The 60,933-nt window shown below is 35.9% G+C and overlaps 2 protein-coding genes and 1 long non-coding RNA gene across 4 annotated transcripts; 2 read left to right on the top strand and 1 right to left on the bottom strand.

Annotated features, from left to right (window-relative positions):
- Window positions 1-14,072: 14,072 nt before the first annotated feature.
- LOC136203571 (uncharacterized) lies at window positions 14,073-15,336 on the top strand. The gene is made up of 2 exons (XM_065994763.1): window positions 14,073-14,515; window positions 14,895-15,336. Exons 1-2 carry the CDS (start codon window positions 14,282-14,284, stop codon window positions 15,168-15,170), a joined length of 510 nt encoding a protein of 169 aa, XP_065850835.1. The 5' UTR covers window positions 14,073-14,281; the 3' UTR covers window positions 15,171-15,336.
- A 24,383-nt stretch (window positions 15,337-39,719) lies between these two features.
- LOC136202043 (uncharacterized) lies at window positions 39,720-40,732 on the top strand. Its single transcript, XM_065992492.1, has 2 exons — window positions 39,720-39,984; window positions 40,195-40,732. Exons 1-2 carry the CDS (start codon window positions 39,760-39,762, stop codon window positions 40,489-40,491), a joined length of 522 nt encoding a protein of 173 aa, XP_065848564.1. The 5' UTR covers window positions 39,720-39,759; the 3' UTR covers window positions 40,492-40,732.
- An 11,377-nt stretch (window positions 40,733-52,109) lies between these two features.
- On the bottom strand, window positions 52,110-53,516 carry LOC136202954 (uncharacterized). Of its 2 annotated transcripts, none has more exons than XR_010674680.1 (2): window positions 53,223-53,516; window positions 52,110-52,684 (listed from the first exon to the last, which is right to left on the bottom strand). It is a non-coding gene; the product is annotated as an uncharacterized lncRNA (long non-coding RNA). The 2 variants fall into 2 exon arrangements; XR_010674679.1 differs by having other exon boundaries at window positions 52,110-52,664.
- Between the last annotated feature and the right edge of the window lie 7,417 nt (window positions 53,517-60,933).

Raw genomic sequence — 60,933 nt, 5'->3', positions numbered from 1 at the left:
CGACACATTCTTAAAAAGGGAAATTGATTTTTAATATCTAGTTGAGGTATAGTGCCTAATATATTCATAAAAAAGGGCATTCATCTTTTGTGATAAAGAATTGGTGTAGTGTGGTATTAACCAGGCAAGCATTAATCACCACCATTCACATATTAAAAGCACAAATGTAAAACATGTACATTGACCCAACAATCCAAGTTTAAAAGCCTAACATTAATAGCAGTAATATAAGCCTAACATTAACAGGCAAGCATTAATCACCTCCATTCATAAATTAGACTACCGATAACAGATATTTTTAGTTTTAGAATGAAAATCCAGGCTTCTACTTCAAGCAAGAGGAAAAAAAAAAACTAAACTTGACTTCCTTTCAGATAATCAAGTTCATAATATGAACATTTTATACTACCAGTAATAAAAAAAAAGGGTTTTAAGCAGAGGTTCACATTCAACAAAAACCAAAAATCACATAAAAATCAAAACTCCAACAAACAGAAAACATACCAATCAAACATGAAATTTCATTCGACGACACTCATAACACAGATACCCATCAAACACATACCCAAAAACCCATACCCATATATCTAACTTGCATGCCCTAACCCCGTAAAGAAACTCCATAAAAAGAAGAAGTTCAGAAACTTACCTTTACGCGTTTTTTTTCTCCTCGCGCGATCGATCGTTCGATTCTTCACTCGACTCCAGTGCTTAGTGTTCCGGCGTACTGTACTTCATCCTCCCATAAGCTCGAATATCCCTTCACTCGTCTGAATGCAAGTGTTATTAGGATTTCTCTCTTCGGTTTTATCAACCCAGAGCAAGAACAGGATGACGATCCTTTACGATCGAGAGGAAGAACACGAAAGGTTTGTCTGTGTAGTTTGAACTGATGGGTCGAAATGAATAAAATTGAATTTTTAATTTCACTTTTATATATTAGTTGCCATATAGGTTTTTATTAAATTAAAGAATAATGTAATTACGGACGTGGCAGTGGACGTGGCATCGTACGTGGCACGCCGTTTGTGCCAAATCACTACCCCGTTAGATTAGGGCATATGTGAAGGTTCGAGGAAAGCTCAGGGAGATTTTTGAGAGTTTGTTTGATATAAGGGCAAATCTGTTTTTCCGAGAAAATACGAGGGCAAATATGTGTATTAACCCATAAAAATATTACTCTTAAGAGTTTGTGAGTGGTTTCTCTTGTGTTCTTTGGGGCACTACTTTGAACAATTCGGGATTAAATCCTTAATTGTTGGTGACTGAGATTGGATCTTTACAACCTAGTTTTGTAAGGGTTCTTTTCTGTCTGACCCTGATTCGTTAGCTTTTCTAGGGATCAAATCTAGTTGTCGGGTTTTCGAGGCACTGTACCTCGTGGGTTCGCATCAGTTTGGTATCAGAGCCGAACTCTAACTTTTCAGGTTTTATCTATTCGTAATATTCTTTAACTATTTTATTCTAATTTTTTTTCCTTTTTTTTCTTCTCTTACTAGCAAAAAAAAATGTCCTAATTTTGAAAAAAAAAGAAAAAAAAATTGCTAGAAAAAAAAATAAACTTTCTCCAGCACTCACGTGAAGTGAAGGAGGAGATTATATATATATATATATATATATAGCATATAAAAAAAAATCCAAGTTGTTGTTACATTTTTTTCTCTTAAAAAAAACATCTTACACAGTGAATATTTCGTACAGCCATAATTCATAAAATTAATTTCAATTTTGTACTCTATGATTTTCTATTGATTATTTTCTTACGTCAACACTATATTTTGGTCATCGGATTGCTTATCTGCGTTCCGTTCATTGTTTCACGTTTTGCTTCTTAGGTTTTACGATTAAATTTTGGTTTTTGACTGTTGAGTTTTTAAAACTGAATTTGTTCTACTGATTTCTTTAAAGAACATTGTAAGAGAAATCGAGCGGTAAAAGGCACAGAGTGGTGAGCATATAAAAGAGAATGGCAAAAAAAAAAATTTGAGCGAAACACCGAGTGAATCGTGAGTTTTTATTTGATCTATTTGAATTTCTTTTGCACAATAATATGGCAGACGATCAAGTGTTAACAATGTTGAACCGCTTGATGGAACGTATGGACACCATGGAGGAAAATCATCGAGTTGCTCTAGAAGCAAATCGAGTTGGTGGAGAAAATCGGCGTGATAATGAAGAAAGACGGAATAGACAACGGGATGATAATGCTAGAGACGACATGGGTCTTGGAAATGTAAAACTGATAATTCCCTCGTTCAATGGTAAAAGCGATCCTGAAGCTTACCTAGAATGGGAGAAAAAAATTGAACTCATATTCGATTGTCACAATTATTCAGAGGAGAAGAAGGTGGGAGCAGCAGTAATTGAGTTCATGGACTATGCATTAGTCTGGTGGGATCAACTTGTCACCACGAGAACCAGATGTAGAGAGCCGTAAGTTGACACGTGGGATGAAATGAAGACTGTTATGAGAGAGCGGTTTGTCCCTAATGATTACTATGAAGGTTTATATAGAAAATTGCAAGTCCTTCAACAAGGTTCAAAGAGTGTAGAGGCATATTTCAAGGAGATGGAGATAGCAATGTTGAGAGCCGATGTCGTTGAAGATCGAAGAGCTACTAAGCCTCGGTTTTTAGCTGGTTTTAATCGGGACATAGCTAATATTGTCGAGTTGCAACACTGTGTAGACGTGGAAGACATGGTACATGCAGCAAAGGTAGTAGAACGACAACTCAATGAGAGAAAGTATGACAAATCCTACGCGGGAGGTTCATCATCTTCTAACTCTAATTGGAAGAACCGGTGGGGTAACCAAGAGAAAGGAAGCAGATTTCCTTCAAAGTTTGACAATGTCAAACACAAGTCAGACCCGGTTGACAAAAATAAGTAAAAGGGAGAAGAGAAACCAAGACCAAGCAAACTTCAGTGTTTCAAATGTTTGGGATTCGGTCACATAGCATCCGAATGCACAAATAGACGAGCCATGATCATGAGCGGCGGAGAAGTAGCCACTGACACTGAAAGTGATTGTGATGAGGCTAAAGAAGAAGACGAAGACTCTGAGGAGGCGGAATGCTTCACTAGAGCTGAACGAGGGGAGTCGTTAGTCGTCCTACGACTATTGAATTCTCAAATGAAGATTGCCGAGGACAAAATACAACGGGAAAACATCTTCCACACTCGATGTCTCGTGCAAGGCAAGGTATGTAGTGTGATTATTGATAGTGGTAGTTGTGCTAATGTAGCTAGTACCACCTTAGTAGAGAAGCTAGGGTTACCAGTCACAAAGCACCCGCGCCTTTATAAATTGCAATGGTTAAATGATTGTGGGGAGATTAAAGTAAATAGACAAGTCTTAGTGTCCCTCAAAATTTGGCAATACAAGGATGAAATACTGTGTGATGTCATACCCATGCAAGCTGGTCATATTTTATTGGGTAGACCATGGCAGTTTGATAGAGATGCTATGCATTTAGGGAGAAAGAACCGTTACAGTTTTGAACATGTTGGTAAAAAACATTTTTAGCTCCCTTAACGCCTACAGAGGTCTATGAAGACCAAATCAAGCTTAGAAATCATAGTGGGTCTGTTTCTAATAAAGCTCATGTACCATCTGATGATAATCGAGAGTCGAGAGAAAAGCATGGTGAGAATAGTGATGTAAATAAGGATTTGGTGAGAGAAAAGCAAAATTCAAAAAAAAATGAGAGAATTGATAAAGATGTGGCCAAAGAGCGAGAGAGCCGAGGTAAAAGTAATTCTGAAATTGCAAAAGGAGAGGGACCACATGCAAAAGGAGAGTCAAGAGAGAATAACAGTGTGGGGCTAATTTCTTTGCGAGGTCCAATGAGGTTAAGTATGCTCTTTCTGTAAATAAACCTATCTTATTACTTGTTTATAGAGAAGCATATGTAAGTCAAGCTGATAATGTCCCGCCTAGTTCTTGTATTTCTCTTTTGCAGGAATATCAAGATGTCATGCCCGAGGAATTGCCTGAAGGATTACCACCCATTCGGGGCATCAGACATCAGATCGACCTAGTACCTGGGGCAATCATTCCTAACCGTCCAGCATATCGGTGTAATCTTGAGGAAACGAAGGAGTTACAACATCTAGTGGAGGAGTTACTTGCTAAAGGGTACGTGAGGGAGTCGATGAGCCCATGTGCCGTATGTAAGGGGGGGATTATCTTTGTAATCAGAATATGTAATAATGGGGAGAGACTTACTCTATTGTGTTGTGGGGAGCTTTGTAATAGCCATTAGCGGTAGGACCCGAGTTGGTATAAGAAACACTATAGGGGGGAGTGACCTGTCATACTGGACAGTCACTCGGTTGTTGGTAGTCTACCATCTCTAGTAGTTGCCCCCCTGCTACTATGAGATGGGACCCGTGGTGTAACACTGTTGCTTATCTATGAATAACATCATCCGTGTATTGTTCATTCTTGAGTGCTCTATATGTTATCCATGTGTGTGCATGATTGAGATGGTTGCCCTTATGTTGGTATCGTATGTATGCTATTATATTCACTATATGTGGTTCCTATCTAACCCCTGCGTGTGACCTTTGCAGCTAGAGTGATCTAGTTCCCTTGGCTGGCTTACTTCGGGGGAGACAAGTAAGCGCCGCACGGGCCCCGACGATAGGCCCCGTGACATTTGGTATCAGAGCTTGGTGTAACGATACTGGGAGGAACCATGACGATTGCAAACGCTAAACGCATGGATGCCATAGAAAAGCGAATTGAGGATCTCGATCTTGACAATCTTTCTATAGCAGTGGTAGAAAACTGCAGGCAGATCGAGCGTATTGAAGAAGCCATCATAAGACTCCAAGTTGAAAATGGAGTAGGCCAGGGGGCCAATACTGAAGAACTTTCTCTACGTATTGACAACCTTGAGGAGGCAATGTCGAAACTCCAATGCGGAGATGAAAATAAAAATCCGGCAGAGGCCAAGGCCTTAAGGGCTAATATACATACGGCAGAGGCCGAAGCCTTGAGGGCTAATCTACATCCGGCAGGGGCTGAGGCCTTGAGGGCTAATATACATACGGCAGAGGCCGAAGCCTTGAGGGCTAATTTACATCCGGCAGGGGCTGAGGCCTTGAGGGCTAATATACATTCGGCAGAGACCGAGGCCTTGATGGCTAATATAAATCCGGCAGGGGCAGGGGCCGAGGCCTGGAGGGCTATCATAAATCCGGCAGGGGCCGAGGCCTTGAGGGCTAGTGAAAATCCGGCGAGAGCCGAGGCCACGGGGGCTAATGTTGAATTGTTTAAAGCCATTGTGGCTCATGCTGATATCTTTAGGGCGATGATAGCCCGAACAGAAAGTTTTGAATTCGTGATGACGAATGCCAAAGCTATTCGAGAACTAATAGCGAAAAACAATCCCCATACCGATCAACCACCGAATAGTGGTGTGACTCGAGGAAAAGGGAGAAGCATAATTAATGAGAATGCTCATTTTGCAGGTGAAGAAGAGTTAAACGCGCTTAGAACGGCCATAGGCCATGTCGAAGCAGATTAGAGGAAGTTATTCGAGGCAGTGGAGAAAACTCGAGACCAAACCGGGGATGGATTTGATAACCTCAGACAGGAGTTGAATGACCTGCAGGGGAAGGTGGAATCTCTCTCCCTAAATGGGGGAAGTCGTCAAGCGGCCGCGAAAATCAAAATTAGAGAACCGAAACCTTTTGTAGGAATTCGGGACTCCAAGGAAGTGGATAACTTCTTGTTCGATGTGGAAAGTTATTTGGCAGCTACAAAGACAAGCCTAGATTTAGAACGACTAGCAATTGTACCGATGTACTTGGAGGGGGATGCCAAACTGTGGTGGAGACACCAGACTGGCTCAGGGTTAGTAAACACGTGGGAAGACTTCAAACGGGAGTTAAAATCTCAATTCTCCCCCGTAAATGTATAGTTCTCAGCCAGAAATAGGCTAAGCGAACTCCGACAAACTGGTAACATCCGAGACTATGTTCGAAGTTGGCAAGTTCTTACCCTAGAAATTCCGGAAATGTAAAATGAGGAAAAATTCTTTAGCTTCATGAAAGGATTGAACCCCTAGTTTCACAGTGAGGTGATGAGAAGGGGAGCCACAGATCATTCCTCAGCAATCGCGGCAGCTGAAAGCATAGAGGATTTTAATAGTAACACGAAGAGGAAATTCCCTTCTGGAGGAGACTCAAACCCAAGGGCTAATAAATGGAGCCGACCATGGAATGAGGGAGGTGACCGAAATTATTCCTCGTCCGGAGGCGAAAGGCGACCATGGAACGCCAACAACTCTGAGCGTCGACCCTACCTAGGGAACTACTCAGAAAGAAGAAGCCTTCCACCAAGGACGGCATGTCCCTACACACAAACCCAAGGAAGCCTGTCGCAAAGGAACCAGTCATACACGCCGAGGCCGCTGTCATGCTTCATTTGCACAGGATCACACAAGGCCGCTGATTGCCCGAAGAGATCATCTCTGGCCTCACTACTCGCGACACGAGAAGAAGGGAGTGTCGTAAGGGAAAGGGAACGCGAACCTTCAGAACCCTCAGTAATGGGATCGCTTCGATTCATGGGAGCTCTGGCAAAACAAATAAAGGAGACAGGAGACGGTTCAGAGAAGGGACTCATGTATGTAGAGATGGTAATAAATGGCAAGAACACGAGAGCCTTGATTGACACTGGAGCAACTGATAACTTTATAACAGACACCGAAGCCTCCCGCTTAGGACTCCATATGGTAAGGGGGGACAGGAATGATGAAGGCCGTGAACTCAGCTGCTCAGTCGATTAGTGGAACAGCCCAACATGTACCTTGCAAATTGGGACCCTGGACGGGCACGATAGGGTTCACAATAGCACGTATGGATGACTTTGATGTCGTGTTGGGGCTGGATTTTCTGAAACAGAGTTTCGCAGTACCCATGGCATCAGCAAGTTGCCTTCTGTTTATGAACCAGGACCTGTGCATCATACCGGTAACGATGAGCTCAATTCGAGAGAAGAAGTATATCTCAGCGATACAGTTCAAGAAGGGTATAAAGAGGGGGGAGCAGACGTATGTGATTGTCCCTAAAGGTGACGACTCAGAAGGTAGCGTCATCGTCCCTCGAATACTGGAAGGAGTGATGAGGGAGTTCCAAGACGTCATGCCAGAGACGTTGCCACAAACATTACCTCCACAACGATATGTTGATCATGCTATAGATCTATTTCCAGGTACGAAGGCCCCAGCAAAAGCACCGTATCGAATGGCTCCCCCTGAATTAGCAGAGTTAAGGAAACAGTTAGATGAACTGTTGACGGCAGGTTTCATCCGGCCATCAAAGGCCCCATACGGCGCCCCTGTACTGTTCCAGAAGAAAGCAGATGGGAGTCTGCGGTTGTGTGTTGATTATCGAGCACTCAACAAAATTACTGTGCGCAACAAATATCCAATTCCTATAATCTCGGACTTGTTCGATCAGCTCAGTGGAGCCAAATACTTCACTAAGCTCGACCTACGCTCCGGGTATTACCAAGTCAGAGTAAAGGATGAGGATGTACCAAAAACTGCTTGCGTAACTCGGTATGGGTCCTTCGAATATCTTGTAATGCCTTTTGGACTGACAAACGCTCCGGCGACTTTTTGTACTTTAATGAACCAGGTATTCAGAGACTATCTTGACAATTTTGTGGTGGTCTACCTAGACGACATCGTCATATACAGTTCCACCCTCAAGGAACATCAGGAGCACTTGCGACTAGTTTTTCAGAAACTACGAGAGAATCAACTTTTCCTCAAGTTATCCAAATGTGCCTTTGGTCAGACGAGCATCAAATTCCTTGGCCACGTCATTGAGGAAGGGCGGATAAGCATGGACAAGGGCAAAGTACGGGCTATAGTTGACTGGAAAATCCCCAGGAATACAACAGAATTGAGATCCTTCTTGGGACTGGCTAACTATTATCGAAAGTTCATTAAAAGTTACTCGGAGACAGTCGTCGACCTTACTGATCTGTTGAAGAAAGACAACAAGTGGGAGTGGACGGACCAGTGTCAGAAATCCTTCGAAAACTTAAAACAAGCTGTCACTGCAGACCCTGTGCTAGCTATCCCGGATATGAGCAAGCCATTCGAAGTTCACACTGACGCATTAGATTTTGCCTTAGGAGGAGTCATGCAAGAGGGTCGTGCGGTAGCTTTTGAAAGCAGGAAGCTCAATAATGCAGAACGACGATATTCCACACATGAGAAAGAGCTACTAGCAGTCGTGCATTGCCTGCGAGTATGGCGCCACTATTTACTGGGATCCAGGTTCATAGTGAAGACAGACAACACAGCGGTTAGTCATTTCCTGACTCAACAGGTATTGACATCTAAACAGGCACGATGGCAAAGCTTGTTAGCGGAATTTGACTTTGTGCTGGAGTATCACTCGGGGAAAATTAATCAAGTGGCAGATGCATTAAGTCGGAAGTTAGAATTAGCAGAGTTGACAAGAATAGCCTCTCTGTCCAGCAGTCATCTATCATCCCCAATACGACAACAAATCCGAGAAAACCTACAGAAAGATCCTCAGGCAACCGCTATCATCAACCTAGCAAAGCAAGGGAAAACTAGACAGTTCTGGATGAGCGAGGACTTGTTGATAACAATCAAGGAAAGAGTTTATGTACCAACCGTGGCTAATCTGAGGAAGACACTGATGAAGGAATGTCACGACACACTATGGGCAGGCCATCCAGGGTGGCATCGCATGCTAGCTCTCCTCCAGCGACACTATTACTGGCCAAGGATGGAAGATGATGTGAGAGAATATACAAAAACTTGTCTAATCTGCCAGCAAGATAAGGCCGAATGAAAGAAACCTGCAGGGTTGCTGTAGCCACTACCAGTACCAAGCCGACCATGGGAAAGTGTCTCCTTTGACTTCATCTCCAGCCTCCCTCGAGTGGGTGACTTCGACTCCATCTTGGTGGTAGTTGACAGGTTTTCCAAATATGGAACTTTCATTCCGATGCCAAAGTATTCAACTGCGGAAGTGACCGCACAAGCTTTCTTCAGGCATGTAGTCAAATATTGGGGAATCCCAAGGAGTATTGTTAGCGACAGAGATGGTCGGTTTGTGGGAACTTTTTGGGCTGAATTATTTCGACTCTTGGGGTCGAGCCTCGACATGTCCACTAGTTATCATCCTCAGACTGATGGTCAAACAGAGCGTTTTAACAGCATGCTGGAAGAGTACCTTCGGCACTTTATCAATGCCAGTCAATGAAACTGGCCTTCCTTGTTGGATGTGGCGCGATTCTGCTTTAATAGCCAGAAAAGTTCTGCTACTAATAAATCACCTTTTGAAATTGTTACAGGTCAACAGCCGCTGGTGCCTCATTCAGTTGATATTCCATACACAGGCAAAAATCCAAAAGCATATCTATTCACCAAGGAGTGGAAACAGAACGAGGAGATCGCGAAGGCGCATTTGACGAAGGTATCAATGAGGATGAAGAAATGGGCGGATACAAGCCGACGTCTACAGGAGTTCCAAGTGGGAGACATGGTTCTGCTCAAACTTCGACCTGAACAACTTCGCTGCCTACGGAACAGAGATAGAAGACTTGTCAAGAAGTACGAGGGACCCCTCCCGGTCCTAGCTAAAGTGGGACCCGTAGCCTACAAACTGGATCTCCCACAGTGGATGTCATTCCACCCAGTGTTCCACGTCAGCAACTTAAAAGAGTATCACCCAGACACAGTAGACGACCAGCGCAACAAATCAAAACGACCTCTAATTACAAAAAAAGCACCTGCCAGTAAAGAAGTGGAAGAAATCCTTGCAGAACGCACAGCAACGGCATGTCACCGTCGCCCTCACACAGAGTACCTTGTCAAGTGGAAAGCTCAAGGAATAGAAGAAACAAGCTGGGAGAAAGCAACCGACCTCCAACCCTTCCAACAAAAGATTGAAGACTTCATCAAAACCCGTTCGATAGGGACATCGAACCTCTGAGTGGGGGAGAGTGTAAGGGGGGGATTATCTTTGTAATCAGAATATGTAATAATGGGGAGAGACTTACTCTATTGTGTTGTGGGGAGCTTTGATATAGCCATTAGCGGTAGGACCCGAGTTGGTATAAGAAACACTATAGGGGGGAGTGACCTGTCATACTGGACAGTCACTCGGTTGTTGGTAGTCTACCATCTATAGTAGTTGCCCCCCTGCTACTACGAGATGGGACCTGTGGTGTAACACTGTTGCTTATCTATGAATAACATCATCCGTGTATTGTTTATTCTTGGGTGCTCTATATGTTATCCATGTGTGTGCATGATTGAGATGGTTGCCCTTATGTTGGTATCGTATGTATGCTATTATATTCACTATATGTGGTTCCTATCTAACCCCTGCGTGTGATCTTTGCAGCTAGAGTGATCTAGTTCCCTTGGCTGGCTTACTTCGGGGGAGACAAGTAAGCGCCGCACGGGCCCCGACGATAGGCCCCGTGACACCGTACCTGTGCTTCTTGTTCCAAAAAAAGACGGAAGTTGGAGAATGTGTGTTGATTGTCGAGCCGTCAACAACATTATGGTAAAATATCATCACCCTATCCCTAGGTTAGATGATATGTTGGATGAATTACATGGAGCTAGTGTGTTTAGTAAAATAGATTTGAAAAGTGGATACCATCAGATTAGGATGAAAGAAGGGGATGAATGGAAAACCGCATTTAAAACTAAACACGGATTGTATGAATGGCTCGTTATGCCTTTTGGTCTGACCAATGCACCGTCAACTTTTATGCGCTTAATGAATCATGTGTTGCGTGCATTCATAGGCAAGTTTGTGGTGGTCTACTTTAATGACATATTGGTATATAGTAGGTCTTTAGAAGAGCATTTAGGTCACTTAAGGAGTGTCTTTGATGTGCTTAGAAAAGAACAATTATATGCTAACTTGTCTTAATGTTCCTTTTGCACAGACCAAATTATTTTCCTTGGTTATGTTGTGTCTACTAAAGGAATTAAAGTAGATGAGGAAAAGGTTAAGGCAATCCACGATTGGCCTACACCTAGTATTGTGTCTGAGGTGCGAAGCTTTCATGGCTTAGCATCATTCTACAGATGATTTGTGAGGGACTTTAGCACTTTAGCTGCTCCCCTCACTGAGGTGATTAAAAAGACAGTAGGATTTTCATGGGGAATAGAACATGAGAATGCTTTTAATATTTTGAAGGATAAATTATGTTCTGCTCCTATACTTGCATTACCTAACTTTGAGAAAGCATTTGAGATTGAATGTGATGCCTCCGACATAGGTATTGGTGCTGTTTTGATGCAGGATAAAAGACCAATTGCTTTCTTTAGTGAGAAGTTGAGTGGGGCTGCACTTAATTACCCCACCTATGACAAAGAGTTATACGCTCTAGTGAGGGCGTTGGAAACATGGCAACATTACCTTTGGCCTAAGGAGTTTGTTATTCATTCTGATCACGAGTCCCTAAAACACCTCAAGGGACAAGGTAAGTTGAATAGACGACATGCCCGGTGGATGGAGTTCATTGAGACTTTTCCATATACTATTCAATACAAGCAAGGTAAAGAAAATATAGTGGCTGATGCACTATAGCGCAAGTATATTCTTTTAAGTTCCTTGAATACTAAGCTCTTGGGATTTACACATCTTAAGGAGTTGTATAAAGGTGATGTTGATTTTGGTGATATGTATCTTGCATGCGGTAAGTCTGCGGTGGACAAATTCTATTTACTTGATGGCTTTTTATTCCGTGAAAATAGACTATGTGTGCAACAATGTTCATATCGAGAATTGCTTGACTGATGGGACATTTTGGGGTTCGTAAAACTTTAGATATTTTGCATGAACATTTCTTTTGGCCAAAGATGCGTAGGGATGTCAATAGACTTTGTTCTAGGTGCATCGCTTGTAAAAAGGCTAAGTCTAAGGTTTTGTCCCAAGGTCTCTATACCCCGTTACCCGTGCCTACGGAACCCTGGGTGGATACTTCTATGGACTTTATTGTTGGGTTACCTAGGACAAAGAAAGGTCGTGATTCCATTTTTGTCGTGGTTGATAGATTTAGCAAAATGGCGCATTTCATTGCATGCAACAAAACCGATGATGCTACTAATGTTGTTGACCTTTTCTTTCGAGAGGTCGTTAAGTTGCATAGAGTCCCAAAAACTATAGTATCCAACCGAGATGCTAAATTTTTAAGTCATTTTTGGCGTGTTTTGTGGAGTCGATTGGGTACTAAGCTTTTATATTCTACTGCTTGTCATCCTCAAACGGATGGACAAACCGAGGTCGTTAATCGAACTCTTGGTCAAATTTTGCGTACTGTGGTTGGGAAAAATCTTAAGAATTGGGAAGAGTGTTTACCTATGGTAGAATTTGCATATAATCGCAGTATTCATTCATCTACTTTGTTTTCACCATTTGAAGTTGTTTATGGTCTTAACCCTCTTACTCCTATGGATTTACTACCTTTACCTGTGGATGTCAGGTCTAGTACAGATGACGTTAAGAAAGCAGAATTAGTGCAATCCATTCATGAGAAGGTTCGCAACCACATTGAAGAAAAAATAGACGGGTTGCTTCTAAAGTAAACCAACATCGTAAACGGGTTGTGTTTGCACCCGGTGATTTGGTGTGGGTGCATTTTCGAAAAGAGAGATTTCCAGGACTTCGTAAAAATAAGCTTCAATCCCGAGGCGATGGTCCTTTTCGAGTTTTGGAGCGTGTTAATGACAACGCTTACAAAATTGATTTACCTGGTGAGTATAATGTATCTGCTACTTTTAATGTTATTGATTTATCTTTTTATGATGCAGATTCTAATTCGAGGTCGAATCCTTCTGAGGAGGGAGGGAATGATATAACCCGGGTTGAAAATCCGAATTCTCATATGGAGCGAATACGTCTACCAGATGGACCTGTTACTCGAGCACGTGCTAAGCAGTTTGAAGAGGAGCTCCAAACATATGTGGTGCAAATGTTAGATATGTCGGACCAAATTGACACAGGTGGAATTCAATAAGCTATAACTTTTTCATACCTCTAGGGTCATTCGGAAAGTGGGCACATCAAAGAAACCGAACATGGATTAAAAAAAACAAGCGGTGAAATTGAGTCAAAAATCACCATATGAATTTTAACCATTTGGATTTATGGAGAAAATAAAATTTGAATTGATTTAATTCTTTTTCAATGGTCAAAATTACAACTTCCAAAAAAATCATGTGAACCTAATCAGTTCCATGAGAATTGAGTCTTGTTTCCTCATTTGAATTATTGTCAAATTATGGGTATTGATTTTCTTTGTCTTAATGGTTGACTAAATAAAGTACTTAAATGCCCTTGTATTATTGTTGTTATCAAAGATATGTAAGGGCAATTCAAGTAATTGTTTGTATTTGCTTTACCTATTTAAGGGTGAGCTTTTTCTTATGTAAGGCACAAGTTTGATATTAATAAAAATATTACTCTTAAGAATTTGTGAGTGGTTTCTCTTGTGTTCTTTGGGGCACTACTTTGAACAATTCGGGATTAAATCCTTAATTGTTGGAGACTGAGATTGGGTCTTTACAACTTAGTTTTGTAAGGGTTCTTTTCTGTCCGACCATGATTCGTTAGCTTTCCTAGGGATCAAATCTAGTTGTCGGGTTTTCGAGGCACTATACCTCGTGGGTTCGCGTCATTTATGTTTCTGGATAACGATAGCCAATAGTAACTAAATATGTCTTAAAGAAGAAACTGATATTGTTAGATCTCATATTACTCCATCCGACTATCAATTCGTCTAAAAATTTAAAGAAATTAATTTCATTTGATTTATTCCATTTTCAGATTAATAATATTTTTTTTGCAATCTGCACTTAACATTTTCAGATTAATTTCATTTGTTAGATTTCATATGTTTTTTTTTTTTTTTTTTTGCAATCTGTACCTAACATTGATTGCTCAGTAGAGGTTTATTAAATGCATTTTTTTTCGAATTTTTTTTTTACGAGTACCATTTAATTAAGAATTCTGGGAATATTCTCAAGAAGATTCCATTTCTTCACTTACTTACATCTAAGCAATCTAAGTCCTGAATGACCTTTTCAATTCTCAATAATTCTTCGCACACCTTTCCAATTCTCAATGCATGTAACAGTTAAATCAAGTTCATGAATGCCGTAGAAGTTGAAGGAATTATGGCTAATTAATTCTATAAATCCCTACTTCTTTCCACATTTTTCCATACACTTGTTTTCATCCATTAAACCCTCAAAACATGGTCGACTCTGACTACGGTAACGATTACTATGATGATTTCACCATCATCCGCGAGTACTTCGGCTGTCATGACGACAACGACTTCGTGTATGTTGACGGCTTCGACTTCAACTATGATTACAATTCCGACTTTGACGACGACTATGAAGAGCTTAATACTAACAGAGCTTTGGTGAGCAATGGAGAAAGCCGAGGTTTATTCAGATATGGAGCCCCGGTTGAAGGTAGCCAGGTATATACTTTTTACTTCTGTTTTTCATTTGTTTATTTGCGATCTATTTGGTATTGTGTGAAATGAGAGATAACTAAGAAATTATATTGTAACTGTTGAATTACCGTTCCTATTTGCAATAATTTTTAGTGCCCACAACTTCAATATTAACCTACACTACAAAGAATCTCCAAGTAATTTTTTAGTTCTATTTAGGAATACTCTATATAGAAATAACCTCTATTTTGTTATAAAAAAACTCGGTCCCAACTTGGTAATAACCTCTATTACCGAATTCTATTTAGTAATAACCTCCCAATTGTTATACAAATAGTCTGATCTCAAGTGTATTCCTATATAGAGATTTCACTGTATTATCAACTTGTGTTGGTCTTTGAAGGTTGTTGAAGAATCAGAGGAGTCAGAGTATGAGGACGAAGACAAGGAGGAAGATGATGAGGACGAGGACGAGGATGAGGAGGAAGTTGATGAAGAAGAGGATGACAACGACATCGAGGAGGAGGATGATGATGACCTCGATGAGGATGAGGACAATGATGATGTCTGCGATGATTGCACTTGCGGATGTGGCTGCAACTCCAGTTGCGATCATGATGGTGATAGTTACAACGATGGTGATAGTGATGATGATGACGATGATGAGTATGATGATTGAGGTTGTGGTTGTGGGAATATGAATAAATGAGTCTAAATTGTTAACTTGTTTAGTTTTGAAGCTTTTGCTTGTATATTTTGCTACATTTTTTGTTCTTACATTGTACATATGATCTTTTTCCGTCTTATAATATATTTATTTTAGCGTCAAATACTATTTTTGGTTATATTTTTTTTATAAAATTATTCTGTTTTTCAATTTAAGCTTATTTGCCTGCTTTGTTTGTTATTTTTTACTATCTCCGTTTCATAGTACATCTCTTTCTAGAGATTCTTTTTTGTTTCATATTACATGTCATTTTATATGATCAGTACACGTTAACTCATCTTTTTTTCTGCTATAAAACGCGGGTTTACAGAAATTAATTAGAGTAATGAACTTATTATAGAATAAATAAATATTGGAATCAATAAATAAGGAGCAAAATAGTCTTTTTTTTCAATATCCTTAATTTCTATACAACTCTCTAAAAAGACATATAATATGAAACGGATGTAGTGTCTTGTTTCAATCTTCCGGCCAGTTGACAGCATAGTTAATATGGATAATTTACATATTGGATTAAATAAAAAAATTAAATTTGTTTAAACATTTTAAGGGTTCGTTTGTTTTACTACTATTTACTGTTTCAGTTTGCTGTTTGCTGGTGTCGTTTCCTGTTACGGTTTGCTGTTTGCTGTTGGAAAAAGCTGATTTTTCAAAAAAGTAGAGATTTTCTGCTTTTGTAAAATGCTGCTTTTCAGGTGTGAAAGATAAAGAATAGGTCACTAACCAAATACCTAATACTGTTTTTCAGATTTAAAAGTCAAACAGGAGGTCACTGACCACTGACCAAACACTTAAAACTCTACTTTTTGAAATGAAAAGGCAAACAGGAGCATGAAAATGAGCCCAAATTTATACTTTTATGGTATTTATTATTTGGACGGTTCTAACAACACATGATTATGCTTAACCCTTTTTTTTATTATTATTATTATTATTACCTCCTCTACAACAAAATAAATAAATTGAAATGATTTAGCTGCAATCAAATATATCGTAGTTAATCTGTAGTTACAAATCTTTTAGCTACAAGTATCTAATTTATTGCTACAAAAGTATATATCATATGTAGCTAAATATTGATCTAATTAATGATGAATTTTGAGTTTGTTGGTACCTAAACCACAATATACTATTAATTGCTACACAAAAAATACAATAAAAACAATCAATAGAATCTATTCTGATAGAACCTTGAATAATGTTTATTGTTTTTGGACACTACTAAATGGCTAGAAAAATTGGAGATAGAATGGATAGAATCCATTAAAATGTCATAATTGCTCCTTTGTAAAATCAGATTTTTTTTTAATTCTTTTTAGTCATTGAAACTTGAAATTAAAATACATTTAATGTTTATTGACCAAAAAAAATACATTTAATGTTTTATTGAAAATAGTGTTGAATTAATCCTCATTTCCCATCATTCCTATTGTACATCCAATATTGAATATTGGAATTTGTAAACTCCATCTATTGTATCGGATTTCTAAGTGAATTTGAAAAGAAAATATATTAATTATTTTTTAATTATTGGAATGAATAATAACTAGTTAATTTTAGGAATTAATTCATCTCCAGAATGTGATAACTTTTATTTAATTCTAATACAATCAAAAAATTAAAAATTAGTCCTTATATTTTGATAACTTTAATTTAAACTTCTTTATTTAATTTTGGGATAAGTTACTAAATAGGGTTATGGTTTTAGGGAAGTATCAATTGAGGTTCCACGTACAAAATAACACCAATATAGGCTTAACGTTTAAAAAAGGGTATCAATTTAGGGCTCGATAACAGATTGGACACATCATTTCTATTATTCCGTTAAGTTCTGATTTCTCCCTCCACGTACAATTGATAGAACTTAACGGAGTAATATCAATGACGTGTTTCGTTCCATTATCGAAGCATAAATTGGTACCATTTTTTAAACGTTAAGCCTATTTTAGTGTTATTTTGTACGTCAAGCCTAAATTGATACTTTCCCAAAAAATCGTAGACCTATTTTTTAAAAGTTCAGATCGATTAGGCTCAGTTCGAGTTCGAGATCGGCTCGAGCTTTAATGAGCCTGAGCTTCTTTGGGTTCGGCTCGAAAGCTCGTGAGTAGGCTCGGGAGTTTTTTTTATTTCTATTATTAATTTTTATTTTTTAATTTAAATATATTTTAATTTTGTAATTTTTTTATTAGTTATTTTAATTAGTAATTTTAAACCACACATAAATGTTTGGTCCAAAACTCAATTTGAAACTATATGGTTGTAGACTACATATTAAATTAAAATTTGTTAGATTCTATATTTGTTTAATCTTATTACTTTGTTTAAATTTGTTGTACATCGTATGTTATATTTGTTTTTTGGAGTTTAAATTTGGTATTCCTTCAAGCCTGCTTTTAGATAATAAAATGTTAATAAAATACAATTAAGTACATTTAAAACTTTAAAAAAAATAAAAAACAAGTTATCCGACGAGCTTCAAGCTCGAACCGAACCTATACCGAGCTCGAGTCGAGCTCCAAAATTCCAGGCTTGACGAGCTTCGAGCTCGAGCCGATCCCGATCTCTGAACTTATCGAGCCGAGCCTACCCCTATTCGGTCTCGGGTCGGCTCATTTGCATATCTAGTTCAAGTATTTGAAATTATGGTTTAAAGCAATATGATGTAATTAGGAGTGTCAACGAGGTAGATATTCCATGTTATCGTTTTCTCTAGAAGATTCATCTTAATGGAGATGGATAATATATATTGATTTGATAAAAGTTTAATTAGTTTCAACTTAATTTTTAAACAAGACGAGCTTGCGCATGATGAATCTCAGCTTAAAAACTCATGAGTAAGCTCGATTACAGAGTCATGAATAAACTTATGAGAAAACTAACGAGCTAGTGGTAACAAAGCTCGTGAACAAGCTCATTAAAAGTTTGTCATCAGCTCACAAACAGAATATTGAACTCGAACTTGTCAATATTCTAATGAGCCGAACATGGATATGTCAAAGCTTGGCTTCATTACAACTAGGGCTGATCGAGCCGATCCAAGCCGAGTTTTGGCATGCTCAAGCTCGCCTCATCATAATGTTAACAAGCTCGAGTCGAGCTTCGAGCTCAAATATTTGTTTCAACTTGGCTCGTTTAGAAGATCGTTTATTCACGAGATGCTCACGAGCCAGCTCGTTTATCTTGTTAACGAGTTTAGTTCGCGAGCTGCTCATTTTTATTTTAATCACGAGCTTTATTGCGAGCAGCTCGTTTCTTTTGTTCACAACGAAATAATATCAAATAAAATAATAAAATATTTAGCAAATGAAATAATACAGTTTTACATGAATAAACATTAAAAACCTCATTTTAGTCATTAAATAAAAAAATACTGCAAGGCGAGGAAAATTTTGGGCAGTTAAAAAACACTGGCTTTGCAAATTATCCGAAATTTAAGGTCTAACTTTATAAATTAACGAGACCGCATGTGTTTTTTTAGCTCAAATTGACTCGTATATGATTTAACTGCAAAATTCATACAAATACATATTATTACTCATTTGCAAACTTTTAAACAGGGAGTACTATCTTACCAATCGACTAAACCACAATTATTTTTCCAGAGGCCTTACTCATTGATTCTGTTATAGATTTAGCCCTTATTAAACTTTTCATTGAGTCTGAAAATTTTCAATTATTCCACTAGGTTCTTCCAAGCTCGATCTTCTCCTCTCTTATTTTGCGATTTTCAGCATTAGAATCGTCGTATTGATCTTCTCTTTTCCCAAATTCGATGAAAAAGTTAAATAAGGGTCAGATTTATAATAAAATCAATAATAAAAGGCTCAATGTAAAAAAATAATTGATCAAAGGCTTGATCCTTAAAAGTTTAGGTACTTAATTATGTTTTTTTTTGTCTAAAATTTAAAAGAAAATGATTCTATTTATAGTAAATATTATATTTAATATAGTGTTTCAGAAAAAAGAAAAAATATTATTTTTTTATAAAAGTAAAAAGATTATATTCTTTTTTTTTTTGTAAGAAGGGAAGAAAAAAAACAAACAAACAAAAACCTAACCCGGGATCAGTCTAGGAAGACTGACCCCAATCCTATCCTCAAGAAGAGAAGGTAACAGAAAAGGAGGAACGGAAAGGGTAAAAACACCTAACATCCCCCCATGCCCAGCAGCTGCCAAGCGATCCACCACGCGGTTTTGCTCCCTATAAATATGGGAGAAGGTAAGAGAATCGAAGGCAGGACGAAGCCTCAAGATGGCTTTAATGAGATTCTGACTCTTAAGACAAACAGCCTGTCTATCCGAAGTCCTGTTGATAGCCTCCAAATTGTCAGACTCCACCGAAAGTCTTTTAACACCCATGCGAATGGCAAGTTTAATGCCAGACAAGATCCCCCAGAGCTCCGCAGTAAAGGAGGAGCCCGTACCTAAGTTATGGGTAAACCCAGCCAGCCAGGCGCCACCAGCATCCCGAAAAACTCCACCAGCAGCAATTCTGCCATTACTAAGGCAGGAGCCATCCGTATTCAACTTGACAACCCCTTCCCTGGGCTTCCTCCAACCAACTAACTGGACCTCTTTAACCGGGGAGGGGTGAACCAGGGGCTCTCCTTCAAAACTCTTTGTAATAACAGAGAGTTTTTTCGAGAAGTAAAACCGGAGGTCAGGAATAAAAACAGTCTTCTCAGCAAATAACTCTTCATTCCTCCATTTCCACATTTGGTGACAAATAATAGCGAAGAGAATAGCCCCGTGCTCCATACTGGCCAACAAATTCCCATTAACGCCTTCAGAGAACCAGTCAATATCAGAGAACCCCATAAAGGAAGGAAGGATGTGGTGAGGAAGGACCCCTTCCCAAACCTTTCTACTATTCGGGCAATCCCTCAAAGCATGGCACAAGGTTTCCACATGGCCGCTGCATCTGCTACAGGCACCAGATACAGCCAAGTGCCTTCTGTGTCTATCTGCATTCGTGAGGAGCCTGTATTTGACTCCCAGCCATAGAAAACTCCTAATGCGGTAGGGGACTTTGAGGGCCCAAATGGACTTCCAAATTTCCAAAGGAGGATCAGCCCTATTAGGGGTAAAAGCTTCATAGGCCGATTTGCAAGAATAAGAACCATTATTAGTCAAGGCCCAGCAGTGTCTGTCCTTATCCTCCTCCTGATTACTAATATTCACACCTCTAATATTAAGGAGGGTCTCCAGGCTAAGAAAGGAGTCGAACTTAGACCAGATCCAGTCTCCCTCCGAGTCCACCACATCAGCAATTCTGTAGGAGAGGAGATCATTCGGCGGAGGGGCGATGCACACCTCAATCAACGGTTTGTCACCAATCTAGGTGTCATACCAGAAACTAATGGATCTCCCATTACCCACCTCCAAGCCAATCCCCGTACAGAACTCAGCAAAAACAGCACTAAGCCCTTTCCAGAGGAAGGAACAACTGACAACCCTCTCCTTCGGCCACCAAAGATTCTATCTTTCCTATACTTGCCGCACAGAAGACGAACCCAAAGGGAGGAGGGGGATTGCCACATTCTCCAAAGAAGCTTCATTAACAGGACTTTATTATTGTCCTTAGCTTGCCTTATACCAAGACCCCCCCTGCTCTTAGGCTGGCAGGCTTCCTTCCAAGGGACCAGGTGAATCTTCCTCCCATCCCCAGACTCTCCCCACAGAAAACGCCGATTAATTTTATCAAGGTCGTTGAGGACCGGTTCAGGGAGCTTACAGGCTTGCATGATGTGATTTGCAGCAGCACAGTTGATAGACTGGATTAAAGTAAGGCGACCTGTAAGGGAAAGAGAATTAGCTATCAGTTAAAAATGAAAACCCAATTATAACTATTTCCAATATATAAATGAATAAATATAAAATATAAAAATATAAATATTATATAAGGGTAATTTGGTATAAAAACTTTTTTCCTCCCATTCTATCCGGATAGCTTTATTGTTTTTTTTTATTTAATTATAAGAAGATTTAAAAAAAAAAATTAAATGAAACATAAATAGTTATAAATTTATCTTACCAAAAAAAAAAATAGTTATAAATTTATTGTTTCAACTTTCAAGGTTCTTTTATATTATTTTCAATATAACCTAACTCATAATAATGGTAGCTTTCATAACTGATTATTCTTCCAATGTACACCATTATTAAACTTTTTTTTCCCTTCCGAAAGACATTATAAAATTTCTCATCGATATTCAATTTAAAAATTAACCATCTAAAAAATTCCAATTTGAATTTAAAAATTGTTATAATAATTTGAAATAGTTTATTATAGTGATAAAGTATAAAAAAATATCTAAGGTTAGTTGTCAGGAGCAATTTTATTACTATTGTTCAAACTTAGTACGATTTTAATCCTAAAATTTGCAAGTAAAGTTAATTTTGTCCTTAATATTTGAAATTGGACCAATTTCAGTCAGTATTAACAGAGCACTCTATGCAATCATCATGAATTTTATTATCTTCACACCACTTGTATGTTGTATTGTCAGTCATCAATAATAGATTAAAGAAACATGTACACGTGAATAAAAAAAAAAATCAAATTTTGACACGTGTGTTTGATCTGTTGCTAATGCATAAGTGTGTGGGGATAACGAGATGCATAACTGTGTAGAGTATAATTATAGTTAGGGGATAAAATTCATCTATCTTATAAACGTTAGGTATAATTGCATCATTTTATAATGTTAGCGATAAAATTACTCTTGGTTACCAACGTTGAAGATATTTTTGCATCTTATCCCTTTATAATATAAAAGAATTCTATGGTATTCAATTAATTTTATTAAAAAGTAATTAAGGACAGTAATCAAGCTGGTTCTTATTTTCTAATGTACTGCTAAATTAGTTAGCTGATGGAATTAGTCAGGATATTAATCTTGTCTCTTGCAATGAAAGATTTTTTGTTTGATTTAAAAAAAAACAATAATTAAATGAAAATTTCTTTTTTTTAAATGACTTTTAAGTCTTTAGAATCTATCTACCATATAAAACTAGAAATTTAGTAAATTTACTTGAATATCTTTATCAATATTTTTTTTACTTTAATAAAATTATTATTATTTTTACAAAAAAAAAACACTATTCGGATTGAATCTGTACCCGTAGAAAATTAAAACAGATTATTTTGATTTAAAATTTATATTCAAAATATGTACTAAGTTATTTGAATAATAGGGTTATATACAATTTGAGAATATATGTTACATATATTTTTCCACTATTAAAATTAATTACTTGATTTCTCAAAAAAAAAAAAAAATCAATTACTTGAAAATTATGCTTTTAGCCCCGACAAATAAATGAAAATTCTTGAATTGTCTGTCACTTAACTTGATGAATCATGATATATTAGGCTGCAATGCTAACAAGTCACTTCATGATTGGTTGGGTACATAAGAACTAGCTAGGTTGTTTCAAATTTTAATTGAATCCAAAAATTAATTGTTTAATGATTTATTTATTATATTATTCGGTTTTTATACAAGTTAGATGATATTTGATAAAATTAAAAATTTAGTATTAAAAAAATAAATTTTAAATTTTAAATACTAAATATTATAAACGTTAAAAATAATTAAGAGAAAAGTATAAAAATTAATTCACATAAACTATGTGGCTCAAAGGAGAATCAACAAACAAAAATCATATTGAGATTTTTCTAATTTATTTTTCTAATCTTTCTTAATTTATCATTTTCTATTATAATTATAATTATTTATATATATAATTTATTATTTATCATTATGTATATAATTTATTATTACTTATTATAATTATAATTATTTATATATAAAATTTATCATTTCAATTCATTTCAGTTCAGTTTAATAGTAGTTAGTTCAGTTCAGTCAAAAAGAACAGGATCTAAGTGTATAAAAATTTGGCTGCATGCAATATTACCTAAAAAACCAATTTTATTAAGATAAAAGTAAAAATAAATTACATAATAAATACGTTTACTTTTGGGTGGTTAAGAAACAAAAATTAGAATTAGTAAATTCAGAATTTTTTTTTTTTTGAAGAAAGTTACCATATGGGATAACGTGCTCTGATTCAACAGTGTTGAATCTCCTAATCTAATCAGTCTTGAATTTGAAGTAATTCTTCCATTCTCTACCATCTCGAGCTTACCTTACAGAACGATTGACTCGAACGAACGAGTGGAATCAGTACATATGCAGTAAACTCTTTTAGAAAATATAGTGAATGGAGAATAAGAGAAGTAGCGGACATCGTCATGTTACGAACGATCCTTTTGTTTTGTGTCAAGGCAATCTATTCTCAACTGTTCGAGTCAGCATCTATAAATTTGAACGAGCCCGATCGGTAGACTTTCTCTTTGTTTGCTGTATGTTTACTTTATTTGGAAGGAAATAGAAAGGACCTAGTGCTCTAGTATGGTTATTATCCTCCGATTTAGGTTTTAGACCATGTTCTCCGAGAAGAAGAGATCAAAGTTGCCGAAACAGTGAGAAGAAGAGATCGAATTTGGCAGGAAACGGAGAAGGCGGCGATCGCATTTGTAGAATAGGAATACTCTATCATCCAACGGTGAAAACACACAAAGTAATGCTTATTTTGTCAAAAACAATGGAAGTATAGAAGGCACATTTAAAACAAACTTGTTAGTGATATGTTTTATACAACTAATTTAACTAGTCCCCATTTTTAAGGATTTGTAGGCAAAAAAAATATAATCCATTATATTAAGGGGAAAGTACGAAAAAAATGCTTGTGGTTTGCCCATTTTGCAAATAGAGGCATGTGGTTTAAAAGTTTACGAATAAAGGTTTGTGGTATATTTTATTTACAAAACAAAGTATTACAATTACACAATTAAGTTCTAATTACAATGAAAGAAATTTTTATCTTAAAAAAAAATTATTCTTACATATCAGCATAACACAACCCCCGAATAAACAACTTTTTAAATCGAAAAAATCAATATGTTGGAATTTTACGTTTTTTACTAATCTGACAGTTTATTAACTAATTAATATTTAAGTTCATTTTACAGTTGCAATTTGGTATTGATATATGTATTTTGTCAATATATATAAATGTAACTGAATTTTTTTTTTATAAAACACTCTTATTATTACCTACTAGTCGAAAACCCGTGCGATGCACGGGATATGAAACTTTTATATAATTTAGATAATTAAATAAATTGACATATTTACTTTTGAATAATTTTATATCATGCTATGAAAAAAATTTATATTATGTATATTTGAAATTAATATATATTTTTTAATGATAATTCAAATTAAATTAATTTTAAAAATAATTAACTACTTTTTTTTATAGAATTTGAACTAAAGATGAAAGATTTATTTATTTCTACAAAATTCAATGATTTGTACTTTTTAGGAATTTTAATACATTTTCATATTCCAAATATTCTGTGAAACAATAATAATAAAATAGCAGATTAATTAAGAAATAAATTAGAATATAGTAAAAAACCAAAAATTGAATTAAACTATAATTAAAATTAAATATTATATTTACGATACAAAAGAATTACAATATAGGTTAAATAAAAATTGAATTAAACTACAATTAAAATTAAATATTATATCTACGATACAAAAGAATTACAATCTATGTTAAAATGGAAGCAACATCAATATATTATTCTATAAACTATTACAATCAATATTTTTCTAATGTTGCATATGAAGAAACTTTATCAATTCAATATGTTACATATAAAAAAAATAAAATTCGTAAGAGTTAGTCACAAATTCATCTTGATGATAATTATTTTGGTTGATGGAATTTCATGATCACCAAGTATTCGAATTCAATTATTCATTCTGCTACAATAACCCAATATATCTAATTGAATCAGTTTGAGATAATGATTTCTCCTATTTTCATCTCGTAATATCTTATCAAGACATTCGATCAATTTGTTCTTCATTTTTTCACTATATAGAATATCTACTCGCAGATATCACTTATTTGACTTCTTTAATATTTTCTAATAATTATATATTCTTGAATTTTGTAAGTAAGAAAAACAAACAAAAGAATTGAAAAAAAAATGAATGGACGAAAAAGATAATTAGGAAAGAACCATCTTCCTTTCGGGTTTTTTTTAAATAAGAGGAGAGTGAAAATATTTTTTGCCCATTAATTAAACATTTTATTTTTTCTTAATGAAGTATTAAGTCCATAAATTAATTTTAGTTAAATAGAATTAAATCGCAATTGTAACCACTCACTACATTTTATAATTAATATGTGAAATTAATTATATTAATTAGAATCATTATGCTCAGCATTTGAGAATTTGAAGAGATTCAAATAATAATACTTTCTTAATTAATATTTTTCAATAATTTGTCTTATGATCATATTTCATTTTCATTTGTTAAAAACTCTTGAAATACTAACAATTTTGTACGAACCATAATATAATAGTTAAAAATTATATAAGCCAATGTTGCAAAAACAATTATCTCAATATCCATAATTAATGTACATTTTTAGGATTTTGAGCATCAAAATTTATTTTATTTACCTTTATTTTGAATTCGTATCTAGCATAATCCACATTCTTCAAGAATAAACATCTTATCAAGAGTATTAGACGCTTACAATCTCATTGTCTAGAAAATTAGGAAAAAATAACTTCTTGATAATAATAATAATAATAATATAACATAATTTATATTGAAATAAACTTCATTGTAAGTATAATATTCCAATATCTCTTTAATATTTTATTTAATATGTCTCAAACTTCAATGAACAACTATCGTGTGAAACTTTATATCTATTTGTACAAAAATGCATAAAAATAAAAAATACAATCCATATCAATTAGCAAAACTCAAACTAAAAAAATGAGTGGATTTCAACATGTTCCGAATTAGAAAAATTAATCTAACTTCAATTAAAACTAAAAATTGAGTTCATAAAAAACCGAAAATCTAAATTTTAGTTAGAGTTAACAATCAAAACGATAACACCTAGGAACATATACTAAAAAAGAATGCAAATATACAAAATCTTTATTTTAGTCATTTTGAAAAATAAATAAACAAAAAAGAAAACATGGATAAGGTAGCGAGATGTATGGAATCTGGATAACGACAGAAATGGAATTTCATCTCTGAAAGATGAAACTATAACAACAATTGTTTAATAAAACAACAGCACAATTGAGAAAGCCAAAAATTGAGTTCATATAAAGCCAAAAATCTAAATTTTAGTTAAGAGTTAGCAATCGAAACGATAACACCTAGCAACATATACTAAAAAAGAATACAAATTTACAAAATCTTTATTTTAGTCATTTTGAAAAAAAAAGACAAATAAAAAAGAAAACATGGATAAGGTAGCGATAGGTATGGAACCTGGGTAACGACAGAAATGGAATTTCATCTCTGAAAAATGAAACTATAACAACTATTGTTTAATAAAAAGAAAACAACAACACAATTGAGAACAAAAAATAACTATAACATATGAAAAAAATCGAATAATTACCTTGAGAAACATAAGAATTTCTTGTAATTTTTGACACTTTTGTGTTTTCCGGTTTTAGTTGTTCATGCATCTTCTATTTCTGTCGGATTTCTTCAATTGAAGCTATCAGTTTGAAAAAAAAGACAAATAAAAAAGAAAACATGGATAAGATAGCGAGAGGTATAGAACCTGGGTAACAACAGAAATGAATCTGAAAGATGAAACTATAATAACTATTGTTTAATAAAAATAAAACAACAACATAATTGAGAACAAAATAACTACAACATATGAAAAAAATCGAATATTTACCTTCAGAAATATAATACTATCTATCGTGACCAATGAATATAATGGTGGAATACTATCTATCACGCTTTATATAGAAGTTTATTTGTGACTTTTGGATTTCATTTGCTTTGTGTTTTTTCATCTTCCTGTAACTCTTACTTTCTTTTATTATTTTAATTAATAGGCTAGTAATTATTTAATATATTATAAATATAAATTTGTTATTTTTAATTAATTAAATATTTTTAATCTGATTTTTTACTATGTTGATAACTCATCAAAAATGTGACGTCCGTGTCTAAATTTCTAAAATTTATATTTTGATATTAATATATATTATAATTATTAGGTATATGATTTTTATTTGGTGCTATAGGAAAAGTTTGGGGTTCATTCGAGGGTTTTAAGTATAAATTAAAAGTTTAGAGTATTTTTTAAAAGATTATATAAAGATGGAGGACCAAACTGGATATTTACTAGATTTGGAATATATATCTGCGAGAAAGGTGAAGAGGTGGGAGATGAGGATGATGGTTTTTTTTTTCTTTTTCGTTTCTCTTTCCTTTTCTTTTATCTTCTTCGTCATTTTTATCGTTCTTGGACCGTTTCTCCACCGTTTCTTTGATTTACGGAGATTCGACCGTCCGAATCATTTGAAATTAGAACCATGGCATCTTTATGTATAGATCTAAGTCCTAACCAAATAGTTTTTGAATTTCGGAAGTGTTTGGAGGGAAACGTCTTAGACAGAATTTAGAGGCGAATTGAACGGGTGGATTTTCTTCAATTAGTGACTAAAGGTAAGTAACTATCAACTATATTTTGAATTTTATGTATATTGATATATATAATCAAAGAATTGTCAGAAATTGATATTTCAGGGTTTATACGGGTATTTTGTAAAATTTGGATTTTTCACGATTTTGCTTTTTATTGTGAAATTACGGTTCAAATGAAGCTATTGATTATGCTTCTATGTGAATTTCAGATTTTACTTGATTATGTTGATTTAAGGCTTGATTTGGTTGATTTACATATATCCATATATGTTTTTGGTTTCAATATATATCTATATTGAACAAAATGAATTTGATGATTTCTTACGAATTGTTTTTGGATTGAGAAATCTATTGCGGTTATTATTGTTATTATTTTGGGATTGAAGTCCAAATATGATTTTTATAATACAAAGGGCTAATTGAAGCCAAATGATTTATGATTATGAAATAGTTTGCAATTTGATTGTGAAAGGAAATTTGAGCACGTTATGATTTAATGATTTTATATCCATCGAGTTATCCGGATCGGTGATTAAATATGAAAATTTGGTAAGCTTAAATAGTGTTTGAGGAAATAATTAAGATATGAATTGTGAGGACAAATTTTGCTGATATTAAGCACAGTTTGAGATAGGAAATTAAGAGATGAGTATGAAAGAAGTTATTTTTAGTTGATGTTTGTGTGATTATGGTTTAAGTTTATATAAGGATCAAATTGAGTGTTTATAGGTCAAACAAGAAAATCGAATGATATTATAGATTTATTGATTTTTATGGGTATAAAGATATTATTTGGAGTTTGGAGAAGACAAAAAAAATATTGATTATCGTAATTTAGGTACTATATCTTCCTTGGTTATATGGTTCGGAGGAAAGATTGAAGTTTCTTTAGATTGATAAATGATATACATAGTGGTGAAAAAAAACATATTAGTTTGATTGGGTTTGAGGAGTTCAATGGAGAATTATAAAAGTGATGTTGATATTAAGAGTTTATGAAATAACTCTTATTGATAGGAAATTGTATCATCATAATGAGGTTTATATTGGTGATGTTGATGTTTATGAAATGACTCTTATAAGAGTGATGGTGATGTTGATGCTAATGATTGAAGATTATAATATAAATACTGATTGAAGTGAAAAATTATAGATATAAGTATTATTATTATTATTATGAAGTAAGTTTATATATTGAATCAAATCATTGATTCGGATTATTTGAAGTTTAAGAAAAATATGATATCACACAAATTAGCGTTTCAAAAGTGATATTTTTGAAGTGTATAGAACTTGGAGATAGGTGAAAGATATTTGCTATATATGCAATTGATGGAATCAATTGTGAGTTCACTTTATTAAAGTGAGATTTTGTGTATATTAGGAAAATACGAATATAAAGTGTATCATATCATATAAAATTGAATATATGATATTTGAAGTTTTATTGTGGATTTATTGGTGATGAAATTAACTAGGTTGAAATTGAGAGGTACAGTGATGTGGATATGGATAAATGATGAAGTTAATGGAAGGATTGTGGTCTTATGATGATTATGAGGAATCTTGATAATGTGAAATAATTTTGTGATCTTGGAGATTATTTGAGAGAGAAAATTTAGATTAGAGAACGTGGATTTCGAGGACGAAATTTCTTAAGGTGGGGAGAATTGTCACGTCCGTGTCTAAATTTCTAAAATTTATATTTTGATTGTAAGTCGTTGTTTTCTATCATTTGCTGATGATGCTGAGTTAATCAAGAATGGTGCTGAGTTATCAAGTCAGCATAATTGTATGTAATCAAGTCAGCATGAAGTAATTCAACAAGTCGGTATAATGCTGAGTTATCAAGTCAGCATGGCTGTGGTCAGCATGGTACTGAGGTGTTAATACAGGTCAACATGGTCTTGCTGTGTTACCACTGGTCAGTAGGTCTTGCTGAGTTAGTACATTTTGAGTAAGGACATTTTGGGTATTTTCACAACCTTGTAAAGGCTATAAAAGGTTTGGGTTGGGAAGTAGTTTCATACGAGAGATTATTCTTAGACTAAGTCATTAATGTACACTGTGATATACTGAGCTGGGGATTGGGAAAACACGAGAGTTTCTAGAGAGGAAACTGTTTCATTCTTGTTGTAATCTCCATTGATTAGTGAAGTTGCTGGATGTAGGCAGTTAAGCCGAACCAGGGTAAATTCTGTGTGTATTCTTTTGATTGCTGTTTCAAGATCCAATCTGTGATCTTTGTGAACTTTGTTTATCTGTGTGGTTGATTGATCGTTCGAAGTATAGTTCAATAATTGGTATCAGAGCTAATCAAGAACAGAGCAATGGGTTTTACAAAGATCGAGATCGAGAGTTTCAATGGTAAGGGAGATTTTGCTCTATGGAGACAGAGGATGAAAGCAATCTTGGTTCAAATGAAGGTTGCGAAGGCTCTGAAGGGCGAGAAAGAACTTCCGGCGACAATGACGAAGGAGGAGAAAGAAGATCTTCTTGAATTGGCTTACAGTACGATCGTCCTGTATCTTGGCGATAAGGTGCTGAGAGAAGTCTCGAAGGAAACCTCAGCTGCTGGGGTTTGGCTCAAGCTTGAATAGTTGTACATGACGAAGACACTCACCAATCGGGTTTATCTTAAGGGAAAGCTTTTCGGCTTCAAGATGAACGAGGACAAGCCAGTTGAAGACTATCTTAATGATTTCTCAAAGATCATAATTGACCTAGAGAACATAGAGGTAAAGATTGAAGATGAAGATCATGCCATAATGATCTTGAATTCTTTACCCCATTCTTTCAGTCATTTCGTTGAAACCATGAAGTACGCTAGAGAAACACTAAGTCTGGAAGAAGTTCTTATGGCTTTAAAGTCAAAACAGATTGAGGCCAGCACCAACACTGAAGCTGCAGAAGGATTGCTTGTTCGTGGAAGGTCTGAGAAAAAGGACTCTCACAAGTCAAAGAACAAGAACGGGAAAAAGTCCAAAACTCCATCCTCAAGCAATAAAGAAGGCAAGGTCTACAAGTGTTTTCACTGCCATAAGGAAGGACATTTCAGAAAAAACTGTCCTGAGAGGAACAGGAGTCAAGGTCAGCCTAAAGATCAAGGCGAAGCCGCTGTGGTAGAAGAAGGTTATGAGAGCGCTGAGGTCCTTGCTGTCACTAATAAAGATCCAAACACTGACTAGATCTTGGACAGCGGATGTACGTTCCATATGACTCCCAACAGGACGTGGTTCGAAGACTTTCAAGAAGAAGCTGGGAGGGTTCTTCTAGGCAACAACAAGTTGTGCAAGGTACTGGGTCAAGGCTCCATCAGGCTGAAGATGTTCGATGGTCAAGAAAGGATTATGACCGGTGTGAGGTATGTGCCAGAACTGAAAAGAAATTTAATTTCTTTGGGTACGCTTGATAAACAAGGATACAATTATAGAGCCGAAGGGGGTATCATAAGAATAGCTAGAGGATCTTTAGTTGTTATGAAAGGTACCATGAGTAATGGCCTATACACACTCTTAGGTAGTACTGTGTTAGTCTCTAAAGTAAATCTCACCGAGTCTAAAACTGATAGAACAAATCTTTGGCACCTTAGACTAGGTCACGTGAGTGAAGTTGGTTTACATGAACTTAGGAAGCAGGGTTGTTTTGGTAAAGATCACATAGGAAAGATAGATTTCTGTGAGAACTGTGTCTTAGGGAAGTCAAGTAAAGTCAAGTTTCCTAAGTCAGCAATACATAGAACCCAGGACATTCTTGAGTACATTCACTTTGACCTATGGGGGCCAACAAGAACTAAGTCTCATGGTGGGAGGTCCTATTTTATGACCCTTATTGATGATTACTCTAGAAGAGTATGAGTTTATATTCTAGCTCATAAGAATGAGGCCTTGCAAACGTTCAAGGATTGGAAAGTGTTAGTGGAAAACCAAACAGGAAAGAAAATCAAAAGGTTGAGAACCGACAATGGTTTGGAGTTTCTTGACAAAGATTTCATCACTTTGTGCAAGAAGTCAGGTATAACCAAACATCACACCGTTCCTGGAACTCCACAGCAGAATGGCCTAGCAGAGAGGTATAATAGGACTATCCTAGAGAGAGTTAGGTGCATGTTAATCCAATCCAGTCTCCCTAAGTCTTTCTGGGCTGAAGCAGTGCAAACTGCGTGTTACCTAATCAATAGGTGCCCATCATCTGCTATAGGTTTTAAAACACCTATGCAAATATGGTCTGATCACCCTGAGGATTATGAAAAACTCAGAGTGTTTGGTTGTTCAGCTTTTGCACACGTTAGACAGGAAAAATTAGAACCTCGGGCTCTAAGATGTGTTTTTATAGGCTACCCTATAGGAATCAAGGGCTATAAGTTGTGGTGCCTAGAACCTGGTTATAAGAAATCCATAGTCAGCAGAAATGTTGTGTTCAATGAGATGGATTTTCCTTATCAGAAAAACCAAGAGAAAACTCAGCTGGAACCAAGTAGTCCTGAGCCCATTCAAAACCTTGAGAGTGTTAAGAATGAGGTGGAGCTTGAAGAAAATAGTGAAAACACCCGTAAAACCGAGCAAGAAGTCAGTGATGGTAATTCTACTGAGTCCAGTCAAAGCTATAGACTTGTTAGAGACCGTGAAAGAAGAGTCCCTAGGGCCCCGGTTAGATATGGTTTTGAGGACCTTGTAGCTTATGCATTTAGTGTTGCTAAGGAAGTACAAGAATCTGAACCTGTAACCTATAGGGAAGCTGTGAATTCGGTTGACAAGGAACAGTGGCTTAACGCTATGAAGGATGAGATAAAATCCCTTGATAAAAATGAAACTTGGATTTTGGTAGATAAACCTCCTGATAAGAAGTTGGTCGGTTCAAGGTGGGTGTTTAAAAGAAAGGAAGGGATACCTGGTGTAGAGAAACCTAGGTTTAAAGCTAGGTTGGTGGCCAAAGGGTTTACTCAGCAGGAAGGTATAGACTTTAATGAAATCTATTCACCGGTTGTTAAACATAGGTCTATAAGGATTATTCTCTCTCTTGTAGCTCGTTTTGATCTAGAATTAGAACAGTTAGATGTCAAAACAGCTTTTCTTCATGGAAACCTGGATGAGGTCATATATATGCAACAACCAGAGGGTTTTGAAATAGGAGATAAAGACCATCGGGTATGTTTGCTTAAGAAGTCTCTATATGGTCTGAAACAGTCCCCTAGACAGTGGTACATGAAGTTCGATGAGTTTATGATAAGTCAGGATTTTCATAGGTCTAGTTATGACTGGTGTGTGTATAGTAGAGACCTTAGTGATGGCTCTAAGATTTATCTCTTGTTATATGTTGATGACATGCTTATAGCTTGTCACAACAAAGCAGCCATAAATCAGTTAAAGGCACAACTAAACACACGGTTTGAGATGAAGGATCTCGGGTCAGCACGGAAATTTTTAGGAATGCAAATTTCTCGAGACAGAGGAAGAAAGAAGCTGTTCCTAAGTCAGTCAGCTTATCTGAGCAAGGTGTTAGAACGTTTTGGTATGACGAATTCAAAGGCCGTTCTCACTCCACTTGCAAGTCACTTCAAGCTGAGCAGTAAGCAGAGTCCTCAAACTGATGAGGAAAAGGAAGACATGGAGAGGGTACCATATTCTAGTGTTGTAGGCTGTCTAATGTACGCGATAGTCTGTACACGCCCAGATTTGGCTCATGCTGTGAGTCTCATTAGCAGGTTCATGGCAAATCCAGGAAGAGCACATTGGTCAGCGGTGAAGTGGGTGCTGAGGTATGTCAAAGGCTCATTGAGTAAAGGTTTGAGTTATGGTGGAGCTGAAGCCCTAGTGGATGATGTAGCAGGTTTTGTTGATTCTGATTATGCTAGTAGCATTGACACCAGAAAATCCCAAACCGGGTACGTATTCACTGTGTTTGGAACATCAATAAGTTGGAGGGCAAGTCTACAGTCAGTTGTGACTCTGTCAACAACCGAGGCTGAGTTTATTGCCGTCACAGAGGCAGTAAAGGAAGCAATGTGGCTGAGAGGAGTCTTAACGGAATTTGGAGTGACACAGATTGATGGTTTGAAGATTTACTGTGATAGCCAATGAGCTATACATCTGTCAAAACACCAAGTATTTCACGAACAATCCAAACACATAGATGTGAGAATGCATTTCGTCAGGGATGTGATTAGCACTGGTACTGTTCAGGTGGTGAAAGTGGGAACTGAGGATAACCCAGCCGACATGCTGACCAAATCTGTTTCAAGTAGTAAATTTGAACATTGCTTGAAACTGGTTAGGATGGTCAGTGGTCCTTGAGTGTATTTTTCTTCACTAGTTGATGGAGTGATTAGAAAGACAAGGTGGAGATTGTAAGTCATTGTTTTCTATCACTTGCTGATGATGCTGAGTTAATCAAGAATGGTGTTGAGTTATCAAGTCAGCATAATTGTATGTAATCAAGTCAGCATGAAGTAATTCAACAAGTCGGTATAATGCTGAGTTATCAAGTCAGCATGGCTGTGGTCAGCATGGTACTGAGGTGTTAATACAGGTCAACATGGTCTTGCTGTGTTACCACTGGTCAGTAGGTCTTGCTGAGTTAGTACATTTTGAGTAAGGATATTTTGGGTATTTTCACAACCTTGTAAAGGCTATAAAAGGTCTGGGTTGGGAAGTAGTTTCATACGAGAGATTATTCTTAGACTAAGTCATTAGTGTACACTGTGATATACTGAGCTGGGGATTGGGAAAACACGAGAGTTTCTAGAGAGGAAACTATTTCAATCTTGTTGTAATCTCCATTGATTAGTGAAGTTGCTGGATGTAGGCAGTTAAGCCGAACCAGGGTAAATTCTGTGTGTATTCTTTTGATTGCTGTTTCAAGATCCAATCTGTGATCTTTGTGAACTTTGTTTATCTGTGTGGTTGATTGATCGTTCGAAGTATAGTTCAACATTGATATTAGTATATATTATGATTATTAGGTATATGATTTTTATTTGGTGCTATAGGAAAAGTTTGGGGTTCATTCGAGGGTTTTAAGTATAAATTAAAAGTTTAGAGTAATTTTTAAAAGATTATATAAAGATGGAGGACCAAACCGGATATTTACCAGATTTGGAATATATATCTGCGAGAAAAGTGAAGAGGTGGGAGATGAGGATGATGGTTTATTATTTTTTTTTCTTTTTCGTTTCTCTTTCTTTTTCTTTTATCTTCTTCGTCATTTTTATTGTTCTTGGACCGTTTCTCCACCGTTTCTTTGATTTACGGAGATTCGATCGTCCGAATCATTTGAAATTGGAACCATAGCATCTTTATGTATAGATCTAAGTCCTAACCAAAGAGTTTTTGAATTTCGGAAGTGTTTGGAGGGAAACGTCTTAGACAGAATTTAGAGGCGAATTGAACGGGTGAATTTTCTTCAATTAGTGACTAAAGATAAGTAACTATCAACTATATTTTGAGTTTTATGTATATTGATATATATAATCAAAGAATTGTCAGAAATTGATATTTCAGGGTTTATACGGGTATTTTGTAAAATTTGGATTTTTCACGATTTTGCTTTTTATTGTGAAATTACGGTTCAAATGAAGCTATTGATTATGCTTCTATGTGAATTTCAGATTTTACTTGATTATGTTGATTTAAGGCTTGATTTGGTTGATTTACATATATACATATATGTTTTTGGTTTCAATATATATCTATATTGAACAAAATGAATTTGATGATTTCTTACGAATTGTTTTTGGATTGAGAAATCTATTGCGGTTATTATTGTTATTATTTTGGGATTGAAGTCCAAATATGATTTTTATGATACAAAGGGCTAATTGAAGCCAAATGATTTATGATTATGAAATAGTTTGCAATTTGATTGTGAAAGGAAATTTGAGCACGTTATGATTTAATGATTTTATATCCATCGAGAGTTATCCGGATCGGTGGTTATATATTTGAAGACCATGTTCAGTGAGGGACATGGCCTGTGTACACAGTCTTAAGACCTATTAGGTATGGCAGCGAAGTGTTGGGTAAGACCATATGGGATAGGCAATGTTAAGAGACGTCTCGATTATATATGTGGTTATGTATTGATACTTAAGGGGAGAAACTCGATGATGGTTCAATGTTTTAAGTTCATTTGAATTATGTTTTCGGTTATGATTTGATTTTGATATAAAGTTTTACGTTTGATTGAATACGAGTTGGTTTGATAAAACACTTATTTGATTACAAGTTGGTTTGATAAAACATTTATTTGATTACGAATTGGTTTGATGAAACGTTTATTTATTTTGATTCGTTTTGAGAAGATACATTATATATATAAAGTTATATGAACTTAAGTTTTGAGTATATTTTATAAGGTTTTGATTAAATCCCTTAATAAATGTATATATGTAGCCATGTTAAATAAAGTTGGTTTTTATAGCTAATAGTTTCTTACTGAGATTTTTATCTCACCTTTTTAAATGTTTTAATGTTTTTAGGTGAGAAAGTACATGATAGAGAGAAGGTTACCGACCGATTAGGCAAAGATCGGAAGTTGTTGCTTATTGTTAGAATTATGGTTAGAACTTTGGTATTGCAATTGTAATATAATGATCTTTGGATAAATTGGAGACTTCTAAGTATTGATTATGATCTTTCTATTTCACGCCTGATGCCGATTGAGGTCGTTTAGGGTCGGGTGTGACAGTTAAGACCTCTAAAACACTTCTTCTCATTTCTCTATGCTTCCATAATTATATATAGTATAGATTACTTAAAAGTTTAATTTTAAATACTTTGTTTTGTAAACGAAAACATACCACATACCTTTATTTGCAAACTTTTAAACTACGGACCTCTATTCGCAAACAAGACAAACCACGAGCATTTTTTTTCGTACTTTGCCCTTATATTAATTTAAAAACAATAATTAGGGACTAAAGATAAAGTCTGTCTCTAAATTTTTTTTAGTAGCTGTATCATTTAATTGAAAAAATTTAGAATACTTTCCGAATAATGCTCTCTACCAATCAATTCATGCCACATATATACATTTTTTCCATTACACTAATCATTTTCCATATGTAGTGGTAAGCTGATCTGATGTATTACTCCCGAAGTAGTATAAAATTTCTCCATTGAATTACTGCACTAAAGTATTTCGTTATTGTTTTTTGGATTAATATTATTTTCTTACAAATCAGACTTCAATCCTTTAGAATTCTAATTGTTTCATGCGTTTTATAAAGGGAAAAGTACAAAAATAAACCTTATGGTTACACCTATTTTCGATCAACACCCGTGTGGTTTAAAAGTTTACAAAATGATACCTTGAGGTTCATTCCGTTAACAAACGCATACCAAATTGACTAACGGTGTTAAAAGTCAAAGGAAAAATAGTTAATTTGGTCCTTATATTTATTTATTTTATAGATTAACTCCCGTTATTATCTAATTATCACAAACTAACCCCAAAATAAAAAATAAATATCAAATACACCATCTTCTCCATTTCTCTTTAATTTCTTATTTTTCTTTCTCTCTTCTCTCTCCTATTTGTTAATTTCTCTCTCTAAAATGGATTGAATTTTATAAATTAATCCATCTCTCTCTAAATCTATTGGATTTTCCAGCAATTGTATTAAATTAAGCCTATAGTATTATAATAAGCACGGCGATTTTACAGAGAAAAGACACCACCAACAAACTGTATGCGAATTCCATGGAAGTCCAAGAACAATCGCTGGAAAGGACACTCAAGGATCAAGAGCGAACAATTTAATCATGGAATAAGGTGAGCCAAAAAAAATGAGAAGGGGACAAAAAAGAGTGAAAGATGTTAACTTTGTAGCATCGGAAATAAATCAATCTAAAAATTTCTCCAGATTAGCAAATGAACTCCAAAAACAAAAATTCCCCTAAATCAAAGACTCCATGTAAGAAGCACATACCAAGCAAACAAAATGGGACAAAAACACACCATCCTGAGTCAACAAGGGATAATCTGATGCACTCAAAACGACAAACCAATTCTACCATGATTTCACCTTCAACAAAACGGCAGCGGTGCCAGCGGCCTTCAACATTTCCGACACATGAGAAGCCCCTATAAAGGACAGCCTATTCTGGTTTTTTTGCTGGGCTGCTGCCTGTGTTTTCACTTTCTGCTGTCTTTGCTCTTTGTTTTGGTTCTGTTTTTGTAATGCTGCTGGTGTTATAAAAAAAAAAAAACGGTATGCAAATTCAATTCCAATTCATCCTAATTGTACTTCAATTCTAACACACAAACATTCTCTCTCTCACTCTAATCGATCAAAATCTAAGACTATGTTTTGATGCCTTTACCCTTCTTCTTCTTCTCCGTCTTCTCCCAGGGTACTTCGATGGATTTTAGAGAGAGAAATTAACAAAGAGAAGAGAGAAGAGAGAATAAAAAGAAAGAAGAAAGAAAAATAAGAAATTAAAGAGAGGGAGAACATGGTGTATTTGATATTTATTTTTTATTTTGGGGTTAGTTTGTGATAATTAGATAATGAATGGAGTTAATTTATAAAATAAATAAATATAAGGACCAAATTAACACTTTTTCCTTTGACTTTTAACACCGTTAGTCAATTTAGTATGTGTTTGCTAACGGAATGAACCTCAAAGTACCATTTTGCAAACTTTTAAACCACATGGGTGTGATCGAAAAAAGATGTAACCACAAGGTTTATTTTTGTACTTTTCCCTTTTATAAACGCTTCTTTGAGAGAACAATATGCTTTTACTTGCAACATGACGTAATAATGGGATTTTATAGGAGGGTCGGGAGTTCCAACTCATAAAAAAGACCCTCCATTCATAAATGAACACATGTATCATTTATTCATTCAAAGCCATCTCATAAATTATTATTATTATTATTATTATTTGCAATTCCCATTAACCATTTACACCGTTTGATTTCTTCTCCCTCCTTTGTGTCTATGTTTCCTTCCTTTCCTCGCCTCCACTGTTGGTTGTCGCCCTCCACCGTCGGAGCCCTTCCTATATTTCTTTCTACACAAAATCAATTACTAATCCTTTCTCCATCGATTCCAACAAAACTAATCATTTCTTTGGAACGCTCCAAATAATCCTCACGGGTCTTACATTGAATTGGGTGTTGATACAACATAAAAAAAGAAAACCAAATCTAAAAAACATTTCATAATTTTAATACTATTGTTATAATTTACCCAAATATAAATAATGGGTTTCAATTCTTCAACCTCAACAAGATCATGTCTTGATGTGCAAAAAGCTACAAAACGAACTCCACACACTTTCTTCTTTCTCTTCAAAAAGAATTTTCCTATAATTCAGGTCTGTAAAACAAAGCAAATGGAAAAGAGATAAAAGTGATTAAGCGGCAAAAGGCGGCACTTGATTTCAAAAGGCAGTGGATTTTGTGAGGCTGATCTCTTTAATTACTCCAAAAGCGGTCGTTGCTTTGCTGATCTATTGGAGGTCATTAATTTAATTATGACTTTTTTAGCTTGTTAACCATGGAGTCCCTCTTGAGGTTCTTGATGGGGTTCAGAAATCAATTCACTGTTTCTCTGGGTTACGTGCAGTCGAGATCGGCGGCAATGGATATTGGTGGAGAAAGTGATTTTGTCTGTACTTGAATGCAAATCCATTCCACAAAATTTTATTAATTAATGAAGGTATTACATGTGTCATTAAATGAATGGAGGGTCTTTTTATGAGTTCGAACTCCCGGACCCTCCTATAAAATCCCCCTAATAATATCCAGTTTACTTGGATTTTAAACCTAACTCCTAATGACCTTTCCAATTCTCAATAATTCTTGGTCCCCGCACACCTTTCCAATTCTCAATGCATGTAACAGTTTTCATGAATGCTGTAGAAGTTGAAGGGATTATGGCTAATTAATTCTATAAATTCCTACTTCTTCCCTCATTTTTCCCGTACACTTGTTTTCATCCGGTTAAACCCTAAAAAATGGTCGACTCTGACTACGACTACGGTGACGATTACTACGATGGTTTCACCGTCTTCGGCGAGTGCTTCGGCTGTCATGAAGACAACGACTTCGTCTATGTTGACGACTTCGACTACAACTACTACGATTCCGACTATGAAGAGCTTAATACTAATAGATCGTTCCTGGGCGATGGAATAAGCAGCCGTTTCTTCAGATACGGAGCATCGGTTAAAGCTAGCCAGGTGGATTTTTCATTTTCTTTTCATTTGTTAATTTGGATCGATTTCTTAAGAAATTATATTGTAACTGTTGAATTACCATTCCTATTCGCAACTTCAATATTGATATACACTAAAAAGAATCTCTAAATAAAATTGAAGCCTACTACAGTTATAACTGGATATAAATGTTTTGATTAGTTGGATATTATCAACTTATGTTGGTCTTAAAAGGTTGTTGAAGAATCAGACAAGTCTGAGAATGAGGAGGAGAAGGACGAGGATAAAGAGAGTGAAGACAATGATGTCTGTGATGATTGCACTTGCGGCTGTCGCTGCTACTCCGGCTGTGACCAGGATGATGATAGTGGCTATGACAATGGTGCCAACGAGTATGACAGTGTCTATGACAATGGTGCCAACGAGTATGACAGTGGCTATGACAATGGTGCCAACGAGCAGGGGCGGAGACAGCCCGGAGCCCGGGGGGCTGGAGCACCCCCGGTTTCCGGCACCACCCCTGAGGAATAATGCTTTAGCCCCCCCAGAAAAATAATCTACTTGTAATATAAAATGTAAATATTTAACATTGAATTAAGACATCACGGATGGTCTAACTGGCAGGTAAGGCTTTTACATATTTTTAAGATGTCATGGGTTCGAACCTCCTCATCCTCAAACTTTTCCCTTAAATCCCTATTTTTTCTTTTTGTTCATCTTGTCTTAAATCACTATTTTTTTTTTTTCATTTTGATTTTCCCTCAAACTTTTCCCTTCAATCCCTATATTTTCTTTTGTTCATTTTTTCTTTTTTTCATTTTGTCTTAAATCACTATTCTTTTGATTTTCTGTCAAACTTTTTCCTTAAATCCCTATTTTTTCTTTTGTTCATTTTGTCTTAAATCACTATTCTTTTTCTTCATTTTGATTTTCCCTTAAATCTCGAGATGTGTTTTCATTTTGATTTTCCGTCAAACTTTTCCCTTAAATCCCTATTTTTTCTTTTGTTCATTTTGTCTTAAATCACTATTCTTTTTCTTCATTTTGATTTTCCCTTAAATCTCGAGATGTGTTTTTATCCAATTATAATTTTTTTCTTTAAATCTTAAATTTTAATATTAAATTTTATTATTTTTTCATCATTATTCTTATATAATTATAATTTTTTTCTTAAATTAAAATATCAATATTATTACATAATTTAATTATCTTTTTTTATCATCATTATTAATTAATTTTAATTTTTTTCTTTTAATTGATAAATAATAATATACTTGTTTAAGGGTTTTAATTTTGAAAATAGTGTTAAACTTATAAAAAAAATTAAATATGTCTAAACTTTTCACGTTGGATACTTTTAATTTTTCAGTCAACACATTAAAATGAAACAGTTTTATCACGCCCTCTTGAAAATTAGTCAACCAGTAGACTGAAATTAGCTCCCCAAATTTGAAATCCTAGCTCCGCCACTGCCAGTGAGTATGACAGTGGCTTTGACAATGATGCCAACGAGCATGATCATTGAGGCTGTGGCTATGGAAATATGAAATGGAAGAGTCTAAACTCGTTAATTTGTTTATTTTATAATTTGCTTCATTTTTTGTTCCTACATTGTGCATAAGACCTTTTTGTGCCCTACAATGTATTTATTTTAAGGTTATTCTCTTTTTGGTTACATTGTTTTTCATTTGAAACTTATTTGTTTGCCTGTTTTGTTTGTTATTTTTCCCCTTATTATTTGCAGATTCAGTCTTCAAGATAAGACCAGTGTTGACAGTATAGTTAATATGGATATTTTTCTATTTGTATATTGGATTAAATAAAAAACATCTGTAAATTTACTTTATATGGTATTTACTATTTGGACTGCTTCTAAACAAAATAAATAAAATAAAATAATTTACCTGCAATAAATATTTCTTAGTTAATCAGTAGTTACAAATTTTGTAGCTACAATACAAGTATCCGATTTATTGCTAAAAAAAAAGTATATATTTTAAATATTGTGAATTTTGAGCTTTTTGGTACCGAAACGAAACCGCTGCATAAAAAAGGAAAAAAAAAAACATAATTAAGCCTTTTTAATTTTGTCTGTCTTAATAATTAGTTTCTGAATCATTGATTTCATTATGGAATAGATTTTTATTTAACTTTTTCGTAAAATTTAGATGACATACGTTGTTAAGTGATTCGAGCTGGTGCGGATATTTTCACTTTTATGTGGACAACAGGCCCGTAGATGGGCATGCGCAAGCAGGTCTACAGCACAGGCCCCCTAATTTAGAGAGGGCCCATTTTTTTTTTTTTTACTTATTATATATAAGTTAGTAGCTCAGCCCAATTGCCCAAGTTAGTAACCATATATACATTTTTTACTTAAAGAGTTAAAGTTAGAGAAGAAGATGAAGAGTTTTGTTTTCTAAGGATTCTTTTATTAATTTATTAACGTTAAAAAACGGTAATTTTTTTTAATTACCATTAAAACAACTTCTCTTATTTGTTTGATCTTGTATCGAAATGTTATTGTCGATTCATATATAATACTTCGCATTTTTGGTTTATTATTACGTTTTGCACAGGGCTCCCAAAATGTCTAAGACGGGCCTGGTGGACAAATAAAAAAAATAAGTTTCTTGAATATGATAGAGTAAAAAGGTACAAAATTACAAAAAAATTGATTTTCAGTAGATTCTTTCAAGTTGAAACTGATCTTGGAAGAATCTGCTTGAAATGAATTTTACTGTTAGGGGAAGAAGGTTGATTTGGTGATTTTGATACTGGAATTCATGAAATGGGAGAGAAGATCGAGATCGGAAGAACTTATTGACAATTGCTTTTTGTAATTTTTTTTACTTTTTATTCTCTACCTCTCTTAATCAAGAAACTCTTATTTTTATTTATCCACGTTAACTGGTCGAATCGTCCTAACGACGTATGCTACCCAAACTCGACGGAAAAATTAAATAAGGACCCAATCCATAATGAAATTAATGATGGACTCAATGTGTAAAACTAATTGATTAGGAACCTGATCTTTAAAACACTTAAAATTTAGGAGCTTAATTATGCTATTTTTATTTTCCTGAAAAATACAATAAAAATGAACGGATAGAATCTATTCCGATTTAAAAATAATGTTTTTTTACTTAATTATTCTTTTATATAAATTAGGAGTTAACCCCAACAAAAAAAGTTAACCATGTAGTTGTAAATTTATTATTTCAATTTTAAGGTTATCTGTATTTTCAATATATATAACCTATATTATTTCTGATCTTTATGTAAAAGACCCTTTTTGTTTCAATGTTACACCTATAACTTTTTTTTCCTTCTGGAAGACATTATAAAACTTCTCCGATCAATATTCAATTTAAAAATTAACAATCTAAAAAATTCCAATTTGAAGTAAACTTTAATTTATCAAAATAATTTACCATATAAAAATTGTTATAAATAATTTGAAATAGTTTATTATAGAGATAAAGTACAAAAAATTTCTAACGTTAGCCATTAACTAGAGCGCCTTTCCTTCTATAATCTAATTGGAATTGGCTTTTTTCGGTTTATCTGGTTCAGTCGGTATTAATAGAGCACCCTATGCAATCATGAATTTCTTTATGTTCACTCCACTTGTATAGTGTTATCATCAGTGGCGGAGCCACGATTTGAGATCAAGGAGGGATAATTTTAGCCGAGCATTGTAAAAAAAAAAAAAAATTATATGTGCAGATAAAAATTAAAGATAAAACTATATAAAAAAAATTAATTCTATTGTAAAATAATAAAAAGTAATTTTTACAGATACGATACCAATAAGTATATAACTATTTTTGAAAATAAATGAGTTACTGACGATCTACAATGTAGTGATAGTTGGCAATAGTGTTCTCCTAAACCAAATATTCTGATTTTTTTTTACAAAACCTCTAAATTTATATTACAAAACCCCTAAATTTATACCACTATATAAAACCCCTAATTTATAAACTCAATTCAAAGTCATAAATTAAACCCCTAATTTATAAACCCAATTCGAAATCATAAATTAAACCCCTAAATTTACATCAAAAAATCACTAAATGTATACCACAACATAAAACCCCTAATTTATAAACGCAATTCAAAGTGATAAATTAAACCCTAAATTTATCCCAGAAAATTCTCAATTCATCAAAATTTGCATTACTAAATTAAATTAAACCACACAAACAATACTAATAATTTATAACAAATATCAAATTAGATATATAATAAGCTAAATTAGAATTTTTAGAACAAAATACACACAAATAATTAGTAATCTAAAAAATTAAATATTAAATATTAAATAATTAAGAAAAAGACTAACAAAATAAGAGCATTATCTTAGTTTAATATTTTGGCTAGGTAAAAGAAGACAAAAAAAAAAAAAAAGCTAGAAAATTAAATGTGAGGAATAAAAGAAGAAAAAATAATGGCTGCTCCTTTTTTTGGTTGGTTGAAAAAGAAATAGAAAGAGAGAGGAGGAGAGGAAGCAAGCAAGCAAATAAGAAGGCGAAGTGGGTGAAAGAAAGAAGTAGGGTACTAGGTAGGGGGCATCAAAGAAACGAAACACTGTATAATTTGATCTAATTTTTTTAAAAGTGGACCCAGACAAAACGACGTCGTTTTTTACTGGGCCCAATTTAAAAAAAAATTAGTGCCCAGCCCAGCATTAACTGGGCAGGGCACTAAGATCTGTTTCTTCTTCGTTGAAACGAAGAAGAAACCAGACGGCTGCGGGCATCTCCATTGTTGGAGAAGGGGGGCTGTTCAGGGGCGGAATAGTACCCTCCCTAAGGGTTTCGCCTGAGCTGGGGGGCTTCGACCCCCCCCCCCCCCAAGCTCCGGGCTGTCTCGCCCCTGGTTATCATCTATCAATAACAGATTAAGGAAACATGTAAACGTGAGTTTTTTAAAAAAATCAATTTTTTATCTTTTATTATGCACTAGATCTAAAGAAAGATATTTTTAGTTTTTCTAACACGTGTACACGTGTGTTTGATCTGCTGCTGATGAGTGATAACATAAGTATAAGTGAAGTGGAGATAGCGAGGATTCGTGACTTTGTAGAATTCTAGTTTAAGAGTAAAATTCGCCTAACTTGTAAATGTTAGAGATATAATTACACCATTTATAATGTTAGAGATAAAATTACTCTTAATTACCAACGTTGAAAATATTTGTACATCTTATCCCTTTATCATATAAAAGAAAATTTTATGGCATTCAATTAATTTTGTTATAAAATTATTATTTTTTTACAAACAAACCTATCCGGATTCAAAATATATAGTAAGTTATTTGTTAAATAAAATTTGAGAATATATGTTACATATATCATTTTCACTACTAAAATCAATTAGTTAAAAGTTCTGCTTTCTTGGATGCTTGTTCATTTTAACTCTGCTGTGATAATTGAGATGGATTCGAGGATTGTGGTTGATGCCATGTTAAAGGAAGCTGAGTCATTCACTGAGTTTGATTTAATTATTTCGCAATGTAAAGAGCTAGTTCAATAGATTGAAGTTGCTAGTTTCTCTTTTGCTTATAGGCAAGCGAACGGTGTTGCTCATGTTTTGGCTCGAGCGTCTCGTTCTTATGCTAGTCTGTCTTCTTTTTTTCAGATCCCGGATATTATCCGACCTATGCTGATTAACGATGTTCTTGTTACAAATTCTTAATAAAGATGGTATTATTAGTTAAAAAAAAAGTTATGCTTTCTAAATCATGAATTGACATACTAGCATGTAATGCTAACAAAAAGACCTAGTTAGGGTTGTTTCAAATTTATCAAATTCAATGACTTAATTAATTGAATCCAAAAATAAATAGTTAACTAAAAATTGCACCGCCGCCTGCGTTACCCGATTGTGGCTGCCGTCGTGAGTTTTCATCATCGGTGAGAGTGTCCTTCCGTCTGGTGAAGGTTTGTCTCAAGAACTTTTGAGAGTCTTTTCTGTTGTTTGGTATGTGTTGATAGAATTTTGAATGCGATTTTGATTTCTGTTATGGATTGGGTTTTCTTTGCTGTCGTTGGTGAATATTTCTGTAGTGAGATTTGTTGTGGTGGTGGCGTTGGTTCCTCGCATCGACCAGGATTCTTGCTCTCGTTTTGAGAATCAATTGCTCTTGGATCGTGGTTAAGGGTAGTCGAGGGGCTGTGTAGTCTCCACTCTTTTGGTGTTTCGCTTAATTGTGGGTGGGGACGTTCTGTTGATTCTGATGGATATGGAGAGGGAAATGGAGGGCTTGCGAATTGAAGGAGAAGAAGAGGGCATCTTGAGTTGGTTGCGCCGCCTACAGCAGCAGTGATGGTGGACTTGGTGTTGGGGTTTAGTGTCCTATAGACAATTGTTCTAGGATACAAACTTAATGTAAATGAAGTGTTCTTTATATCATTTGTTTTAATGAGATATATGTTTTATAACTATATAAAGGCAATACCTTTTTAAGAACTAAATAAAGTCTAATAAAAGGAAATCCGTAAGTTTGTTTAAAGTGATTATAAAGTGTTCATACAAGCATGAAGTGAGACGAAACTTTATAATAAACTAATAAACTTAAAACCACCCCAAGTCAAGTAATATGTTCAGGATTGACATATCACTGTTGAGACTTGCATGTAACAATGTCTTCTGTCCCGACAGAAAGCTGATCTCACAAGCTTCATATATACAGATATCTGGACAGTTACATGGATCCGATGAAAAGAAGTTCATTAGGATTGGGGACCCGACTTGAGATAACAGGATGGGTAGATTCATCGTTGTCACCTGTTCATCTCATTGGTATTAATAGGTATAAATAATCCTCAGACTCAAAGGAATGTTAATTAGTAATTCTGGATTACGGAATGTGACGCTTTGATCCTGTTGTAACACGATCCTTAACAGAGATGACTCTGGGGTGTGAACAGCAGACGTTGGGTATCACATGAAGTAATTGCGGGATAGTTATACATTGGATTGAGCATTTATCACTCCCGATAAATGGGAGATATGTCCATGGATCGCTTGTGGAAGTCTTGACTCTAAATCCTTGCAAGGTGATAGCTTAAGATTGAAATGCAGATTTCTCTTAACCTATCTAATTGGAGTTGACTCGGCTTGTACAAGTAAAACGAACGTCTCGCTATATGTGACTTGACATTATCCATAGTCATAAGATTCAGTTCAAGGACGTAGTTGATAAAGGATCGAATTATACCGTAACTAATACGGAAAGGTCAACGACAGAATCAACCTGTCTTCTTATAGCTCTGGGGGAATGATTACGGACTTGCTAATCACATACTTTATACATCATTCCGTTATGCAAAGATTAAATATAATTCTTTGAAAATTAATTTAATAGTTGCATACGGCTAGAAGCAATAAGAACCTAATGGGTCACACATAAGACTTGGAACCCAAAAGAGAGATAGATGTTAATTAATTGACGGAAGCCCAACTGAGCCCACTAAGGCCCAATTACTAGGGGGGCGATTTATGTATATTAATACATAAATAATTAGTTTGATTTTATCAATCCTAATTAGATTAGGATTATGAATTAAATTAATTAAAGGATAAATAAATTAGGAGTTTTAATTAGATTATATTACTCCTATTATTATCCAATAAGGTTATTATTATTATCTTTTATATTTAGATATATTAATAGATAATAATTAAGAATGCTATTCCGAATTAAATTCTTATTCAATAACCTAATTCTATCTAACTAGGGATTAGATACAAAAGATTATAAATACCCCCCTACATGCTATTTTCGAAACACCCCTAAGCAATTCAAGAGAGAGAATTTCGACCCCCTTGCTCGAGGACGAGATTTTCTACCGCTTCCTTCCGTTCAATTGATTTTCATCTCTTTTTCTTTATCCTTGATCTTGTGTTGATTAATTAGAGACAATCTACTTTGGTTGTTATAAACGGTTGATTCTAACTTGATCTTCCATTGTTTTGTTTTGTGCTCGGGAACTCGAAGTAAGAGTTGTGGGCACTTCGTTTGCAACGGTAGATAGAACTTCTGAAAGGTATTTCTTTTATCCCTCTTTATATGAAATAACGATTAACGGATTTTGGGGTTAATGGAAATAGGTTAAAATTTTTATATTTCCGCTGCTATACGTTAGCCTATTTTCCTACACTTGGGGCTATGTTTCTTGGGCCGGTTTGCAGCTGACAGATTGCTCAATTTTCTGAGTATGAGAAATCGGCTGGCAGTTCTATGTAGACCGGTTAAGGGAGTCGAAATCCAAGAGGTTAGTCCTAATCTTTACTCGTTTGAGTTCTTCCATCCAATTGATAGGGATATGGTGATTGCTGGAGGACCCTGGTCCTTTGATAATTATGCTTTGATTATGAACAAATGGAGTTTAAGTGTTAACGTGGATGATGTGCCTTTGTTAAAATATTCAATATGGGTTCAAATTTATGGCTTGCCGGTGGGGATTATGTCTGAGATAGTGGACAAACAACTAGGGAATTTCCTAGGAGAATTTGAGGAGTATGATGAAAATAATTACATTGGTATACATAGGCAGTTTATGCGTATCAGAGTCAGCCTAAATAGTGAAAAGCCGTTGAAAAGATTTAAAAAATTAAAGAGTACAGGAAATGTCTGGTCACTAGCTACATTTAAATATGAACGTCTGGGGATTTTCTGCTATGTCTGCGGCTGCCTGGGACATACGGAACGTTTCTGTGAAAAAGTTTTTGACCTGCAGGGGGTGGAAATTCAGAGAGAGTGGGGGGAGTGGCTTAAGGCCCCAACAAGTAGGGGAGGTGATCAAAGTGGGACGAGGTGGCTAAGGGAGGGTAATGGGGGGTATCATGACAGGAGGGAGTCAGAGAGGGAGTGGGAGCTTTAGGGGAGGTAGGTTGGGAACTCTGAGAGACATTACTAATATGGGGAGAGGAAGAGGAGAGAGGGCACCAACCAAACATTTAGGGAAAGGGGAGAGGGAGGTTTTGATATGCCCTTATTCTGGGTCGTTCTTTAAGGCACCAGCAGAAACTGAAAGAAAAGGGAAAGGGGGGAGGAAGGGGGAGACAAGGGGGTCGTAGAGGATACTGAGATGGAGCTAACTGAGGCTAGGAAAATGAGGAGGGAGGATCAGGGTGAGGGGAGGGAGAAGGGAGGGGAAAATGTGTAAGAGGAAGAAGTCTCTGTTCATGGAAAGAATAAGGGGATTTCTACAGATAATGTTTCGGTGAGCCCTAGTGCACAGGGCCGCCAAGGGGAATGAGTTGTTTAAGCTAGAACTGTCGTGGTCTGGAAAACCACCGGGCAGTTCGGTCCTTGAAGGACTTAGTTTCATCCCAAAAACCAGTTATTGTATTTTTAATGGAAACACTAGTAGAAGATCAACGTTTGGGCTCTATAAAACATCAGTTGAAGTTTGAAGGGACATTCTCTGTAAATAGAAGAGGGCGCAGTGGTGGGTTAGCGATGCTATGGAAAGCAGAGATACAGCTGTCGATTAAAAGTTTTTCTGAGCATCATATCGAGGTGATAATCTCTGACAATGTTCGTGGAGATTGGAGGTTGGTAGGTTTCTATGGGTTTGCTGACCGTAGTAGACGTAGAGAATCTTGGGAGTTATTAAGGAGATTGGCTAGGGACTCTCAACTGCCGTGGGTAGTGATAGGGGACTTTAATTGCATTCTAAACATTGACGAAAAGGTGGGGGGTGCTATTTTCCCTACCTTTTTAATGCAGGAGTTTGCCAAAGTTGTTGAGGAGTGTGGTTTATATGAGCTGGAACAGAAAGGTAACCCTTTTACATGGGAAAGAGGCAGGGGGACTGAGATGTGGGTGAGAGAAAAGCTTGATAGGGGCTTCACTTCGGCAGAATGGTTGCACCGGTTTGCAAATTACCATCTTCAATCATGTATGTCGGGTTATCCTGCTCACCTACCTCTTTCGCTTAGTTTGGAAAGGGAGATAGGAAGAAGTAAAGTCAAAATATTCTTCTTTGAGGAAAATTGGCTGAAGGAGCGGGATTTCAAGGTTTTTGTAGTCAGACACTGGACGGGACAGGGGAACAAGCCTGTTCAAGATAAACTGAAGGATTGTGTGCAGAAAATGACTGAGTGGGGGAAGGGTTTCAATGTGCGCTTCAAGAGCCAGATCAGGAGATGGAGGATCCAAATGGAGAGATTTACTGGAGATAGAGGGCTAAGGCTTTCTGGTTGACAGAGGGAGATAGAAACACCCAGTTCTTCCATGCTAGTGTCAAAACAAGGAGACAACACAATTCTATTGCTTCTTTGATTGATGAATTGGGGGGAGAGGTCGATAGTCAGGCTGAGATGCTGGGGCTAGTGCAGAACTACTTCCAGTCCATTTTCTCTGAATCGAACACGGTTAGGACTAAAACAGTTCAGGTTATTGACACACTGATTGACTCAACTACAAATGATTATCTCACGGCTCCGTTTGAATTGGAGGAATTTAAACAAGCCCTTTTCTCTATGAGCCCGAATAAGTCTTATGGCCCTGATGGGCTAAATCCAAGATTTTTTCAAGCCTTTTGGGACAATATGGGAGTGGAATTGGGAGCGGCTTGTGCAAAATGGCTTCAAGATGGGGAATTTCCTAAAGGGGTAAATGACACTACAATTGTTCTCATTCCTAAAATTGACAACCCTAGACTTTTAAAGGATTTTTGCCCTATTCCCTGTGCAATGTAATTTATAAGATAATTGCCAAGGCTCTAGCAAACCGGTTGAAGAGTGTCGTCCCTCAAATAATTGGAGAAACACAATCTGCTTTTGTCCCAGGCAGATCTATAATTGACAATGTACAATTGGCTTTTGAGAGCATCCATTTCATGAAGAGATTGAATAGAGGAAAGAATGGTCAGGTGGCCCCCAAGATTGACATCAGCAAGGCCTATGACATAGTGGATTGGGATTTATTGAAGCTAGTTATGATATGGATGGGATTTCATGAGCTTTGGATCCGCTGGATGATGTTATGTATTACAACAGTCAAGTATAGGGTGGCAGTGAATGGGGAATGCACAGACCATATTGTCCCAGGCAGGGGGCTTAGACAGGGGGACCCGCTGTCTCCCTATCTTTTTATTCTTTGTGCAGAAGTCTTATCCAAGTTAATAAGAAAAGCCGAATGAGAAGGGCTCATATTAGGGTGCCGAGTGTGCAGTAGGGCCCCAACTATTACACATCTTTTCTTTGCCGACGATAGTTTCTTGTTCTTTGGAGCAACTGCAAATGAAGCTAGAAAGGTGATGGATATTCTGTCCGAGTATGAGGTGGCTTCTAGGCAGGCTGTGAATTTGAATAAATCTGGGGTTTTCTTCATTACTAATGTGCCAGAGGGAGTGAGAATTGAGATTCAGGGGGATATTGGGGGTGAACATACCGCTAGATACAGGTCGATACCTTGGCCTGCCTTCTTTAATTGGACATTCCAAACATCGTGTAGATACCCATTTTTGTCCGGACCAATTTTTGAGTTTTTAATAAATTTCATTCAAAATTTGAACAATTTATGAATTATCCAGAATGTATGGTATTATCTCGAAAATAATTTATTGGGGAAAAAATTGTGCTACTAAGGCTAATTTGTCATATTTCGGTATAAATCGGTAAAAATTTCGAATTATATTCAAAATATGACTTAATAGAATTAAATTATAATTTTAACCTATTATAAATTTTATTCGAGATATATTCCTCGTATTTTGAATAAAATTGAATTTGTTTGAATTCGAGTTATAATTTATTAATTAAAGTTCAAATGTCAACCAATCAGATTAATATCTCAATGTTTATTTATTTGTCGTAAATGATATTTAAAAGCGCCTGTAATCTAAATTGCGAATTATGATGTAATATCACATATTAAAGTTAATATTAACTTTGATTTACATTATAACTAAACGTTTAGAATATAGTTGATTTCTAAATAACGAATTATGACAAATGAATTCAAGAATTGAAAAGTCAATAAATTAATGACAATTGAACGCTTAAAAATAGAACTTTTGGTAATAAATAAATATTGCATTATTAATATAAATATTTCTGTTTTTTCCAATAATTTTGATAGATCCGAAGGTCCGCTCGTCAACGTCAAAGATATTCGAAAATGCTCACTTCAAAATTAAAGACAATTTTTATGTCCCCAAAAAGTAAGATCAGAACGCACACTCGATTCAAGAATATTCTAAAAAGTGATAAAATCATATTCAAGTGACTGAGTTATCTCATTGCAGTACAAATCCAACAAATCGAAGTTCGGAGAATTATTCAAAGCACGGGATTTTGTCCGTACAAGTCCAACGGAGTCTGCTCGGGTCAGAAATAATTCAAATTCAGTCCGAGTACACATCAAAGTTCGGATCATAAATAACTCAATCCAGTTCCACATGAAATTCGGATCAGAATTCAGCCCGGCAGTGTGAGTCCGCAAAAAGATTCAATCCCAGGGACCAAGTGGCATTTTTACCAAAAATCAATAATTCCTATCGAGAACCTTCCATCTGCAACTCTCAGTGAGTAGTGGGCAAGCAGATTGACAAAACAACCCTCAAGGGCACAATAGAGAATAAGAAAAAATCATGATCAATAATCCGCTGGAATTACCTTACCATAAATAGAAAAGATCCATCACTGTAATAGGGGGGAGGAACTTTGTAAAAAACTTCATCACTGTAATAGGAAAAGCTTCACTGTAACAGGAGTGAAGGAGCAAGAACAACATTGTAATAAGCATTCAATCAATCAAAGAGCAAGGGTAATATATTTCTAATCCATTCATACATATATACACATACCTATTCATTGTTGTATCACTGTTTCTCTTTTTCCTTTATCTTATTTTATCACATAAATTAACTAAACAATAACCGAAACCCACATTCATTCCCGAGCACATCGAACGGAAGACCGAAACACCCTCCAGAGCCGATAACGGCTCTGGTTGCATTCTCGGAATCCGTTTGGAGGTCACGGGAAACCATCCCCACACGAAATCCAAACTCAGGCTAATAGAAATAGAGAATAGAGCGGGACCGAGAAACAACCAAAAATCAAACCAACATAGTGAACAAACCCATAGCCATCTCAAACCCCAAACAAACATACAAGCATTTATCCCAATCTAAAAAACACAGAATACTTCATATGCTTAGAGGAGTTCCTAGAACTCGCAAAAAGACCCTAATAGAAACCGAAATCAGAAAAGAGAGAGAGAGAAGAGTCACAAACCTTAAAACTCACCCATGCATCTTGATTTTAGGCCGATTAAACCCCGTTAGACACTCAAAATTCATCATCGGAGGTAGAGGAACGCCCAATCCCGGGCTTGGCCTGATGAAACCCGAACGGATCTCCAATCGGGCGAAACTCATGAGGAATAGCCGAGAGAAAGAGTGAGGAGAGTGTGAGGACGGTGAAGTGAGGCGGCCGGAGTTTGCGGAACCAGAGAGAGGAGATCGATCGTGGGAGATGAAAGGGGTTGAATTTCTTAGTGTGAGAGAGCGAGAGGTGGGGAAGAAGAAATGAAGGAGAATAGGTAGAATGAGTTTATGAAAACCCGATCATATAGATATAATAGGCAGAAATGCCATTTAACTCCCCAATCCTAATCAGTTCAACTTAAGTCCCTGTTAATCCAAAGTTATTTCGATTTAATCCTTTTTTTATTTTAATAAAACTTTTTGTGTTTTGATTAGGTCTCTACTTGTTTTGATTAGATCCTTACTTGCTTAGATTAAGCTCGAATAAACCCGCCTATCTGAGCCTTTTATTGTTAAACATTCATTCTTCCAAAAACTGCCAATAAGTGATTAAATGTGCATATACCGGTAATTCTAGTCTGCGCAGGTAAAGATAAATCAATTCGAAATGTTATTTCGGATCAATAAAATTAACCAAATTAATTCGAATTGATGTGAAAACGTCAATTGAATTCATAACTAAATTAATTTGAACCTATGTGAAAACGTCGTTCGAATTCGTAACCATATCAATTTGGATCGATGTGAAAATGTCATCCGAATCTATAACCAAATTAGTTCGGATCGATGTGAAAACGTCATCCGAATTCGTAACTAAATTAATTCGGATCGATGTGAAAACGTCATTCGAACTCATAACTAAATTAATTCGGATCGATGTGAAAACATCATTCGAATTTATAAACCAAATGAATTCAGATCGATGTGAAAACGTCATTCCAATTCAAAATCAAATTAATTCGAATCAATGTGAAAACGGCATTCAAATTTATAACCATATCAATTCGGATTGATGTGCAAACGTCATCCGAATTCATAACTAAATTAATTTCGGATTGATGTGAAAACGTCATTCGAATTTAATAACCAAACTAATTCTAATAGATGTGAAAACGTCATTAGAATTCAATACTAAACCCAATAATCCCAAAACACGCGTGAGTACCTGACTTATATCGACAATTCAAAGCAAAGCGAATAGCAAACACGTAATATCACAATAGTACCGATACGTCGGGCGGGGTAGGGTGAGATCACATCTCTTCCCTACACGTAACCGGAAAAACGAACTTTGAATCTCTTCGAAGATCGTCCTCATCAAAACCAAACCACACAGAGTCAATCCATACAGATAGGACGACCAATCACGCCCGCACACGTACTTCCAAGTGGTGATTGATGGCGACTCAAAACCTTAAACACGAAAAAGCGGGTCGAGCCGGCCACGCACCCCGACCTGCGTAAAAACCGGAAGCCAGGGTGCGACACATCGGATATTCACTTTTCTGGTCGACAGGTTGCGGAAGAAGTTTGGTGCTTGGGGTCTAAAATTCTTATCCCAGGCTGGGAAGGAGGTGTTGCTCAAGTCAGTGGCTCAGGCTCTGCCCACCTTTTGTATGAGCATATTTCTTCTACCCCTATCTATTTGTGATGAGCTGCAAAAGCTAATGAATTCCTTTTGGTGGGGTATGAAACCTGGGGGGAAAAGAAATATCCATTGGTTTGATTGGGGGAAATTATGCATGCCAAAAGATTCAGGTGGGATGGGATTTAAAGTTTTGCATATGTTTAATTTGGCAATGTTAGGTAAGCAGGGATGGAAACTGCTAAAATACCCAAATACTATAGTAAGTAGAATGTTCAAAGCTAAATATTTTCCTAGGGATGACTTACTTTTCTCTAAATTAGGCAATAATCCTAGTATGGTTTGGAGAAGTATATGGGAGGGCCTTAGCATATTGAGAAAAGGGATAAGATGGAGGGTGGGGAATGGCAGACCTATTAGAGTTTGGGAGGATGCATGGGTACCTAATTTAGATGGTTTTTGTATAAACTCTTTTATATATGGTCCCTGGATTGGAGAATTTGACGGTTGCTAACTTGTTGCATGAGAATGGTAGAGGGTGGGACTTGGAGAGACTTAATGGGTGCTTTAGTGAAACAGAAGTACAAGCCATTAGTGACATTATTCTACCATACAGTGTTGGGGAAGATATGAGAATCTGGCATTGGTCAAAAGATGGGTTCTATAATGTGCATTCGGGTTACCTGACGGGTATGGGGAATGAAGAAGGGGATAGGTGCAGGAAGGATGGAGAAAACTATGGAGGTTGATGATTCCCCCTAAGCTAAAACAATTTATATGGCGAATCTGTTCGGGTTGTTTACCAACTAGAGCACGGTTGGCCCAAAGAAGAGTCCCTATCACAATCGAATGCCCAGCATGTGTGGAGCAGGATGAAACGGATAACCATTTATTTGTTGTTTTGCATGTGACATTTGGCGAATTGCTGGTATTCCAGTACCACATGTGGGTAATATGAACCTTGCTGATTGGCTTTTACAAGCGTTATGTGGCTCAAACGAGGACATTATTGTCAGGACCTGCTGTGCTTTAAAGTCAATTTGGGACCACAGAAACAGAGTGTTATGGCATATGAGGTGGTGGCCGGTGGACACTAGTTGGCGCATTGGCATGGACGAAATTCGAGACTGGAGGGCCTATCACCAAGGTGCAATGCCTAGAGAAAGTAGAGACACGGAACAGCGATCCCACGGCACTAATTGTGAGCTATTGTAGTCGGTGGTCGGACCCCAGCAACCGCTCCCGGCTGCCTCTGTTGATCGCGCGGCGTCATCATCATACAACAGCAATGCGAGACGGCAGAAGCATCACCCCAGCGGTGGATCGGCCAATACGAATGGCGCCCCTAGTGCCCAGCAGCAACGCACGATGGATGGTGATCTGCGCGGAACAGCAGTGCCAGCTTCCTGCACAGCGTCATTCCGGGCCGTCCAGCAGTGTCATACAACAAGTAGCAGCACCCCCTTCAGCAGGTTCCCGGTACGTTCGGTGGTTAATCAGAAATGGAAGCCACCTAACCCAGGTTCAGTAAAGTGCAATATTGATGGAGTAATCTTTAAAGAATTAAAGAGCAGCGGCATGGGTGCGGTTATCAGAGACGAAGTGGGAACATTCCTATTCTGCAGTAGCAGTTTTATTCCAGGTATTAAAGAGCCACTAATTATTGAGGCACTTGCTCTCCGCACGGGCATGATTTGGCTCGCTACTATGAGGTATATAACTGTTGAATTTGAATATGATGCTAAACTGGTTGTTGACGCAATTAAGTCTGATAAACAAGATATCTCCGAGTTTGGATCGATTTTTCAGGATTGTCGAGCGCTCTTAAGATCCAACCCGTCTTTTAAATTATCATTTATTCCTCGTCTAGCGAATAGAGCAGTACATTTGGTAGCTAGGCTTGCTTGTTCCAATGCTAGCGATTTCTTTTCAATTGTAGTGCCGAATTGGCCATTAAACACTATTGTTGAGGACGCCAGTCCGATTTATATATGATCATCATTATTCTGGTTAAAAAAAAAAGAATATAGTTGGCTTAATATATAAGAGTTTTTGAACTTGTTCCAAAAGTTTCATTAGCCTTCTGAATTTATGAAGTGTCTTTTTAGCCCCCTCAACTTGCTTAAAATAACTTATTAGCTACCTTACTTTTTTTTTTTTGTTATTTTATAATCTCCAGAATATGATACCTTATAGCTTCACAGTTACAAGTCATTTTCTCATTACTTTGGGTCTTTCATTTTCTCTTTTTATTGGCATTACCCTAATTCGATTTCAAAAGAATGGGTTTCATTTTTTAAGCTTCTTATTACCCGCAGGAGTCCCACTCCCATTAGCACCCTTTTTAGTACTCCTTGAACTAATCTCTTATTGTTTTCACACATTAAGCTTAGAAATATGTTTATTTACTAATATGATGGATGATCATAGTTAAATAAAGATTTTAAGTCGGTTCGCTTGGACTATGCTATGTATGAATGATCTTTTCTATTTCATATGGGACCTTGGTCCTTTATTTATAGTTCTTGCATTAACCAGTCTGGAATTAGTTGTAGTTATATTGCAAGCTTATATTTTTACGATCTTAATTTGTATTTACTTGAATGATGCTATAAATCTCCATTAAAGTGGTTTATATATATAATTGAACAAAAGCGAAGAGCGAAGCATATTATTTACGACATTTTTTATCTTATTCATAAGTTTCCCTTGCTTACCCACACAAGCCTGCAAGAACTATACTACACTACAGATCATTATAGATCTGATACCTACATTCTCCTTTAGTCTTTTGTTATCAGCTTATGAAGAGTTGTATGCCTAGCTTTGACTGACTTGTTGGCATGCTTAGCCTGACTCGCTGACACCAGGAAGAAAAGAAAGAATGTTGACGCCTAACTTCCTGCTTAGATTGATGGGTGTCGAATCCACCAAAGATAAATATAACTTTACTTGACCGAAATATGGATTTGTAAAAAGGGTAAGTAAAGGTCGAACCCAAAAGAATATTACTGACTCAAAACAACTATGACTTGATAAATAAACAAAGTAAATAAACAGGGGGTTTTGATTTGTAAGGTTTAACCAATTGCAAAAAGAACTGCGAATTAATTAAAATGAAAAAGAGTAAATATGATTTTGTAAACAGTGTTTGGAGAAATCCGATCAAGGGGGTTCGTAGGTAGGTAATTCACTCAGTATCGATCATAGACAGGTAAAATACAATCTTATACACATACCAGATTAGTTTGGAGTATTCTTCCTTAATATTAAACTAGTCAAGCACGACAAATAACCATTTCCTAATCAGTAAATAATCCTGCCTCAGCGGTCAAGATTTAATCTGTTGACAGCTTGATGAATTAGAAGAACCCGACCTTAGCCAACCGACACTCAACGTCGATGATTTAGAAACTAAATTACTTGTTCATTCGACTCAAATAAACCTAATTACTTTTGGGGCATTTTTCCTTGTAGGACAGCAGATACATTCTCGCACATTGTTATCTTTTCATATCCAACTTTCTTGGTTTTATTAGCACACAATTCTTTGAGAAATTTTGCATATCGGGGTATTTGTTTTATAGCATTAAGCAAAGGAATATTTACCTCCACCTTGCGGAATGTCTCCAAGATGTCTTTCTCCTCTTTTTCTTTCTTTGATTTGGCCAAACGACTAGGGAAAGGTGGTCTAATTACCAAAGGTGTGTCTTGATTTGTGGCTTTTTCTCCAGATGAGTTACCAACTGAACCTTCTGTCTCTTTTTTTGTCACCCCCTCTTTGCTTGCAGATTTCTGTGACACAGGTTGTTCTGATTCGAAAGTAAACTTAGTCTTGGGCAAGACTAATTCTTTTTCGCTGCGAAGTGAGATTGCACTCACATTCTGTCTCAGATTCGCCTCAGTTTGTGAAGGTAACTTCCCCTGGGACTGTATTGCACTTAGAGTGGTCGCTATCTGACTCATTTGCTTCTCTAAATTTTTGAAGTTGGCTTGAAAATTGGCATTGACCTTCCCTTGTTCTTCCTGGAATTTCAGCAGGTTAGACATTACAAACTGATCATTGGAATTTGACATCATACCTGAATTTGGATCTATTTGCACATGTCTATATTGTTGAGGTATTTGTTGATATTGTTGGGGAATATTCAGTTGAAGCACATTATTTTGCTGCTTGTAGCTGAGGTATGGATCATACTTCCGTGGGGGCTGTCCTTGATATCCAAGGATGGAGTTGATCTGTTCTGGTGTGCCTTCGTGCAATATGGGACATTCATCAGTGGCATGTCCAGTAACTGTACAGATCTCGCATGTCTTAACTTGAGCTATCTTCCTTACAACCAAATTTTGCACAAGAGATGTCAAAGCATTTATTTTTTCTTCAATGGAAGAAGTACTTACCTCATAAGCTTTCCTTGGACCATTTTGCTGCTTCCCAAATTGTTGGGAAGTTTCTGCCATACTTTTGATCAAATCTTTAGCCGCATTTGGTGTTTTATCAATAAGGCTTCCCCCACTAACATCATCTATCATCTTTCTTTCCATGCCTAACATTCCCTCATAAAAATATTGAATAAGAGAATTTCCAGTTATCCCATGTTGGGGACAGCTTGCAAACCTCTCCCAATAGTCATGGAGTGTCTCAGTATCTTTTTGCCTTATTCCACTAATCTCCCTACGAATCATTCCTGCTCAAGAAGCTGGAAAATACTTCTCTAGGAATGTTTGCGTCATGCCAATCCATGTTGTGATGGATCCAAAGGGTAGGTTGAGAAACCAGTGTTTAGCCGCATCCTGCAAAGAAAAGGGAAAAGCTCTTAATTTCACTTGTTCCTCGTTATTCCTTGTGGACTCATACCTGAGCAGACCGCATGAAATTATTTGAGATGATTATGTGGATTTTCGCTTTCCATTCCATGAAACTTTGGCAAATAATGAATCAGTCCCGATTTAAGTTCAAAAGCCGCATCTAGGACTGGGTATGTGACGCATAAGGGCTGTTGATCAGCCTGAGGCGCATAAAGTTGTCTTAAAGTTCTGTCTGCCATTGTCTCCTCCTCAGATTGTTCACTTTCTTCACTGGAAATTTCTTCTTCTTCACTAGAACTCAAAGTTTCAGCACTTTGCAATTTCTGCAACCTTACTTCCTTGCGAAGTCTTCGAGCCAGTAATTCTATTTCTGATTCAAAGAGAAGTTGTTCCAAATTATCAGACCTGGTCATAAATTGCTTTAAATCAAGTTAGAATATTCCCGGCAACGGCGCCAAAATTTGATGGGTACCGAATCCACTAAAGATAAATATAACTTTACTTGACCGAAATATGGATTTGTAAAAAGGGTAAGTAAAGGTCGAACCCAAAGGAATATTACTGACTCAAAACAATTATGACTTGATAAATAAACAAAGTAAATAAACAGAGGGTTTTGATTTGTAAGGTTTAACCAATTGCAAAAAGAATTGCGAATTAAATAAAATGAGCAAGAGTAAATATGATTTTGTAAACAATGTTTGGAGAAATCCGATCAAGGGGGTTCGTAGGTAGGTACTTCACTTAGTATCGATCATAGACAGGTAAACTACAATCTTATACACATACCGGATCGGTTTGGAGTATTCTTCCTTAATATTAAACTAGTCAAGCACGACAAATAACTAGTTCCTAATCAGTAAATAATCCTGCCTCATCGGTCAAGATTTAATCTATTGACAGCCTGATGAATTAGAAAAACTCGATCTTAGCCAACCGACACTCAGCGTCGACGATTTAGAAACTAAATTACTTGTTCATTCGACTCAAATAAACCTAATTACTTTTGTAATATTGTCACATGAAAGACAATCTCAGGTTGTCAAATCTGAATCTATTCTTTCAAATACAAAACTAACTTAATTTATATGATTGGTTCATTTAGGTAAAACTCTAACTTTACCAATTCAGCCTATGACAATCCAATTCAAAGAACGACATGCAGTTATCATTCGAAGATTGAATAATCAATTGAGAATAAATCCCTAAATACAATGAACAAATAAATGGTAGATTAATAAAAATAATTAAAGCACAACAATATCACGATAATGAAGAAAAACCT

The sequence above is a fragment of the Euphorbia lathyris genome, chromosome 8 (genome assembly GCF_963576675.1).
Source record: "Euphorbia lathyris chromosome 8, ddEupLath1.1, whole genome shotgun sequence".
Lineage (NCBI taxonomy): Eukaryota > Viridiplantae > Streptophyta > Magnoliopsida > Malpighiales > Euphorbiaceae > Euphorbia > Euphorbia lathyris.
This window is presented reverse-complemented; position numbering and strand designations above follow the sequence as displayed.

Excerpts from the sequence above, each read along its gene's own strand:
- LOC136203571 (XM_065994763.1), top strand. The coding sequence starts at position 14,282 with ATGGTCGACTCTGACTACGGTAACGATTACTATGATGATTTCACCATC. Across the intron at positions 14,516-14,894 it reads CCCCGGTTGAAGGTAGCCAG|GTTGTTGAAGAATCAGAGGA; the intron begins GTATATACTTTT and ends TGGTCTTTGAAG.
- LOC136202043 (XM_065992492.1), top strand. The coding sequence starts at position 39,760 with ATGGTCGACTCTGACTACGACTACGGTGACGATTACTACGATGGTTTC. Across the intron at positions 39,985-40,194 it reads CATCGGTTAAAGCTAGCCAG|GTTGTTGAAGAATCAGACAA; the intron begins GTGGATTTTTCA and ends TGGTCTTAAAAG.